This window comes from Paroedura picta, chromosome 1, assembly GCF_049243985.1.
Source record: "Paroedura picta isolate Pp20150507F chromosome 1, Ppicta_v3.0, whole genome shotgun sequence".
NCBI lineage: Eukaryota > Metazoa > Chordata > Lepidosauria > Squamata > Gekkonidae > Paroedura > Paroedura picta.
The window spans coordinates 121,535,482-121,607,570 of NC_135369.1; the positions used below are offsets into that span (position 1 = coordinate 121,535,482).

The window sequence follows — 72,089 nt, forward strand, 5'->3', positions numbered from 1 at the left end:
ACAATATTAATTCCATTCCTGGGTTTTGTCAAGGAAACTACATTGCTGAATCTGCATGCAACCAAATATATTGAGGGAAAGACAAGGGGGGAAAAATCTTTGGACTTTTTTTCCAGTGTTGGAAATTTGAGTTTAGGCCAAAAAGACCTAAGCTAAGAATGAACTAACCATAATTAGCATACTTTGTCATGTATACATGAGACAGATTTATAGAACAGTCAACCAAGAGAAGCATGTGCATTCATTTTTTGAATGCATTAATTCATGGTTTCTTTTTCTTTCCCTTGATGAACACCAAACTTTCTGGCAATTAATGACATCATATATGACAAAAAGAGTGTTTCATAGGTTCAGTATCCATAGCTACCCATAAACCCTTTCAGCTCCCCTTCTCACATTATTCAGTCTGTGGCCAACTTCAAATGTCCTAAGGATGCCCAAGTCACATATGGCTCTCATTGAGAATGGCTGCAGTAGAGGAAAGGAAATGAAATCCTCAATTTAGCAAAAGTTAGTCATGAATAACAACTCAATTAAAATATGTTTACTTGTATATATTACTTAAGGTCAGCAGAACTGCAACTAAAATCCATTGAATTTTCTGGTTCTATAGCATTTAATTGCATACCCCATTTCCATTATTTCAATAGGACTTGCTATTATAATAGCTATGTTTGCTGACTTTTTCCAACAAATTCACAGATGTATTATCCATATGAGAGTGAATATATATCTATTTACTACCATCTGGATCTATTACCATCTATATTGAAGGCAATTTTAAAAAGAGTAACTTAAAAAGAGTAACATGCCCAATGTCGCCACCATCCTGGGCACCGCTGAGCCCTGGGCTGACCCAGGCCCTCAGAAGGTCCGCAGTAAGGGAACGCGGATTCTTCTACATTTCTGGAGCTACTGAGAATGCCGGCAAGGGCTAGTTCAGGCCAGCCTTGTGCATAATTGGAGAAACCGGGCTTTTGGCTCCTCCCCCAACCTACAGAATCCCTGGAGGGCTGCCTCTCACCCCTGTCAGCTTTGCGGAGTTGCGGAGCTGAATGGGACATTCCCCCACCCCAAACATTGTGAGAGGGTGTCATGCTGCTCCCTTCCCAGGGAGTGGTGGGGTCCCCATACCTCCCACCCCCTCTCCTCCCCCAACCATCATAGCAGAGCGCACCCAGTGCTTTCAGGCCCACATCGTGCATGCATGGCCTTTACAGCAAGGCAGATGGCATATGCCGGGGGAGCCCCTCCCCCGTGTGTACATGAGAAATGGCAAGGCATCCCACCCCAACACAACAGAATGGTGGCTGCCCTCCTCCTCACTGGGTCAGGTAGGGAAGGCAATGGGGGGTAGGTGGACTGTCACCTTCCCATCCCCTCCCCCACATCTCCAAAAAGCCAGGCTGCTCAGGGTAGGCTATGGTGGATAGGTTGCCTCCTTCCCACTCCCCCATATCTCCCAGAGGACAGGTCAGGCAGGGAAGATCACAGGGAGACTGTCTTCTTTCTACCACTACATCTCCCAAACACCAAGCTGAACATTTAATGCTGGGGGGCTGTCTCCTTTGTATTCCCCCACATCTCCCAAGGGCCAGGCTGGGTAGGGAAGGCCCCCAAGCCCCTCTGAGGAGACGGATGGTAGGGGAAAGCAAAAAGAGATCTGAAGGCCAGCTGCAGGGCCATCAGGAGCTCTTGTGAGCCAAGGTCCTATAACTGAGTAGTCCTCAGAGGAAAAGTCTTGACATGGACTCCCAGTTTCACCTGAGCTGCAGCTTGATGAGAGTTTAGCCAAGACAGATGTCCTTAAGGAGGGAATGGAGCAGCAGATAAAGCAGAACTTAGATTCCAAAGTTGTTGCAGGAGCTTCTAATTCCTCTGCCAAGCCTCCAGCTGTAGCAACCTGCCTGGCTCACCTGAGCCAATTTAGCTGGCAGAGAGCTCCAGTCTAAAAGGCACTATACCACATTAGCAAGACCATTGCTGACTGTAGAAGACTGTGAGTAATCACAGACTGTGAAGCTTCTGACAGCCCATATCAACCTGAGGCTGGGAGGCCTGGGTTGTTGATACAACTTTGCTTCTTTTTGCAACGTTTTGCAAAATCTTTTTGCAACGTTTTGCAAAATCTGATTCTCTCTGCCTTCCTGTCAGCTCATCTGTGCACTTCTAGCAAAGATCTGAAACCTGAGACCAACACAGGAGGCAAAGGAAACAGCTGGCTTCCCTCCCTTGCCTGGGGAGATGGAAGGTAGAAAGAGGCTGAGCATGGTGCAACTTACCAGTAGCCGGGCCTTCCAGAGAGGCCAGCAAGTAGTAGGAAGAGGAAGAGAAGCGTAGATAAGCCCCACTAGTGGCCCTCATTGGGAGAGTGCTCTCTCTTCATTGGTGGCATATCTCTGACAATCAAGTAGGAGTGAGTTCTCTGCACATAAATTGTTTTGTGATTTATCTTCTTAATATTATAAATGACAGTGCAAACAGCACTCACAGAAATTATGTTTCAACCTGAAAGAAAGAAGTGATCTGTTCCACAAGATTCAATAAATCAAAGGAAAATTCAGACTATGGCTAGGGATAATGAAAGATCAACATTGATATTTATTATCTTATTCAGACCAAATTAAAAATATGAAAACAGTATATTGAAGACCTGTATAGAAAAGATGAAAGGATGACAGTGAAAACTAGTAAAAGGAACATTACCATTTGAAATATGCAGCTGACACCACATTACTGTCAGAAAATAATGAAAACTTGAAGGTTAAAGAAGAAAGTGCCAAAGTATGATTACAGCTAAACATCAAAAAGATAAAAGTAATGACTACTGAGGAATTACCTAACCTTAAGGTTGACAGTGAAGAAATTGAAATTGTTTAAGACTTCGTATTCCTTCTTATTCTGTTTTCTATGAAGTTTTTATTCTGTTTTTAATTGTACACTATAATAAATAATCAACAAGTTTGCATTAATTTATTGTACCGCTCTGTTAAGGTTGGGTTGTGTTCCTTTTTTGGTTTTGGGTTTGCATTGTATCATCAACCAAGAAATCAGATAGAGACTGAGAGTAGGAAGAGATTCAAGTAGGTAGCTGCATTGTTCTGAAGCAATAGAATAATTTGAGTCCAGTGGCTCCTTTAAGTCCAACAAAGTTTAATTCTGGGTAAAGGTTTTGGTGTACCTGTATGTCTTCAAATACTAGGAAGGGCAGCCATAAAGAGGTTAGAAAAGTATAGTACATGTAAGAGAGAGTCACTGGAGACTGAAATCAAGATGATTCATAATCTTGCCTGGATGGGGTGCAGTTTACGGCTGTGCCTGTGGCCAGGAATTTGGGGATAATCTTTGATGCCTCCTTGTCTATGGAGGCTCAGATCATGAAGGTAGCCCAAATGGCATTTTACCACCTGTGCTGAGCCAAGCTACTAGCGCCCTACCTGTCCCCATAATACTTGGCCACAGTGATCCATGCAATGGTCAATCCCAAATTAGACTTCTGTAACTTGTTCTACATGAGCCTCTTGTGGCGCAAAGTGGCAAGGCAGCCGTCTGAAAGCTTTGCCCATGAGGCTAGGAGTTCAATCCCAGAAGCCGGCTCAAGGTTGACTCAGCCTTCCATCCTTCCGAGGTCGGTAAAATGAGTACCCAGCTTGCTGGGGGGTAAACGGTAATGACTGGGGAAGGCACTGGCAAACCACCCCATATTGAGTCTGCCATGAAAATGCTGGAGGGCGTCACCCCAAGGGTCAGACATGACTCGGTGCTTGCACAGGGGATACCTTTACCTTTAACTTGTTCTACATGGGCCTACACTTATCCCAGACCCATAAATTGCAGTTAGTACAAAATGTGACTGCTTGAGTCCTCACAAAATCATCTTGGAGGGCCCATGTCCAGCCTATGCTGAGGCAGCTGCACTGGTTACCAATTAGCTTCCGGATCAGATTCAAGGTTTTGGTTCTTACCTTCAAGGCCATCCACAGCCTGGGCTCTGCATATCTGTGGGACCGTTTATCTCCTTATGCCCCCCACAGGGCTCTTAGCTCTGCAGGTATGAATTTGCTAGTTATACCCACCCCCCAGGAGGCAAGCCTGGCCTTGACCAGGGCCAAGACTTTTCCAGTCCTGGCCCCAACTTCATGGCATGAGCTCCTGAAAGAGCTGAGGGCCCTGATGGAGCTGTCAATGTTCCACAGGATCTGTAAGATGGAGCTCTTCTGCCAGGCATTTAGTTGAGGCTAGGCCAGGAAAATTGGGTCCCTCCCTATATGAGCCTCTGTAGAGGCCCTATAGAGGCATTACCCTTGGTCAGTTGGGCATGGGTTCCTCTTCTGATGATGATGGTGGATTATTGAGATATGGCCTGGTGTTATCGGCTGTGGATCAGGGTAGGGGGAGGGATATATATTTGTTTTACCCACCATTGAGGACTAATGTAGTTGCTTTTTTATGGGGTTTTATTGTAAACTGCTATAAACTGGCTGGGTTTGGGAGTGGTGGTGGATAAATCCAAAAATAAATAATATGGTAATCCCCATTCCTATGTATAGGTGTGGAAATTTGGTTATGTTTATTAGCTGTCTTGAGCTGTGCATTTAAATTTTGGGTTTTATATTTTTCGCTCATTCTATTTGTTCTATCTATGTTGTATCGATTTTGCAAATCACCCCAAGCTGCATAAGGAAAAAGGGAGGCCAATAAAAGTTTTTAATCACTCACTAAAATCTGAGGGATCACTTGTCTGCTTATGCCCCCCACAGGGCACTTCACTCTGTGAACACTAATCTCTTGGTAGTCCTTGGCACCAGAAAGATACACCTGACCTTGACCCAGGCCAGGCCCTTTTCAGTCCTGGCTGCAACCTGGTGGAATGAGCTCCTGGGAGAACTAAGGGCCCTGATGGAGCTGGCAAAATTCCTCATGGCCTGTAAAACAGAGCTCTTCCACTTCATTGGTTGAGGCCAGGTTACCAGGACCAATCCCCCTCCCCTTATGTCCCACTATAATATCTAGTGCACCCTTGTTAGTTGACTGTGAGAGGTAGGAGGGATCTTGCCATCTCAGTAATTTTTGGACTTGTGCTGTTTTTAAGGTTGGATTTTATGGGGATATTTTTAACATGTAACCCACCCTGAGTCCAAGGAAATGGTGATGTAATGGTAAATGTAATAAATAAATAAACAAATAAAAGTTAAGCAATGAAGAAAGTTGACAGGGACAAAAGGATTTATTTGAAAAGTGGCATTAGAGGAGGGTTATGAATACCACAGGGCACCAATAAAGACAAATAATATTGACAATATTGAAATTTTGGGAAAATATATTTTTAAGACATACAAATGGTGCTTGGCATAATGGGGATTAGCAGCCTCATTTTAAATGCTTCTAAAATATTAAAAATGTATTTTTAAGATATGAGAAAGCAAACGTTTGAACCAGATATGGACATGTTCAAGCATGTTCTATGTAACTAAATCTTGAAAGAAAGCACCAACTATCAATTTTAATGAAAGTTATTTTTGAAAACATGTGAAAGGGGTAATCACCAGACCAAGGCTCATGCTACATTTGTAGCCTAGGTTCAATTTACAGCTCAAAAGTGCAACAAAATGCCATGGAAATTTCAGTGGAATTGCTGATAGAAACTTAACCATGAGCAAAATATTAGAGCAAATAGGACATGATGGTTTTGAGCAAAAAAAAAAAAAGGAAAAGGTTTCTTAAGGTATTAAAATAATTTATTCCTTCTATTTTCTGTCCTAAAGTGTTGCTTTAACAGGATGCTAAATAGGAACAGTAGTTGGATGGGAGACCCCAAGGAAGGCTCTGCAAAGGAAGGCAATGGCAAACCACCTCTGCTTCTCACTTGCCCTGAAAGGACCCTGTTTGGGTCGCCATAAGTCAATTGTAACTTGACAGCACTTTACACACAAACAATCAGCTATATTGGGGAGAAATGTATTTCTCTTCCTTTTTTGATATCTTATAACTGCAGCAAGTAATTATAGCTACTATGCTAGTAAATTTCTCAATTATGCATTCATCTGAAGTTATGGCATTTCAATTGACTTAATGTTATGTCTTAACTTGTAGCTAAAACTAATAATTAGGTAGTGAACAGTAGCTAGTGTCATGAAACAAAGTTGAAGACAAAGAGTTAAATGTAGCATGCTGTAGTCATTAAACTGTTCAGCTGTCACCAGATATACCCCACTCTATTATGAAACTCATCAGGTGACCTTGACCACTCTTTCTACATAACTTAACCTCACAGGATTGTTGAAAAGATACAATAGAGGGGGGCACTATATTTGCTAATAAGCTCCTTGGTAGAAAAGTAAGAGTCCTTTTGAGAAAGGGCGGAATAAAAGTCTAACCTGTTTTCAACATCTTTGGAAGAATGTAGCTTATGCTTTGTATGTTGCATTCTGTGATTTAAAATAAATTAAAATGTGTCATAGCAAAACAGAGACAAGCCAGTTTTATCTTAAAATATTGGGCTTGGCCATATTTTCTCATGGCTTCTTGTACAGCTAGAGCAGCTTTGCTTCATCTTTGCTTTTCTTCAGCTATAATTTCCATGGCCTTTTATCCACTGGTGGTTCCCTTCGCTTTCATCATGCATTCCTGTCAGATTTTCTTTCTCATTCTGCTTTTCACCCTTCTTTCACTGCACATGTGTGCCAGGCCTTCTTTTTCATTCTGCATGGATTTTCATCCCTTCAGTGCTCTGTTTGCTTTCTGTTCGCTGTATCCCCATGTTTTCTGAGATTGCTTTTGTGCTGTTTTTTTCCCTTTGTTTTGCTCCCATGTCAAAGGTAATTCAAAAGTATGACTTCCCCCTCTGCCATTTCCCCCCTCTTGAAGGGCACTTTCCCACCACCCATACTGTGTGGCATGGTTGGTCTCTTTTTATTGGTCAGTTTTTTGATGTTTTCTGAAATTGTAAGAGGAGATTCTTCAAGCTGCATACAAACTCAACTTCATTGATAACCAGAAATAAGCTGTGCTTGCAGAAATGGCCTGTATCTCCAGTACTGAGGCTACTTTGAAAGCTTGCCATAAGATAAACTTGGGAGAAAGTCAGCTCATCATTTAAGAAGAATGGACATTAATCTATTTCATGCTGGATACAGAAAAGAGTAGAAACATACTCTTAGACCTTGAGTGAGTCAAGGAATAAATGTTTTGAATGGTTTCAAATAGATACAGAGGTCTTCTAATTAGCTCAGGCCTCTTAGGACTCCATTCATTAGTGATGTACAATTGACTGTCAAATATAAATATTTCTAAGGTGAACAAAAAAATCACTATACATTTACAAATAACTTTGCAGAATAATTGATTATCTGAAAGATATGACACTAGTCAATCATTTATTATGAACGAAGTGTGGAGAGTTGATAACTATTTTCCTTCAGAAAGTGCAGTATTTCCTGTTTTTTTTCCAAGATACAGTGCTATCCTAAGAACACTTTCTTGAAAGTAAGCTCCACTGAGTAGATCTCAGTAGGATTCTGACTAAACCTGCCTAGGAATGAATTCTTAAAACACAACTCACTGCAATGTAATTATTTTGCACAGTAACAGCTTTTCCCATGTTGTTACATACTAGTGATATCTGATGATTGAACAGTAGAAAGAAAGCATATTATTTTACTATTTTAATACGTTGATTGATTAAGTATATAGAAATTTTGTGTAAATGCTATATCTAGAGAGAGATACCCAGCTTGCTGGGGGGTAAACGGTCATGACTGGGGAAGGCACTGGCAAACCACCCCGTATTGAGTCTGCCATGAAAACGCTAGAGGGCGTCACCCCAAGGGTCAGACATGACTCGGTGCTTGCACAGGGGATACCTTTACCTTTACCTTAGAGAGAGATACAGGGCTATATATAAGGAATATAAAACTTTGAAAGCAGAGTTGATATTTAGTATTCTACATTTTGTGTATGTAAAGGTAAAGGTAAAGGTATCCCCTGTGCAAGCACCGAGTCATGTCTGACCCTTGGGGTGACGCCCTCTAGCGTTTTCATGGCAGACTCAATACGGGGTGGTTTGCCAGTGCCTTCCCCAGTCATTACCGTTTACCCCCCAGCAAGCTGGGTACTCATTTTACCGACCTCGGAAGGATGGAAGGCTGAGTCAACCTTGAGCCGGCTGCTGGGATTGAACTCCCAGCCTCATGGGCAAAGCTTTCAGACGGCTGCCTTACCACTCTGCGCCACAAGAGGCTCCTCAGTAATTCCTGACCATGCTCCTTTTAACATCTAAAAACATTTTTCTTCTTGATACTGCTGTGCCCAGTATTTAGATACTGATCTTCAGACTGCATACAACCTCACATACATCCTGAGGAATGCAACTTATCCATTCCCATTGCAAATGAGCATTTGATCTATTTCCCTCCTTTGCATCACAGTAGACTAGTAAGTAATGGCCTTTAAAGAATTCCTTTCCTTCCCTTCCATTGTTTCATGTGAACAAACTGACAAATAGGGTGATTCCATATTTCATGTTTTTTTCCAAACATCTTCTCCTTCCATTTCAAAATCAAACATAAAAGGCTAGTTTTCTGAGCATGCTCTATTTATTTTAAAGATATATACATCATGAAATTAGGTATATCATATGTCAACAATAGCTCTTAGTAAAGCTCCTTAAACATGTATAGGATGAGCAATGCTTCATTCCTCAGCTTTAAAAGATTCTTTCACAACCTGATTCTGTGTACAGATACAGGATTCATAGATATTTCTGCATCACAACCAACATTTAGTTGAAAATTTCTGATTTAAATAAAATGTAGGCTACTTGGTGGCTCCTAAGATAGCCTCCAGAACTACAGACAGTTCTCCAGGTGTAGCCTGTCCAATGCAGTATGCAGCAGGATTATGACTTGTTTTGATTTGGATGCTATGCCTTTGTTGATACACCTCAAGACCATGTTAGCCATTGCATCACATTAACTACTCATATTTAGCTTACAGTCTTCTTGTACTCCAAAGTCTTGTTCTCACACACACTGCTATCCAAAAGTGTATCCCCCATTCAGTATGCCTGCTTCTCATTTTATTACCCACATGTTGACTTGTCCTGTTATCCTTATTAAAGTTCATCTTATTCACATCTGCCCACTTTTCCATTGTGTTTAGGTATCATCAACTTCTATCTCTATTTTCCAGGATGTTCATTATTATTCCTCCCAATTTGGTATCATCAGATGAAATGCCACTGACTCTTTGGGTATGTTTATCAAAGTTTTGGCTGTGGTTCTCCAACCCTATCCAACTAAGTATCCTAGAGTTTAGTCCACAGTCCTCCAGTTTACCCACCAGAACATCCTGTCAAAGTCTTTACTGAAATTCAGGTAAACAACATCAATGGCATTCCCATGATCCAATAGGATCGCTACTCTATCAAAGAATGATCTGGCAGGACCTGTTGTGGACAAATCCATGCTGACTTCTCTAGATCACCAAGTTGTCCAGATTCTCCCACACTGACCTTTATTAAAATCTGCTCCAGGAAGAACCCGGGAACAGAGATCAAGCTGACTGGCCTGTGGTTTCCTGGATAAACTTCTCTTTCTTTATTGAAAATTGGAATAACTTTCATCCTTCTTCAATCTCGTGGCACATCTCCCAGCCTCCAAGAAGTCTTGATGATAATTCCACAAGCTCTCTAGAAAGTTCTTTGCATACTTTCAGGTGCAAGCTCTCTGGCCTGAGGGATTTGTACTCATCTAAAGCAGCCAATTTTTCACAATGTACCTATATAGGACTTGCAATGCAGTGTAATTCAGCCTGCCAGCTCAGCAGTTACAATCCCTTCATTGACAAGGTTAACATTCTTGCTTTAGACCAGCCTTTCTCAATTTTATTGATCATTGAATAATCCCTGAAATATTCTTCAGGTTTTGAGAAACACCAGAAGTGGTGTGATCATGCAGAATATGGCTTGGAAAGCATAGCTGCGTACACACCCACCCACAGCCCCTCTCCTTCCCATTCCCTCCAGGCCCATCATTGGCCATTTGGGGGGCGGGATCAACATGACTGTATATGGTAATTTCACTTGATAAATATTTAACAAATTTTAAAAATGTATTAAAATGAATTAACTCTTATCCATTCAGGAAAGCCTTCCAGGGCCATCAAGAAACTCCAGGATTTCATGAATCCCTGGTTGAGAAGGCCTGTTCTAGACCTTACAAGATTAAGCTGTTTGCTTGTTTCTGAGCTAAAGATATGATGCAAACTAGGAACACTGCAGATGAAGATTTGAATTTATACAGGGAACAATAATATTCAGCAGGGCTTCAGCAGTCATTGTGGGGAAATCCCAGTAAATAAAAATCACAGGAGAAATTCTGAAGCATTTATCATGTGCTGGGTGACTATACTTGGTTCTGAAACAGCTGTATTAGGATCAAGAAAATGTGATTAGCCCCAAATATCTTAAATATTTGAGAAAGGATTTGGTGACATTTTCCCATTAAAAATAATTGGTTCCTTCTGCATTAACTAGTGGGATACACATGAAAGGCAACTGGCAATGGGACAGGATGAGGTATTTCAGCTGTTATTCATATAGATGGATAAGTCCAAGATGTACAGATGTGATGCACATTAAAAATGTAAAGTTACAAGCTTTCAAAACATTCATGATTCATAGATGGCCTAGGAGACAAGGAGCAAAACATTGACATTTAATTGGCATTGTTCTATTTTCATTCTGTTACGGGGAAGAATGTGGTGGTCAAAATTCATATACAGTGGAACAAATCTTTTCCACATGTAACTGTATTAACAAAAGGAGCCAAGGTCATCAGCATAACTGGCTGTAGGGAGGGAGAGAGGGGACAGTATGTACTCTTTGTAAAAAGAAACACGCATTTAAATGGCATAGAAAACCACCCAGATTTCTATTTTAAAAAGGAAAGAAAAAGTGGGAATACATAACTGTCTAATAACCATGTTCAGTTTGAAAAAAAGAGATATGGAAGACATACTAGAACTTCAACGAGTAGGTAAAGACATTTTTTTAAATTTGATATTTCTTCAGTAATCCCTCCTTCTTACTCAATGTTTTTTTTCTTGTGTATTTTAGCTGTGGTTTTAATTACTTTAATGCTGTGTTTTTGTTAGTTTTAGTGGGTTTTCATCTGTTATTTTATTATGTCTGTTTTTAATTTGTTAGCCATTTAGGGTGCCTTTGTGAGGCTAGAAAGTTGTGGTTTAAATTTTGCAAAACAAATTAAAAAATCTATTACAAGGGATGACTTTTGTTTTGGAGTAAACGTCTCCTCCCTCTCCCAAATGTAACTTTGATGCTGGAAGCATAGCACAAAATTTTTGTATAATACTAGAGGACAACAGAAGGGAATGAATCTTACTGGGCAGAGAGTTCCAGAGTTTTAGTACCACTACTGAGAAGGCCCTCTTCCTGGTTGCCACCAGATTAATGTCAGAAGGTGAGGACACCTGGAGCAGGGCCTATCTGATAACCACAATAGTTGAGTGGGTTATTGAATGAAACTGCATTTTATCACAATAGTTAACATGCTAATTCTGCAATCTAAAGCAGAATCATAAACTACTAAGCACATTGAAGTTAATTGACTTAGAAGAGAGACCCGGTGAACATGTTTGGAATATGAATTTGTACAGTTCACTTAAACTGCACAAAAAAACTACAAAAAGCCAGACTGTTAATTTGAATGTTTATGGAGAACTGGGAAGGATAAAGAATTACATTTATTTTACAGCCTGCGAATGATCTGTAGGCATAAGCATATTTTTTAATGGTGTCCTACATTTGAAAATTGGGGGGGGGGGGGGTTCAGTATATCCTAAGTTGAGCCTACAAAAAAGAGTTGTTGCAACCCAATTCCACAATGCTGCATACAGAGTTTCAAACTCAGAGGTGCAATCTATTAAAGAAAATACAGGTTGTGAAATCAATCCCAAATGTATAAAATGTATCTTGGTATTTACCTACACAAAGATCTCCAAGGACTCTTTACAGGCAACTATGAAAGACTTTGGACTACCATTCAATCTGAAATGAAGAAGTGGGATGACCTGAAACTGTCTTGGTCAGCCCGAATGGCAATAGTTAAGATAAATATATTGCCCAAATTCATTTTTTTATTTCAAATGTTGCCTATAAAGATTCAGGAGAGAATATAGAAAAAATGGCAATCTGTGATCAATAAATTTATCTGGAATGGAAAAAGGCCAAGAGTTGCCTTTAAGTTACTTCAAGACGAGAAGAGAGGAGGACAAGGCGTTCCAAATCTAAAACTGTATGGTCATGCAGCAGCACTAACCGACATAGTAGATTGGATATGGGAACCACAGACTAGAGAACTGGTCTTTGAAAAAGAGGCAACGGGCAACTTTCATGAAAGACTGTGGCCAGCAGGAAAACAAAAACAAGAGTGAATTTCGAATGCATGGATTACTGGTCTATTGAAGTACGGGAAGAGACTGCAGCACTTTCATTGAGGCATAGTAAAGTACAATAGAAGAGACTGACATATCTTCAGTATAAAGATCTGATATCTAAATCGTGCAAGTTTAAAGAATTGCAAACGTTAGAAAATGAAGGAGTTGAAATTCAATGGTTAGAGTATAACCAATTATTATCTAGATTCAAAGCAGAGTTTCATCAACCCTTAAATTTAGGGATTTCAGTACCTAAATTTAAGGGTTGATGAAACTCCGCTTTGAATCTAGATAGTAATTGGTTCTACCATTATTTGAAAATTTGGTGATTGAAGACAAACCTCACCTGCAAGGTCAAATATATCAATTGTTATTGAAATATGAGACAGAAATGGAACAGGTTGCCGTGTATGATTAAATGGAGGCAAAATATTGAGACAAATGTGATAATAGAACAATGGGAATATGTATGGTCTAGAAATCTGAAGCTTACTAATAGCCAAATCTTGAATGAAAATTGGTATAAAATGTTCTGTAGATGGTATGTGACACCAAAAGTAATTGCTAAAATTACCAAAGGTTATGATGTTAAATGTTGGAAATGTGCAGATAAAGTGGGTTCCTTTTTCCATATGTGGTAGAACTGTTAAAAACTTTACAAATTTTGGTCTAAAGTTCATACCAGTATGCAGAAAATGTGGGGTTTAAGCTTTCCTTTAAAACCTGAATCTATGTTATTAAGTATACCACCACAGTGCCTTCCAGCTCAAACCAAAAGTTTATTTTTCTACATGACGACGGCAGCAAGACTAGTTTTGGCCAGAAAATCGAAAACGCAAGAACTACCTTCAATAGAGGGCTGGTTAAGTAAAGTAACAGATCCTTGCCAAGATGGCTAAATTGACACTGATAGTCAAGGGGTAAACAAAAGAGGTATTCCAAGAACAATGGTGCCTTTACCTGAATTACCTAAGAAGATAATATAAAAGGGGATATTTTTATGGTGGGGATAAATAGAAAAAAATATACATAGAGTACAAACCTTTGTATCTTTATTAACTCAATATATGTTAAACTGATCTATCTTTATCCTTATCTGTTTGAAAAACTAAAAATATATATATTAAAAAGAAACAATGCTGCTAACAAGTCGCTGGATATCTGAGTGTCACATCCCAGGCAAAATTTCCCACATGAGCTCAATTTAGCATACTTATGCGGGCAAGAATTAAGACCCATGATTTTAAAAACCACTGCATGGATTTTAATATAATATCTGGATAATTAATTTATTACAGAACTATTCACTTTTTCTCTCAAGTGCCACTCTACTAGCTAGTGACAGTAAGGACTGGTCGTGTGTCTTGCCAGTCCATACACTTTAAACTTTTTACCACTGGAAAATGGCAGCACTGATGTTGATAGACCATCTGATGTCCGTTGCTATAGAAACATAAAGGGCCACAGTGATAATACTGAGGGGCATCCATCACATCTATCATTCATTTGAGGGATAATACATTTTCATGCAGCATTTCATAGATAATGTAGCAGATGCGGCAATCCTGAATTTGGCAAGATTAGATCTTGCCTAGAATTTGCCTCTCACTGAACTAAACAAAGATTTCCCTTTTGCTCTCATCACCCTAGGATGACCAGAAATTATCTGACTTGAAGACCCTGGATGCAAACAGCATAAAATAAAAGTGTGAAAACTCGTATGCGGTATTCTTAAGAACATTTCATTTCTGCTCCATCCTAAAGTTAAGGCAGAGTTTAAATATGCAACAGGGTAAAGCACTGACTGCTTAAAGAGTAAATAGCTATTGAAAATGGAAACAACTTTGGAGAGAGAGAGAGAGAGAGAGAGAGAGAGAGAGAGAAGAAAGCAGTCTGTGTAAATGTTCTTCATCTGGAGGGAAATCATAGAATCATAGAGTTGGAAGGGACCTCCAGGATCATCTAGTCCAACTCCCTGCACAATGCAGGAACTCACAGCTATCTGCCTACCCACAGTGACCCCAATTTCATGTCCAAGTGATCCCCCCACACAAACTAAAAATGTCCAGAATTCAGCTTGGTCTGGAGAAAATTCACCTACCATCCCACAGCAGCAATTAGTAATTCCCTGGTTATGCAAGGAAGGGCCACGTGAGAAAAACACTGGCACATCCCTTCCTGCCCACCAACTCACAATATGCCTAATTTCATAAAATCAGCATTTCTGTCAGATGACTATCTAGCCTCTGCTTAAAAACTTCCAAAGGAGGAGAATTCACCACCTCCCGAGGAAGACTGTTCCACTGCGGAACTGCTCTGTCAGAAACTTGTCTCAGCCTAACCTATCTCACAGCAATCATGCCAGAAGATGAAGATTAAAAGCAGAATTACAGTGCCCTAAATTATTGAAGAAGAGCCTCTTGTGGCGCAGAGGGGTAAAGCAGCCGTCTGAAAGCTTTGCCCATGAGGCTGGGAGTTCAATCCCAGCAGCCGGCTCAAGGTTGACTCAGCCTTCCATCCTTCCGAGGTCGGTAAAATGAGTACCCAGCTTGCTGGGGGGTAAACGGTAATGACTGGGGAAGGTACTGGCAAACCACCCCGCATTGAGTCTGCCATGAAAACGCTAGAGGGCGTCACCCCAAGGGTCAGACATGACTCGGTGCTTGCACAGGGGATACCTTTACCTTAAATTATTGAAGAGGTACCTCAGTTGAATATCACTATTGCTATATACAGATCCAGGAAAAGATGAAACCAGATTGCTCCACCCACAAGTATAAATGGGTGTCAAGTGTAATATTTCCAGATCTTAACATATCAGAAGTACCAGGTCCAATCTAGTCAAACTATAAATACTGCTAGAGTGAAACTTAAACAGAGAGAGGAAGAGCTGGATTTTTTATACCCTGCATTTCACTACCCAAAGGAATCTCAAAGTGGCTTAAAATCGCCTTCCCTTCCTCTGCCCACAACAGAGGGAGGTGAGGCTAAGAGATTTCTGAGAGAACTGTGACTGGCCCAAGATCACCCAACTGTCTGTGGAGGAGTGGAGAATCAAACCTGGCTCTCCAAATTAAAGGATTAATCCCTACAGGCCTATGCCAAACTGGCTCTTGACAAGCAAGTGCTATACCATGCATGGCAAGACAGGGCAAGAAACCCCATTTTTTGTTCTGTCTCCCTGAGATCATGCATAGTATAGCACAAGATACATACTGCCTGCCTCACTTCCATCACCATTGTTGATGCATTGCATAGCATTTCTTATTGAGCCTCAGAAACAGCTCAATGTCTCTCTGTATATTGACATATTCCACAAAGCTTCAGGATTGAAACTTAGTTCGTAATAATAATAATAAAAAAACTATGTGCAGAAACTTTTCATGAACGCTTATAGACATTTTATGAATGTTATACAAGTAAAAACAATGTTTTATGTTATACAAGTAAAAACAGAAATAAAGTTCATTATTGTAGTGTTATAAATCTTGTTATGAGAGCCTCTTGTGGCGCAGAGTTGTAAGGCAGCAGACATGCAGTCTGAAAGCTTTGCCCATGAGGCTGGGAGTTCGATCCCAGCAGCTGGCTCAAGGTTGACTCAGCCTTCCATCCTTCTGAGGTCGGTAAAATGAGTACCCAGCTTGCTGAGGGGTAAACGGTAATGACTGGGGAAGGCACTGGCAAACCACCCCGTATTGAGTCTGCCATGAAAACGCTAGAGGTGTCACCCAATGGTCAGACATGACCCGGTGCTTGCACAGGGGATACCTTTACCTTAAATCTTGTTAATAGTTTGAATTGACATCAAGGTTTGTTGTTTTGAATCTCCACTAGTGGACAGATTTCCATAGGAAGGGAACAGGAAAAGCAAGACAGGTCTTGAGAATGCTTCGGTAGAGTCCTCAGAGAATACAAGCTGAGAAAGAAGTTCTATTCCAATCCTTCCAGTTTTACTGAGCATATAGGAGAGAGACTTGGTACAGAATCATGGCAGAAAGTTGGATAGCAGCGGTAGCAAATCACAGAAGGCTTGGCATCCAGTGTCAAACCTCCACTCCACTTCCAAAAATGTCTAGATCTTTGCCTCTCCAGGCCAAAAGTCAGGCAGTGCCATCATTACTTCAGGTCACGCATGGCTTGAGTGCATCCATCTAAGCAGAAGCAGAATAGCATGTGCCCTTACTTCTCTAGATAAGCAGAGCAAGCCTTGTCTGAGGGGAATCACATTGCTACCAGAAGGGTTTTATTTTTAATGGAACAATACAATTCTGCTCTATTTGTTCAGATGGTCAACAGGGGTATCATTTTAGGTTGGGAAAAAAACATATTCCAGAGGAAAATAGCAAAGGTCACAGTTACATTTCAAAGCCCACTTATAAATACATTCAAGATTATTGTAGAGAGAAGGAAGATTTGTTATGGTTACCCTTTTGCAATTCAGAATAACCAGAAGCAGAAGAGAAACCATTCCAAGTGAAAAAACAATATCAAGCTTGCATGAAGCTTACTCAGTAGAATTGCTGGGTTTAGAGAATTAAAAAAAAATCTGTTACTTATTGCTCGATTTGAAGAAGAACTGTGCTGTTTTTCTCTATCAGAAGGAGTCTCAAAGCAGCTTACAGTCGCCTTCCCTTTCCTTTCCCCACAACAGACAACCTGTGAGGTGGGTGAGGCTGAGAGAGCCCTGATATCACTGCTTGGTCAGAACAACTTTATCAGTGCCGTGGCGAGCCAAGCTCACCCAGCTGGATGCAGGTAGAAGAGGAGCGGGGAATCAAACCCCACACTCAATTCACTATGCAAAGCTGGTTTAATTTGTGAATTACAAAGCAGCACTTTTGCTGCTGCAGCTGAAAAACATTAGATACTGAGTGTTGTGGCACCTCCAACCTAAATCTTTAGGCCAGCAGCTTGAGAGACTGGCTCTGTGCTTTACTGGACCACCTTTCTTCCTATGTTCTGCCACAACAACTCCACTCAAGTCAGCAGGGCTTCTGCAGGTGCCAATCTGCAAATTGGCACAATCCACAACTGCCTGTACAGTTGTGGTCTTTCATTGTTTGGCTCTTGCCTTCTGAACCAGTTTGCCCAAGGAGGTCAGGAAAGCTTCCACTGTCTTCAACCTATGCAAAACTGAACTATTCAAAATGGCTTTTCAGGCAGGTAATAGGGTTGCACAGAACAAAATGTTGTTACAAACTGGTTTGTATACAGTGTTCTATATTGCTATGAATAGTTTATTGTAAGTAGAACGAAACATTGGCCTACCTGAAGGTTTCTTCTCTTCAGTGGGGCGAAGTCCTCCACACTGGTTAGGTCACGCCTCCAACTGCTCCTTGCAGGGTAATGCAAATTAGCAAGCCTTCTGGGATCGTGGTAGGCTGACCACTCCAGGCCTGGAATAGCCAAGCTCCAACCAATAATGTTCTTATCCAACCAACTTGATGAATCATTTAACTTCTTTAATTATTGAACCTAAACATGAACAGCAATATTAACATGAAAACCAACTTTTCATAACATATCTGCTTTTCACCAGTTTTGTAACACAACCTATTGAGGAGGGTAAATATATTGGAGGACTTCGCCCCACTGAAGAGAAGAAACCTTCAGGTAGGCCAATGTTTCGTTCTTCTTCAGTGGGGGAAGTCCTCCACACTGGTTATGTAACCAAGCTAAATAGGGTGGGCTTATGTATATACGTCTTACAGATTCAACCTGCCACCTGTTTCAAGACTCGTCTGCCAAAGGTTATCAATTCCTCCTCCTGAGCCTCAATTTTGTAATGCCTCACAAAAGTAGTAAAGGAGGACCATGTAGCTGTCCTACAAATCTCCTCAATCGAGGCTCTGATTCTAAAGGCTGCCGAAGTGGCTGCGGCTCTGGTTGAGTGCGCCGTGATATTCTTCGGACAACTCAACCCTTGTGAATCATAAGCCTGCTTGATACACAGTCTTATCCAATTGCTCACTGTAGACTTTGATACCTTATTACCTATGTTAGTTGTGCCGTAAGACACAAATAAGGCCTCTGTTAATCTAAAGGCCTGAGTCCTTTTGATATAACATCTCAGTGCCCTTTTGACATCTAATTTGTGCCAGTTCTTTTCTGTTTCCTCTGAAGGGTTTGGGAAAAATGACGGAATCACTATTTGTTGGTTCAAATGAAACCCTGAATTGACTTTTGGCACAAAGGAAGGATCTGTACGTAACAAAACAGACCGTTTATGGAATATACATAGATCTTTGGCAATTGATAGGGCACCCAGTTCAGACACCCTTCTTGCTGTTGTAACCGCAATCAAAAGGCCACTTTCCAAGACAAGTACTTTAATTTTATCGATTTTAGGGGTTCAAATGGACGTCTCGTAAGCGCCTGAAGCACCCTTGAGAGGTTCCATGTCGGAAACCTATGTTGGACAGGTGTTGCTAATTGAGCCACCCCTTTGAGACATTTTCTGATCAGTTTATTGTTTGCAAGGCCTTTTAGACCTTTGAACTCGAAAACCGCTGCTAAGGCAGACACCTGACGTCACAGCATATTAGGCCTTAACCCTTTACTTCTACCATCATGTAAGAATGTCAAGATATCTTTATAAGACGGCTTCATCGGGTCCAAATTGCTGTTCTGTGCCCATTTTTTAAAGGCCAGCCAGGTATAATTATATATTCCCCTGGTTGCTGGACGCCTAGCATGAAACATTACAACCGCAATCTCTTTGGGAATGCCAGACTCTACTAGCGCTTCCCTACCAATTTCCATGCCATCATTTTTAACCACTGAGGATCTGGGTGCCAAAGTGGCCCCTGTCTTAACAGATCTGGAGTCACTGGCAAGGTCCATGGTTTCTCTACTGATAGTTGTAATAAGTCCGAGAACCATAGTCTCCTTGGCCACCAGGTAAGTAGTATTACAGTTGCCTGATCCTCTCTGATTTTGTTCAACACTTTGTTCAACAGTCGAGTTGGGGAAAACACATAGCGAAGCCCCTTCGGCCAGTTCTGGAGAAGACCGTCTATGCCTTCTGACCCTTTTTCCGGAAACCTGGACATGAATCTGTTCACTTTCTTGTTTTTTTGCTGTGGCAAACAGATCCATTATTGGGTTTCCAAAGCGAAGGATGATCTGCTGGAACACTTGATTGTTGATTGACCACTCTGTCGGAGCCACATCCTTGCGGCTCAGCCAATCCGCCATCACATTCTGGGTGCCTTGAAGATGCTGAGCCTTCACCCCTTGGACATGGCTTTCTGCCCACTGGCATACCATCACTGCCTCCTTGTGTAGCAACAACGCTCTTGTGCCCCCTTGTCAGTTCACATGTGCCTTGGCTGTCACATTGTCTGTTTTGATTAGGACATACTGGTCCTGGAGTAGATTCTGAAAAGCTACCAGCGCCAATCTGATGGCCCTTAACTCCAACAGATTTATGCTGTAGGTGGACTCTGTTTTTGTCCACTTTCCCTGGACCATCTGGTTTCTGCAGTGCGCTCCCCAACCTCTGAGGCTCGCATCCGTGGTCACAATGATTGGCACTGGCTGAAGAAATGTCACTCCCTTGGTCAGGTTTGCCTTCGAGCACCACCAGTTTAAATCCTTTTTCAGTCTCTCTGAGATGAAGATCATTTTGTGTCTTTTCTTGATGATCTGACGTTGAAATGGCAGTAATGCCCATTGTAGTGGTCTGAGGTGTAACCTTGCCCAAGGAACTGTTTCTATGGTTGCTATCAAGAGGCCTAGCAGTTGTGTCAAGAGCATCAAGTCCACTTTTTTTTGTCTTGCAAACCTTTTACACCATATCCTTCACCTTCCTCACCCTGTCTGGAGTCAGGAATACCCTGGCTTGTTTGGTGTTGATCAGAGTGCCTAAGTGAATCAGCTCTCTGGATGGTGTCAAATTGCTCTTCTGAAAGTTGATCAAGAACCCATGTTCTTGAAGTGTGCGTACTGTAACCTCTACACTCTTCTGGGTTTCCCTGAGGCTCTCCCCCCTCAGCAAAACATCGTCCAAATACGGATAAATGTGAACAGCTCTTTGTCGAAGAACTGCAACCAAAGTCACCATCACCTTGGTAAAAACTCTTGGAGAGGAAGAGAGGCCAAAGGATAATGCCTTGTATTGGTAATGCTTGTTGCTGAAGGCAAATCTGAAGAATTGTCTGGAAGTTTGATGTATTGGAATGTGTAGGTAGGCTTCTTTCAAGTCTAAAGAAGCCATGAAGTCATTGACCTGAAGTGCCTGTAGAATGGAATGAAGGGACTCCATTCTGAACTTCTGTTTTCTGACAAATAGGTTTAGTTCCTTTAAGTTCAGAATTGCCCTCCATTCTCCTGACTTCTTGGGCACAATGAACAGTATAGAATATACGCCCTTGCCCCTCTGAGATGTTGGAACTTCCTCTATCGCCCCAATGTCCAGTAAATGTTGAATAGCTTCCTGTACTAAAGAAGCTTTCACTTCCTCTTTCGGTATAGGGGACGACACAAATTTGTGGGGAGGTGTCTGAACAAACTGTATCATGTAGCCGTGCTCCACAACTGACAGGATCCACTTGTCTGAAGTGGACTGCTGCCATGCAGGAAGGAAATTCTGAAGCCGGCCTCCTATTCTGGCGTCATGCTGTAGATTTTTTGGATGCTGTATTTCCAGGATACTCACAACCCCATCGCTCATCCACTCAACCAAATGCCTCATGGGAGAGCTCCATTTTGCAGGCCATGCAAAACTCTGGTAGCTCTAACAGGGACTGGATCTTTTTCTGGGATCTCACTCCACCACATGAGGATGAGGAGAGAATGACAGAGTCATGGTTGAGGCCACATGTGCTTCCTTGGGGCCAGGAATTACTAGCCAGTTGGTATTGGCCGAACATAATGTTCTTTGGGGGACATAGGCAGAGAGGCAGTCTTTCAGGTACACTGGACCCAAACTGCATATGGTCTTGAAGGTAATTACCAAAACCGTAACCTTAATCCAGGATTCAAATGGTAACCATGACAGCTGATGGAGCATTGGATGGATTTGGTCCCTCCAAGGTGTTCCTATAAGAACCTTGGCTGCTGCATTCTAGACCAGTTGTAGTTTCTGGATCAAGGATAAGAGTAGGCTTGCATAGAGCAAATTGCAGAAATCCAGTCTAGAGGTGACCGTCACATGGATCACTGTGGCTAGGTGTTCCAGGACCAAACAGGGCATTAGTAGTTTGGCTTGGCACAGGTGGAAGAATGCCACCCATGCTACTTTTGTGACCTGTACCTCCATAGAGAATGAGCCTCTTGTGGCGCAGAGTGGTAAGGCAGCGATATGCTGTCTGGAGCTGTCTGCCCATGAGGTTGGGAGTTCAATCCCAGCAGCCGGCTCAAGGTTGACTCAGCCTTCCATCCTTCCGAGGTCGGTAAAATGAGTACCCAGCTTGCTGGGGGGTAAACGGTAATGACTGGGGAAGGCACTGGCAAACCACCCCGTATTGAGTCTGCCATGAAAACGCTAGAGGGCGTCACCCCAAGGGTCAGACATGACTCGGTGCTTGCACAGGGGATACCTTTACCTTTACCTTTTACCTCCATAGAGAGGGAGGCATCTAGGATCATGCCCTTACACATACATATATTCTTGTTTTCAGTTCTCTTGGAACTGCACACTCAGCATTCTCCTCAAGATAGATCTCAAAAGAAACAAACCTGCCTGGATTCATCCAATAAGAACTGCAAGAAACAGATGAGTAAAGGTTGCACTTAAATTTAGCTTAGATGTGTGATACTGTTATGGCAAGGCTGTGCCTTTCATTCTGAACAAGTTATCTGTAATGTAGTGATCACTAACCCTGTTGATCTTGATCTTGTCATGTTTTGATCTCACACCTTGCTTCTGCCCTGGCCTGCATTGTACCCCATTTCTTCATGCTTGATTTGGCAAAACTTTTGCCCTACATTCCGCTTCCCCTACATGGATCCTAATCTATTGCATGGTCCTCATAGACCAGTTATGCATGGCAGCAAGCTGGCGTGGCTGCTGCTGTGTCTGCATGGGGGAGGGAATCCCCCATCATATGTGGACTGCCTCAGCTTAGCACATGTACAACGCTAGGGCTGGAAAGCCCAGTGTGCTGCCTAGTAGCAGTGGCAGCAGGGGGGCATGGGGCCTCCCACACACAAAGATGTGTGTGGGGAATGCCCCAGCCAGCTCTGCGGCACCACAGAGTAGACAAGGGTGTGTGGTGTCCCTGCAGGGACACCATAGGTCAGGGAAGGAGCTGTGCCCAAAGGCCCGGCTCCTCCATTATGCACAGCACTGGCCCAATGTATCCCCTGATGGTGCTCACGGCATCTCAGGGAACGCAGAAGAATCCTTTTTCCCTAACCATACAAGGGCCTGAATTGTGCCAGGGCTAGGCGGCAGCCAGGATGGAGGCAATAATCGGGGATTAGCCCCACAGCCCTGTTGCCGCCAGCCTGGGCATTCCTCCCCATGTATAATTGGTCATACTGCTTCTTCTGAGCTCCATGAATTTTTTACCAATATATGACATTCCATTTTCCCAACTTGTGGTTTGACTTGAATGTTCTTCCTGGCCTTTACATGTTTCAACACCTCACACTGTGTTCAGTCTAATGCTGTTTCCTTTAAAAGCAATGATCTCCTAATTTAAGCTCACCATAAAAAGGTGATAAGGGTATTTTCAAAGGTACTATCTTAATTCTGTTCTATAAAATTAATTGGTATAATTAGCTGATTCTAGACTGTAATAGTTGTAATTAACTAATTTTAGGTAACACATGTTTGGTCACCCCTGAAAAACCTTATATGTGTAAACAAATAAAGATGGTTCTTTGTGATCACTTATGGTTCTAAGGAAATAAATGGAACTGCATGGAGAAATTATAGAACCTCTCCTGGCTTCCCTAATTAGTGAACAAGCATCAGAAGCAACAACACTGAAAAACACCACAAAGTTTAGAGAAAGTTCCACAATAACTTTATTGGATGTAACCTAGAAATATGAGAACAAAGCTAATACATTACTGGCCTCTCTTGAAATCTACTTTTCTAGTGCAATGAGCAATTTCTCTGTTCCCTGGGGGGGGGATACCCACACCACGAATGGATATTATCCCGGCACAATACAGAAGATAATAACTGTATAGATGTGGATGAGAAAGCAGAACAAATCCAAAGCAGTCAAGTCTTAATTGGAACAGATAGAATCAAGTCCAGCAATACCTTAGAGGCCCAAAAGATTTTCAAGGTGTTAGCTTTCAAGAACCAAAACTCTTTTTGTCAGATACGTTGAACAGTATATACCCTGATAGTCTTTTTGTTCTGGACTTGATTCTAGCAGCTCTACCATGGACAAACACTCTTAAAAAAAAAACCCTTAACTGGGTAAACGGAGATTTGGGGTCGTTTGCCCTACAGGGCTTTTTGCTCTGTGGGTGCTAATCTGCTTGTGGTCCCATACCAGAGAAGCATGCCCAGCCTCGACTTTTCTGTCCTGGCCCCAACCTTGTGCAATGAGCTCCCGGAAGAGCTGAGGGCCCTGATGGAACTATCTCAATTCCACAGGGCCTGTAAAACAGAGTTTTTCTGACCGGTGTTTAGTTGAGGAGAGGACCAGAAACAATGGAGGCCCCTCCTCCAGCCAATGCTCTGCCATCTTGCAAATTCCCTCCCTGTGATGATGGTTGACTATGGATAGGGGAGGTTGGGACAATGCCACTTCTTGTGCTCTATGTTATTTGGGAGGGTGGATTTGTTTCATTGGTTTTATTGGGGATTTTATAGTGTTTTATGTGACCTGCCATGAGTCCATGGAGAGTGGCAGGATATGAATTAAAACAAAAAATAAATAAATAACTTGTATGCAAGTTTTAAAAAATACATCTTGGCTAAGATAAACTGCTCTGAAACTGCAGAACAAATTTAGAGTTCAGTGGCTCCTTCAAGACCAACAGGGGGTGAAAAGATGGTTCCCCAAAATAGAATTAGTGCTGTGGGACTGGAATGGCTGACCTCTGGGAGGAGTAGAAGAGTTCTGAGCCTACAATGAGTGGCTCCAGAGTGCAATGGCTAGCAGCCTGTGGGAGCAACAGAAGTGATCAGAGCTGGAAGGATATCCCATGAGAGTAGCAGTTCCAACAAACCTGTTCATTGCCCGTTAATGCCTGAATGGCCAACAGGAGGTAATTCAGGGAAATCGGAGCCTGCACTGGAATTGCACTGATGTGCTGAAGTGTGTGTGGGTGCTAAAATCCCACATTGTCCCCCCCAATGCCATAACATCCCATCCATCAGAAGTGATGTCATCATGCCAGTAAGACATCATGCCACTAAGCATTCCAGTCTTACCTCACCCCCATGCTCCTAGGGCTTGTAGGCTATGGCCTGGCAGTCCTATTCACAGTTGTTTCAAGAGTAAAATGTGGGGTGCTGCTTCTGAAGGAAGAGTGGAACAAAACTGTACCAGATAGCTAATAATTGTAATATTTTTTAAATGCTACAGATTTGTAATACCATACCTAATATAATATACCAGTGTCGCTACAGGAACACTTATCTTGACTATATTTGGAGTGGGCACAACTCCAATCCAGTTCCAGTGTGATTCGATGTCTGGGGTGTTTCCACCCAGAAGACCCAAATTCAAATCACAGTTTACGTCATTAATCTTGTTTCAGCCAGTATCTCTCAGCCTAATTTATGGCACAAGATTGTTGCCAGGATACTCTCACATATACCCATGGGATGAAGATAAAATGAATGAGCCCTGTTCTGAAATTTCAGTGTATCAAAAAAGGCTGGCTTGTTTAAACAGGGCACAGATCAGCCAGTGTGGGAGAGTAAAGTACTGTATATACTCGCATATAAGCTGAGTTTTCCAGCTCAGTTTTTAGCACTTAAAACACCTCCTCAGCTTATATGTGGGTAATTGATTAACAGCTTGCCCCCAACCAGCCAATTGCAGCATTGCATTTGCAACCTGAGCTCTTTGCAAGTAAGCTAGTGGCCTCCAGTTAACCTTTGCCTTCTGTAAAGATCTTAAAAACTAAGCTCTTTGCAAATGAGCTAATTGCTCCCAGCTAACCATTGCCTTTTGCAAATATCTTGAAAACTTACTCTGGCAGTTTGTAGGACCTCAATGGTTTGACTGAGGGATTCTGATATTTTTCCCCCCTCTTTTCCTAATCACTTCTTCCAAACTATTATTTTGGTTTCTGTGGGTGGGGTGGGGTGGGGTGGGGTGGGGTTTGGGGGTGCTTTGGGATTTACTGTTTTTTCAGTGTTTCTTCTTTCATCTGAGAGGCAGCATTGTTTTCCTTTTCTTCTTGGAGTTGTATTTCTTTTAATAGTTGATCTTTACAGTTCTTTCTTTCAGTTTTCAGTTTTACAGTTCTTTATTTCAGTGTTTTGTTCTGAGGGGCACTGTAGCTCCCATTTGGTAGCTGTTGTACTTGCTGTAGTAGGTTGCCAACTTTGGTTACTATTGTTCTGCTCTGGTTTGCTGGCACTGGGGGGCACTGTTTGGTTCTCCTGCCAGAGCTGTTCTCACAGAGCAGTTCTGTCAGTGCTCTCTCAGGGTGTCTGGCATCAAGAGAGGAAGGGAAGGCAATTGTAAGCTGCTTTGAGTCTCTTTTAGTAAATGAAAAGCGGGGTGCAAAAACAAGCAGCTATTCATCCTCTTGACTTGTATCCTCTGTATTTGTTGGGAGGGAGGCTGGATGGGAAAGCCTGTGATGATTGAGGATGAATTAAGCGCTTAGGGCACCCTGTACTTTTACCAGTAGCCTGTTGCATTTCCCACCCTCAGCTTATATGCGAGTCATTAAGTTTGCCCAGATTTTGTGGTAAAATGAAGTACCTCGGCTTATATGCGGGTCGGCTTATATGCAAGTATATACGGTATATCTTTACCGTCTCAGTGACAGAACTAAAACCATGCTTTGCATTTTCTTTCTCTCTTTGAATTAATGGAAGAGGCCTTAACTAATGTCCCCCAAATTGGCCATTACTGGATTATCACATTTCACTGAAATGGCAAGTGATGAAGTCTGAGTGACCCCTGCTTCTTCTTTGCATATTTCATTGCAAGAGACAGAGGCACTACATGCATCAGAGAATATAGGGTTTGTAGCAGGAAGCAAAACCCTGACTTTGATAAGAGAGCTCAGAAGTGCTGACAATGACTGACTTTCCATTCCCCCAACCATCACTTCAGTCCCACCCCTATGACAGGCATCCAACACTGTGGGAACTCACAATTGTGAATACATTTTTAAGTGATGTACAAAAAACTTTGCTGTTAGGAATACTCCAATAAATGTGGCCCACAGCTGTCTCTGAACAGAAAACCAAACATGACCAAAGCGTTAAATAAAATGTTGCTATAGTAGCATTAAAGATGTAATAGAAAGGATTTTAGCTCCATATATATATTCAACCGTCTACAAAATATTCCTTTAAGACACATGATAAGTTAAAGCTGGTTTGCATTTTAAGCTTTTCTTAAGACCTTTTCTTAGTTCTCAAATGACTCAAATATGGTTTTGTTTTAAACATTCCAGCTTGGCAAACGAGTATTCACCAATGAGAAATGTATGCTTTGCTGACTTTCATAAAATTGGTTCAAGAATGGAGAAGTTTTTTAAGGGTGGGGGGGAATGAAAATACACAGCATGCCTAATCAGTACCACCAGTAAGTCTTCTGAGTGTGTGTATCCAGCAAGGAACACGCACACTACTTAAATGCAACAGATGTTATAACTAGTGGATGAACCTGAAGGTCCAGACTTTTACTCTGCTTGTATAATTACACTGCCATTCATTAAGCTGAAATCATTTCATCATATGAGCATGAAAGAAGTGGAGTTTTCAAATGCTAAAAATCTGTATTCAAAACTCACCAGTAATCACAAATAAAGTCAAATCCATAGAGACTAGAGAGGTGAAGTAATTTGCTCACGTAATTGTTTGACATCAAATAACATGGTTCCTTTTACAAGCAGAAATTAATATCTCCCATGTCTGATGAACAGCAAGTTTGACCAGGTTTATAATACAAGTTGGCCAAAGATATCTTACTTGTTGACCCTAGCCAGTCACTCATGTGAAGCTTCTATATGGACATCCTTTTCTTTTATCTTCCTTGCCTGAATGCTTCACCCTATTGGCAAAGTGACAGTAGGCCATCACCGCAGGGCTATTCCTTCTTGAGTCCTGGGTCTCACTATCACCACTGATGACTACATTACCCTGGTTACAAGACAAAACCTAGGTGGGGAACATGATACAGTGTGCAGGGGACGTGCAGAGCTTTCCTTATTTCAAGAGCCATCCTGTCTTACTGGCAAGTTGACTGCAAAGGGTAGATCATCTGGTCCTACCTTGACTTGAGGAACATGGCTTCTTATTCAGTCTGATCATGGGCTCACTTCCAAGTCACATTAGTTGTTGGCAGTACGTTTGATCCAGAGCCACCCCATCCATTCTCACAGTCTGTTCTCTTAAAGTCACAGTCTAGTGCCAGTCAGGTTATTGCATTGGGCAGGATGGGCTTTGGGCCATTCTGTAACTCACCTTGCTAGGCAATCACAGTGCACAGCCACCCATGCCCATCCTTATTAGCACCTTCCTCAAGCCATCAGTCATTGAGGAATACCATTATTATTATTATTATTATTATTATTATTATTATTATTATTATTATTATTATTATTATTATTATTATTATTATTATTATTATTATTATTATTTAATTTTTAGACCGCCCTTCTCCCAATAGGTCTCAGGGCGGTTTACAACATAAATAGTTAAAACACAATAAAATCCCCATAAAAACCCCAATTAAAAGTTACATATCACATAACATATAGCGGCGGTGGTCACAATTCTGATCTTAGTTCAGCCTGGTGGAGAGAATAATGTTCAGAAGAGGGTGGCACCAGTACAATACATCTAACCATTATCTCGGTGTTAGAGATCTCAATATTGGAGGGGATCCTCTGATGGATTAGTGGGAGAGCTGCCCTGGCCTCAACCATATGCCTGGCGGAAGAGCTCCGTCTTACAGGCCCTGCGGAAAGCTGGTAGATCCTGCAGGGCCCTTAGCTCTTCTGGGAGCTCGTTCCACCAGGTCGGGGCCAGGACTGAAAAGGCCCTGGCCCGGGTCGAGGCCAGGCGAACATCCCGTGGGCCCGGGACAACCAGTAAATTCATACCTGCAGAGCGGTGTGCCCTGCGGGGGGCATAAGCAACCAAGCGGTCCCGCAGGTAGACGGGACCCAGGCCGCGTATAGCCTTAAAGGTCAATACCAATACCTTGAATCTGATTCGGAAACAGACTGGTAACCAGTGCAGATGACGAAGCACCGGCTGAATGTGGGCCCTCAAAGGTGTTCTAGTGAGGACCCTGGCAGCTGCATTTTGGACCAGCTGTAACTTCCGAGTCAAAGACAGGGGAAGGCCCGCGTAGAGCGAGTTACAGAAGTCTAATCTGGAAGTGACCGTTGCATGGATCACTGTGGCCAGGTGTTCCGAGGACAGGTAGGGCGCTAGTAGCCGGGCTTGGCGAAGATGGAAAAATGCCGTCCGAGCTACATTGGTGACCTGAGCCTCCATAGAGCGGGAGGCATCAAATGTCACTCCCAAATTCCTGGCAACTGGTGCAGGTGTTAATTGCACCCCATTCAGGCATGGGAGGCGCGCTTCCTGGTCCTGCCCTCTTCTGCCCAGCCACAGGACCTCTGTCTTGGAGGGGTTGAGTTTCAGGCGACTCTGCCTGAGCCATCCAGCTACCGCTTCCAAACAGCTGGCAAATGTATCTGGGGTGGAGTCCGGCCGACCGTCCATTAGGAAGTAGAGCTGGGTGTCATCCGCATATTGGTGGCAACCCAGCCCATAGCCCCGGACCAGCTGGGCTAGAGGGCGCATATAGATGTTAAAAAGTGTGGGAGAGAGTATCGCCCCCTGCGGAACCCCACAAGGGAGCTCACAAGGGCTCGACATACTCTCCCCCATCGCAACCCTCTGCGTCCAGTTCTGGAGGAAGGAGACCAGCCATTGAAGTGCAGTCCCCCTTATTCCAGCTCCGGCGAGGCGGTGTACCAATAACTCGTGGTCGACCACATCAAATGCGGCCGACAGGTCTAGAAGCACGACAATGGCGGAGCCGCCCCGATCCAGCTGGCGCCGGATATCATCCATGAGGGCGACCAGCACGGTCTCCACCCCGTGGCCAGGGCGGAAGCCAGACTGGTATGGGTCGAGGGCCAAAGTTTCATCCAAGAAACCTAGGAGTTGGTCCGCTGCGGCCCGCTCTATCACCTTACCCAGAAACGCCAAATGCGAAACTGGGCGGTAACTGGCGGGGTTCCGCGGGTCCAATGATGGCTTTTTCAGTAAGGGGCGTACCACTGCTTCCTTGAGCCCCTTGGGAAACTCTCCAGATGTTAAGGAGAGGTTGACAATCTCCCTTAAGGGGCCTCCTATCCACTGGTCGCCCGATTTGAGCAACCAGGACGGACAGGGATCCAAGGGGCAAGTGGTCGCCCTCACTGAACCCAGTAACTTGTCCACTTCAGTTACAGAGAGCCGCCTGAAGCCATCAAACACTAACCCCCTTGACGGCCACGGAGCTTCCAGTTCACTAACTGTATCAATCATGGCAGGTAGGTCACGGCGGAGCGACAGGACTTTGTCCGCAAAATAGCTCGATAATGCCACACAGCTCAATTCCAATTGCCTTATCGTTTGTCGCCCTTCTTCCAGGGCGGTAAGTGATCTAATTACCTTAAATAATTGTGCTGGGCGAGAGCTTGCGGACGCGATTTCTGCGGCGTAGAAGTCTCGTTTCGTCGCTTTCACCGCATTCTCATACGCCTTCATAAGCGTGCGATGAGATGTCCTTGTAGCTTCGTCACGAGTCTTCCTCCACACTCACTCAAGCCGTCTCACTTCCTTCTTCCTCTCCCGAAGCTCCTGGGAATACCATGGAGCCTGTTTGAGGCGAAGGCGGAGAGGGCGCCTAGGAGCAATATCGTCAATGGCGGCCGTAAGGCGGGACTGCCAGTCCTCCACCAAGGCCGTCAACGAGGTGCCGGAGGGCATCGGGTCCCTCAGGGCATTCAGGAATCTCTCAGATTCCATGAGTCTCCGCGGGCGGACTAGAATACGTCCGTCACCCAAACGGAGAGGGGGTGGTATCCTCAGTCGAGCCTTCAGGGCATGGTGGTCTGACCATGGAACGATGTTATTCGCCACCAGATCTACCGCTACACCTGCACCAAAGATCAAATCGAGGGTGTGACCAGCCTGATGTGTGGGACCAGCAACAATCTGCGAGAACCCTAGTGTCTCCATGGCTGACACTAGATCCAGGCCAAGTCCTGAAGACGGCGCATCCGCATGAACGTTGAAGTCCCCCAAAACTAAAAGTTTTGTGTACTGCAACGTCCAGGCAGCCACCGCCTCCAGCAGGCCTGGCAGGGAATCGGGCGGGGCAGTGGGTGATCGATACACCAACCAGATCGCCTCGTTCTCGACCGATTCCCACCCAAGACCGACACACTCAATCCCCGGAATCGTTGGCGCAGGGAGAGCCCTGAAGGAGAAGGCCTCTCTGACTAGAATTGCCACCCCCCCTCCCCTCCCATGGAGCCAGGGTTGATGCAGGACGGAAAACCCAGGCGGTGCCAGATCTTTCAAGGCGACGGTCTCGCCTTCACGCACCCAGCTTTCCGTCACGCAAGCCAGGTCAGCCTCATGCCTTGCGAAGTAATCCCGCAGGGTTGAGGACTTGTTGTTTATTGACCTGGCATTGCATAGGATCAACACCGGTTCCACCCTAGCCCTCTCCCCCATGAACCTGGGGATGGGACGAAGATTTGAAGGGCAACGTCCATATCGACCAGGCCATGAGGTGGCTGTCCATGATGGACTTGGTTTAGACCATGTATGTCACGAAGAAGCATTGCTAGCTTCTGCATTCAATGGCTCTATCTCTAAATGGGAGCCCAATAAGGTCTCTCCGTGTTCCATGCTGATAAGCTGACTGATCACAAGGCATGGATGACAGTACTGGGGCATGTGGGTATCCCTTCTCACCTGTCCCACAAAATAGGTGAGGACAGGGGACAAGTTCAACTTACAGAGGTAAGTGTCCTCCCCTTCATGTCACCTTTTTCCATCTAGGCTATGGGACCCACACATCCATCCCCTTCAACTCACACTGCTGCATTGAGGGGCATGATGGAACCAAGCCCACCAGTGTTATGGGCATGGAAGAGATGGGTTTCTGATTCCAGGAAACCTCATATTTCACTGACTGTGCTTGGGAAGCTGGGAATGAAACTGTTCCTCCAAAGCCAATTACCCACCAGCTACTCACTGGCAGCAAAGTGAGGCCAGTGTGAGGCCAAGGCCAACTCCTGAGGTGGGCCAGCCAAATCCTAGTTCTTAGGGCAACTTGTCTTCCTTCCCATGGCTGTTTTCTCCACCCAGGCCTCTAAGCCCTGTAACCATCCCTCTCTCTTCCTGTCCCTGGGTTTTGAACACTGAGTGACAGTGCACTAAGGCACACAGTATAACCCCCCACACACACACACACACACATACACCAAGGTGATTGTTCTGACTGCATGGCCAAGATTTTTTTCAGGGACTTGCCCTGAAATTGGGTGATCTTTCTGTTTTACTTTCTTTCCCTTTTTGTCTCTTTGGGCCCCAACTTTCAGCCACCCCCCCCATGTGACATAAGCAACTCCCAACCACTAGCCACCTGAAGTCCCTAGGCTTGTCTTGCATTATATAACCATGCTTCATTCGTTTTTGGCAGTGCTCCTGAAGGCAGACTACCCAAAGACAAATTATTATAAAGGTAAAGGTAAAGGTATCCCCCTGTGCAAGCACCGAGTCATGTCTGACCCTTGGGGTGACGCCCTCTAACGTTTTCATGGCAGACTCAATACGGGGTGGTTTGCCAGTGCCTTCCCCAGTCATGACCGTTTACCCCCCAGCAAGCTGGGTACTCATTTTACCGACCTCGGAAGGATGGAAGGCTGAGTCAACCTTGAGCCGGCTGCTGGGATCGAACTCCCAACCTCATGAGCAAAGCTTTCAGGCGGCTGCCTTACCACTCTGCGCCACAAGAGGCTCTTAAAATTATTATACAAAATGGCAAAAATAGAAAGTGGTTGAATATGTTGAAGATGTTGAATGAAGGTTGGGAATTTTGCAATACTGTGGTTAAAGGGAATTGCTGGATTTTTCTGGGATACCAACTGTGCAGGTCCTCCTAAAAGTAATCATTCTGTCATCTCAAATGCCCAGTTGGTACCGTCAATTAAGCATGAAGCTTTCTCTTAAGGCAATTGAACAATGAAGAGCTAGTGTGGAATAGTGGTTAAGAATGGTGGCTTCTAATCTAGTGAGCTGGGTTTGATTCTCCACTCTTCCACATAACAGCCAGCTAGGTGACTTTGGGCTAGGCACAATCCTGTTAGGGTTGTTCTCACAGAGCAGTTCTGTGAGAGCTTTCTAAGCCCATTTACATCACAGGGTATCTATTGTGGGGAGAGGAAGATAAGGTAATTGTAAGCCACTTTGAAACTCCTTTGGGTAGTGAAAAAGTAGGGTATAAAACCCAACTCTTCTTCTATTTGTCACACACAGTGTTTATAGTGAATGTAAAATGCCCTTTCTCAACAGTCAAGTCAGCATCTCCTCTGAATTAAACAGCGTTATTCAGTTAACCAAGGATCACTTTATTTAACTCATTTACTTTTTTAAAGTATATTCTGTGGTCTAAATCTAATTTCAGGTTGAAGTGCTGTATTGATTAAATGTCCTATCTCCTCTTATTGTAACTGTTTGTCTCCAGTAATTCTAAAGCTATTTGTAGCATGGAAAAATAATCTTTCATTTCATCATAATAAAAATCTAATTGCTGATGTAATTTAAACTTCTGTTTGTTACAGTGGTATGCTTATATTTGCTTCTTCCATTTTCAATGCAGCCACTGCCCAGGCTAGTTCCTGAATTCTGGCATTCAGGATAATTCACACTTTATATTTGGCTGGTCAGGAGTAACTTACACATCACAATGCGTCTGTCTGAGGCTTAATTAAAACTTTAATGAATGACATATATCCACATGAGCACTACTTATTTGCACAGAAACCAACCAATTCAGAAACAGTCTTTGTTCCCAGCTGTTATGTGGTACTGGTGCTGTGTCTGGCCTACCCCCTCTTTTCAAAGGGCTCTGGAAGGAGGAGTCAGTCAGGGAACCCTGCACTTTACAAAAGATATGGAAAGGAGATGATATGGATATTTAGATGTGAACTGCGTCTCCTAAATAGGCACCTCATTTTGAGAGTGATGGCATATAGTAACTATAATATCTAAAATACAGTAAAAAACAAAACAGAAAATGACCCAAATACTGTCTGCACACTCCCCTATTAGCATGTTTTATATGCTTGTTGCAAGTCCAATATGAGGTTGAGATACAAACATTTTTCAGACAAATCCACATTTCCCTCAGGAATGCCTGTTGTGGTTTGCCAAATTTGCATTGGGAAATATTAACTAATATAGCAATAACAATATATAGTAATACTATAGAAATTGGGGGTATATAGCAGTAACTCAATGTGATAAAAAGTAATTATATATATAAATGACCTGATCAAGCATTGGTAAGAAAATGATACAAGTCTGGTTGCCATTTTGGTTGGAAAGAACAGTACACCTATCTTCTGTCATTATAAACCACAAGGCAGAAGGTGTATTTTTTGGCCCACCATGGTAATTTATATTTTAAACATTTCCCTTGTATAACCTCACATTGTTAGCCAAACTTTAGCTCATTGTGTTAAACAGAGGTTGGACAAATCTATTGTGCACACTACATAAGAATATTTTCCTAAGCAGAGCTGGTAGAGTAAGTCTCACTAAGCATTACGTGTCTGGTGATACTGAGACTGGGATACCACTTGACACTGGTGCTAGAATATTGTGGAATCATGCAGACTGTGCCAGGCATTCCCAGGACCACTGGAAAGTGAGAAGAGACTGCCAAATTGAAGGGGATCTCTTCTTGATAACCTTAAATTTTCATGGTTGGGGTGCAGTATTCTGGGTCAATGGTCCTAAGATCAAGGGGCCTACCAGCAATGGTCTCCACCATGATGGAGACTGGATTGAGTTGATGGCATCTCTAGAGTTTTCATGCACCTTTGATGTCCATGAAGTTGCCTAAGACCCCTGAGTCCATAGAACGCAGGATGTAGTGATTGGTCAGGTAGAACTAGACCACAGAAGTCTGAGCCACTGAGCTGGTTGGAGGAGGTCATGACAACAATGCTCAGTGTTCCCCTAGAGGCATTTGCACTGTTCATGTCCAGATTATAGTCTTTTCATTAGCAGTGCCTGGTAATACTTTCTGACAATAGAGGCTATTGCTGTGCACACTTTCCACATCCTCTCAGTTCTTTGGCATAGGTATTGGGGAAGAGTCAGAAATGTGCAAAGGGTTATAAGGTTGAGGAAAACCCTTTAAAACGTGGTTTGATAATGAAGTGGGTTGTAATGTGTATGAAAGTTTAGGTTTCATTACATTTTTAGTCTTAAAATGCAGCAATTCTCCATGTTGGTTTTGTTGCAAACTTATTTGTCTCTTGTGGAATGTGTGCCTTTGACCTGAAGAAATCAGAATGCCGGTTTTGTCATGTGATGAAGATAAGTAGAGCTGGGTGTCATCCGCATATTGGTGGCAACCCAGCCCATAGCCCCGGACCAGCTGGGCTAGAGGGCGCATATAGATGTTAAAAAGTGTGGGAGAGAGTATCGCCCCCTGCGGAACCCCACAAGGGAGCTCACAAGGGCTCGACATACTCTCCCCCATCGCAACCCTCTGCGTCCAGTTCTGGAGGAAGGAGACCAGCCATTGAAGTGCAGTCCCCCTTATTCCAGCTCCGGCGAGGCGGTGTACCAATAACTCGTGGTCGACCACATCAAATGCGGCCGACAGGTCTAGAAGCACGACAATGGCGGAGCCGCCCCGATCCAGCTGGCGCCGGATATCATCCATGAGGGCGACCAGCACGGTCTCCACCCCGTGGCCAGGGCGGAAGCCAGACTGGTATGGGTCGAGGGCCAAAGTTTCATCCAAGAAACCTAGGAGTTGGTCCGCTGCGGCCCGCTCTATCACCTTACCCAGAAACGCCAAATGCGAAACTGGGCGGTAACTGGCGGGGTTCCGCGGGTCCAATGATGGCTTTTTCAGTAAGGGGCGTACCACTGCTTCCTTGAGCCCCTTGGGAAACTCTCCAGATGTTAAGGAGAGGTTGACAATCTCCCTTAAGGGGCCTCCTATCCACTGGTCGCCCGATTTGAGCAACCAGGACGGACAGGGATCCAAGGGGCAAGTGGTCGCCCTCACTGAACCCAGTAACTTGTCCACTTCAGTTACAGAGAGCCGCCTGAAGCCATCAAACACTAACCCCCTTGACGGCCACGGAGCTTCCAGTTCACTAACTGTATCAATCATGGCAGGTAGGTCACGGCGGAGCGACAGGACTTTGTCCGCAAAATAGCTCGATAATGCCACACAGCTCAATTCCAATTGCCTTATCGTTTGTCGCCCTTCTTCCAGGGCGGTAAGTGATCTAATTACCTTAAATAATTGTGCTGGGCGAGAGCTTGCGGACGCGATTTCTGCGGCGTAGAAGTCTCGTTTCGTCGCTTTCACCGCATTCTCATACGCCTTCATAAGCGTGCGATGAGATGTCCTTGTAGCTTCGTCACGAGTCTTCCTCCACACTCACTCAAGCCGTCTCACTTCCTTCTTCCTCTCCCGAAGCTCCTGGGAATACCATGGAGCCTGTTTGAGGCGAAGGCGGAGAGGGCGCCTAGGAGCAATATCGTCAATGGCGGCCGTAAGGCGGGACTGCCAGTCCTCCACCAAGGCCGTCAACGAGGTGCCGGAGGGCATCGGGTCCCTCAGGGCATTCAGGAATCTCTCAGATTCCATGAGTCTCCGCGGGCGGACTAGAATACGTCCGTCACCCAAACGGAGAGGGGGTGGTATCCTCAGTCGAGCCTTCAGGGCATGGTGGTCTGACCATGGAACGATGTTATTCGCCACCAGATCTACCGCTACACCTGCACCAAAGATCAAATCGAGGGTGTGACCAGCCTGATGTGTGGGACCAGCAACAATCTGCGAGAACCCTAGTGTCTCCATGGCTGACACTAGATCCAGGCCAAGTCCTGAAGACGGCGCATCCGCATGAACGTTGAAGTCCCCCAAAACTAAAAGTTTTGTGTACTGCAACGTCCAGGCAGCCACCGCCTCCAGCAGGCCTGGCAGGGAATCGGGCGGGGCAGTGGGTGATCGATACACCAACCAGATCGCCTCGTTCTCGACCGATTCCCACCCAAGACCGACACACTCAATCCCCGGAATCGTTGGCGCAGGGAGAGCCCTGAAGGAGAAGGCCTCTCTGACTAGAATTGCCACCCCCCCTCCCCTCCCATGGAGCCAGGGTTGATGCAGGACGGAAAACCCAGGCGGTGCCAGATCTTTCAAGGCGACGGTCTCGCCTTCACGCACCCAGCTTTCCGTCACGCAAGCCAGGTCAGCCTCATGCCTTGCGAAGTAATCCCGCAGGGTTGAGGACTTGTTGTTTATTGACCTGGCATTGCATAGGATCAACACCGGTTCCACCCTAGCCCTCTCCCCCATGAACCTGGGGATGGGACGAAGATTTGAAGGGCAACGTCCATATCGACCAGGCCATGAGGTGGCTGTCCATGATGGACTTGGTTTAGACCATGTATGTCACGAAGAAGCATTGCTAGCTTCTGCATTCAATGGCTCTATCTCTAAATGGGAGCCCAATAAGGTCTCTCCGTGTTCCATGCTGATAAGCTGACTGATCACAAGGCATGGATGACAGTACTGGGGCATGTGGGTATCCCTTCTCACCTGTCCCACAAAATAGGTGAGGACAGGGGACAAGTTCAACTTACAGAGGTAAGTGTCCTCCCCTTCATGTCACCTTTTTCCATCTAGGCTATGGGACCCACACATCCATCCCCTTCAACTCACACTGCTGCATTGAGGGGCATGATGGAACCAAGCCCACCAGTGTTATGGGCATGGAAGAGATGGGTTTCTGATTCCAGGAAACCTCATATTTCACTGACTGTGCTTGGGAAGCTGGGAATGAAACTGTTCCTCCAAAGCCAATTACCCACCAGCTACTCACTGGCAGCAAAGTGAGGCCAGTGTGAGGCCAAGGCCAACTCCTGAGGTGGGCCAGCCAAATCCTAGTTCTTAGGGCAACTTGTCTTCCTTCCCATGGCTGTTTTCTCCACCCAGGCCTCTAAGCCCTGTAACCATCCCTCTCTCTTCCTGTCCCTGGGTTTTGAACACTGAGTGACAGTGCACTAAGGCACACAGTATAACCCCCCACACACACACACACACACATACACCAAGGTGATTGTTCTGACTGCATGGCCAAGATTTTTTTCAGGGACTTGCCCTGAAATTGGGTGATCTTTCTGTTTTACTTTCTTTCCCTTTTTGTCTCTTTGGGCCCCAACTTTCAGCCACCCCCCCCATGTGACATAAGCAACTCCCAACCACTAGCCACCTGAAGTCCCTAGGCTTGTCTTGCATTATATAACCATGCTTCATTTGTTTTTGGCAGTGCTCCTGAAGGCAGACTACCCAAAGACAAATTATTATAAAGGTAAAGGTAAAGGTATCCCCCTGTGCAAGCACCGAGTCATGTCTGACCCTTGGGGTGACGCCCTCTAACGTTTTCATGGCAGACTCAATACGGGGTGGTTTGCCAGTGCCTTCCCCAGTCATGACCGTTTACCCCCCAGCAAGCTGGGTACTCATTTTACCGACCTCGGAAGGATGGAAGGCTGAGTCAACCTTGAGCCGGCTGCTGGGATCGAACTCCCAACCTCATGAGCAAAGCTTTCAGGCGGCTGCCTTACCACTCTGCGCCACAAGAGGCTCTTAAAATTATTATACAAAATGGCAAAAATAGAAAGTGGTTGAATATGTTGAAGATGTTGAATGAAGGTTGGGAATTTTGCAATACTGTGGTTAAAGGGAATTGCTGGATTTTTCTGGGATACCAACTGTGCAGGTCCTCCTAAAAGTAATCATTCTGTCATCTCAAATGCCCAGTTGGTACCGTCAATTAAGCATGAAGCTTTCTCTTAAGGCAATTGAACAATGAAGAGCTAGTGTGGAATAGTGGTTAAGAATGGTGGCTTCTAATCTAGTGAGCTGGGTTTGATTCTCCACTCTTCCACATAACAGCCAGCTAGGTGACTTTGGGCTAGGCACAATCCTGTTAGGGTTGTTCTCACAGAGCAGTTCTGTGAGAGCTTTCTAAGCCCATTTACATCACAGGGTATCTATTGTGGGGAGAGGAAGATAAGGTAATTGTAAGCCACTTTGAAACTCCTTTGGGTAGTGAAAAAGTAGGGTATAAAACCCAACTCTTCTTCTATTTGTCACACACAGTGTTTATAGTGAATGTAAAATGCCCTTTCTCAACAGTCAAGTCAGCATCTCCTCTGAATTAAACAGCGTTATTCAGTTAACCAAGGATCACTTTATTTAACTCATTTACTTTTTTAAAGTATATTCTGTGGTCTAAATCTAATTTCAGGTTGAAGTGCTGTATTGATTAAATGTCCTATCTCCTCTTATTGTAACTGTTTGTCTCCAGTAATTCTAAAGCTATTTGTAGCATGGAAAAATAATCTTTCATTTCATCATAATAAAAATCTAATTGCTGATGTAATTTAAACTTCTGTTTGTTACAGTGGTATGCTTATATTTGCTTCTTCCATTTTCAATGCAGCCACTGCCCAGGCTAGTTCCTGAATTCTGGCATTCAGGATAATTCACACTTTATATTTGGCTGGTCAGGAGTAACTTACACATCACAATGCGTCTGTCTGAGGCTTAATTAAAACTTTAATGAATGACATATATCCACATGAGCACTACTTATTTGCACAGAAACCAACCAATTCAGAAACAGTCTTTGTTCCCAGCTGTTATGTGGTACTGGTGCTGTGTCTGGCCTACCCCCTCTTTTCAAAGGGCTCTGGAAGGAGGAGTCAGTCAGGGAACCCTGCACTTTACAAAAGATATGGAAAGGAGATGATATGGATATTTAGATGTGAACTGCGTCTCCTAAATAGGCACCTCATTTTGAGAGTGATGGCATATAGTAACTATAATATCTAAAATACAGTAAAAAACAAAACAGAAAATGACCCAAATACTGTCTGCACACTCCCCTATTAGCATGTTTTATATGCTTGTTGCAAGTCCAATATGAGGTTGAGATACAAACATTTTTCAGACAAATCCACATTTCCCTCAGGAATGCCTGTTGTGGTTTGCCAAATTTGCATTGGGAAATATTAACTAATATAGCAATAACAATATATAGTAATACTATAGAAATTGGGGGTATATAGCAGTAACTCAATGTGATAAAAAGTAATTATATATATAAATGACCTGATCAAGCATTGGTAAGAAAATGATACAAGTCTGGTTGCCATTTTGGTTGGAAAGAACAGTACACCTATCTTCTGTCATTATAAACCACAAGGCAGAAGGTGTATTTTTTGGCCCACCATGGTAATTTATATTTTAAACATTTCCCTTGTATAACCTCACATTGTTAGCCAAACTTTAGCTCATTGTGTTAAACAGAGGTTGGACAAATCTATTGTGCACACTACATAAGAATATTTTCCTAAGCAGAGCTGGTAGAGTAAGTCTCACTAAGCATTACGTGTCTGGTGATACTGAGACTGGGATACCACTTGACACTGGTGCTAGAATATTGTGGAATCATGCAGACTGTGCCAGGCATTCCCAGGACCACTGGAAAGTGAGAAGAGACTGCCAAATTGAAGGGGATCTCTTCTTGATAACCTTAAATTTTCATGGTTGGGGTGCAGTATTCTGGGTCAATGGTCCTAAGATCAAGGGGCCTACCAGCAATGGTCTCCACCATGATGGAGACTGGATTGAGTTGATGGCATCTCTAGAGTTTTCATGCACCTTTGATGTCCATGAAGTTGCCTAAGACCCCTGAGTCCATAGAACGCAGGATGTAGTGATTGGTCAGGTAGAACTAGACCACAGAAGTCTGAGCCACTGAGCTGGTTGGAGGAGGTCATGACAACAATGCTCAGTGTTCCCCTAGAGGCATTTGCACTGTTCATGTCCAGATTATAGTCTTTTCATTAGCAGTGCCTGGTAATACTTTCTGACAATAGAGGCTATTGCTGTGCACACTTTCCACATCCTCTCAGTTCTTTGGCATAGGTATTGGGGAAGAGTCAGAAATGTGCAAAGGGTTATAAGGTTGAGGAAAACCCTTTAAAACGTGGTTTGATAATGAAGTGGGTTGTAATGTGTATGAAAGTTTAGGTTTCATTACATTTTTAGTCTTAAAATGCAGCAATTCTCCATGTTGGTTTTGTTGCAAACTTATTTGTCTCTTGTGGAATGTGTGCCTTTGACCTGAAGAAATCAGAATGCCGGTTTTGTCATGTGATGAAGATAATCATTGTCACCCAGCAAAGTGTAGAGATTCTCCCACCAGTTGCTTTCTACTTCCCTAGATGCAGCTTGAGAACAATGGCAGAGGTGGCTGCAACCATATCATTTCTGCTACTTGTAAAGGAGGTGAGATATTTTCGTGTTATTTTTCTCTTATTAAGAAGAAGAAGAAGAGTTGGTTCTTATATGCCGCTTTTCCCTACCCAAAAGAGGCTCAAAGCGACTTACAGTCGCCTTCCCATTCCTCTCCCCACAACAGACACCCTGTGGGATGGGTGAGGCTGAGAGAGTGCTGATATCACTGCCTGGTCAGAACAGTTTTATCAGTGCCGTGGCGAGCCCAAGGTCACCCAGCTGGTTGCATGTGGGGGAGCGCAGAATCGAACCTGGCATGCCAGATTAGAAGTCCGCACTCCTAACCACTACACCAAACTGGCTCTTATATTCTTGATTGCAGTCTCAGACATTAGAAAACCATGCTGCAATCAATTGGAGATCTTCTGGCCTCGAGACAGCAGTTCCGAATATCCCCGTGAAGATTTCGGTGAAATACTAAGCTCTTAATGGTTTTTTCTAGGATATTTTGATGGGCAACAGCTTCTCTCTAAAGACCAAATGAAAGACCGATTAAATAAGAAAAGACCTATTCTTCAACTTCTTTTTGTTTTTTTACAGCATTATGAAACAAGAGGCACATTAAACTGGTAAGACAACTGTCTCCATTAATCAGTTTCCATGTCCACACTACCCTTTTTCTGTTGTCATGGTAGCTGTGTGCAAGAAGGCAAACAGAAACATAAATACACATAAGAAAGGGATCTCACCAAAGAGAACAAGATCGGAAGTTACTTGCAGTTACAACTAACAGCATCAGGCAGTTAAATGTGATGGTTGCCTTTTTTTAAATGATGGATGGAGCAATACAAGAGTAAAAGAGAACAATAACAAATGGGATTGTTATAATATATACTGTAGAGCTGTTCAATAAAGGCATAAGAAAGGTGTTTTTTTTTAATTCCAGCTTTCTAACACAGTGGGATGACATAATTTTTAAAAAATAGGTGGGTTTCTTTTGCTGCAAATATACTACAGAGCTGTAGCTCCAGTAACCAAGCACAGAGACTGCAATCAAATAAAATTATCACCTTCCAAGAAAATCTATACAAGTGCATTCCCATCTTTGAATACTTCATCACCTAACACTTTCAATAAATTAAAATTCAAAGAGTCTTGGAGTCAGCTTCAAAGCAGTTTCTCTAACTGTAAGACCATTCACACTTATGATCTTTGCTGGGGCATACATTAACAGTTAAGCAACGATACCAGTCTAGATTCAAAGTTATATAAAATATTAATTTGCATTCATTTCTATAAGAGGTATGTATTTCCAATATTATTTTAGTTGCTTATTGTACTGTTATTTTAGGTTTGATTTGTTCTTTTGAGGACCAAGTTAAGAGGAATAAAAATATTTTACACTAGCAAACATGTAAGGGCAATAAAACACAAGAAGACACCTGGTAAAAGTTTTAATCCAGTGGAACCTATAAAATCAACAAAGGTTTATTCAATGTATTCCATGTGCAATCACCCTTCATCAGGTACCATGAAATAGAATTTCCTCAACCAACACTTCCTGGCAACTACCACCCTCCCCAAAATATAATGGTTGAGGAAATTCTGTTTCACTGTATCTGGAGAAATGCACTTGCATAAAAATATTATACCTGAAATAAAAGTTTATTGGTTTTAAAGGTACTACTGGACTCAAACACTTACCTTCAGAGGGCTACCTACATGAATCTAAAGACATCAGAGGAGATAATATCATTATACAAGGATACATAACAACTCTGGCTTCCCTGCATTGGGAAATTTAATCTAATCAAAACTAAAATAGGAGTACAATGAGTAAACAAAATAATATCAGAAATGTATACATTGTATAAAAATGAGCCAGTATAGCCTAATACTCAAGCAGATCCTGGTTTAAATCTTAGTTCATTTATGAACTCATTATGCCTTGGCTTTCCTGTCTTATCTGCAATATTGGGGTAATAACACTGGGCTCTCTGAATTTGAATTAAAATGTTAATGGATATGTAATGTTTTTAGCATAAATGAAAAGCACTAAATAAACAAAAACATTATTAAAGAAAATACTTAACATAGGACCTAGCTAAAACTGTAATTTCCGTGTTATGGCCCTCAAAAATCATAAATTCATTAAAAAATATGATATGGGCTGGGCCGATAACTTGAAGGATATTGGTTGGTAGACTTGTGGTAAAGTCTTAATATCCTGAAACATACCAAACAATCCATTGTATACATTGTATACAGCCAGGCGCTACGTTACAACCGCATCTGCTCCAATCCCACGGATAGAGATTCCCACCTAAATGATCTACAACAAACATTTTTGGAACTACAATACCCAGCCAGTGAGGTCAAGGAACAAATTAACAAAGCCAGAAGGATACCAAGAGAAAACCTGTTAGAAGACAGACCCCAAAGACAAAACAATAGAACACCACTAGTGGTTACATATAGCTCTCAGCTCAAGATAGTACAATGCATCATCAGTGACCTACAACCTGTACTGGATAATGACAGTTCTCTTTCCCAAGCACTGGGGGGTAAACCATTTCTTTCACACAGACAGCCCCCCAATCTCAAACAACTCCTCACCCACAACAAAGCAGCATCAAATGTATCTTTTTTTTCTACCTAAATGTAGAACTTTACATTTTTCACTATGCATTTTATTAATTTTAGCCCAGATCATCCTGTAGCCTGATTCTGTCTTCTGGTGTGTTTGCTACCCCTCTCAGTTTAATATCATCTGCAAATTTAAGAAGCACCCCCTCTGTTCCTTCATCCAAATCCCAGAGGCACTCCACTTGTCACTCCTCTCCAAGAAGATGATGAACCATTTCTAAGCACCCTTGGCGTGCGGCCTGTCAACCAGTTCTCAATCCTTTTAACAGTCATAGGATCCATACCATCTTTTACCAACTTGCCAATAAGAATATCATGCAGGACCATATCAAAAACCTTATTGAAATCAAGGTAAACTATGTCCACAGCATTCCCATGATCTAGCGAGGTACTAACTTTCTAAAAAAAAAAAGAGAGAGAGAGAGAGAGAGAGAGAGAGAGATAAGGTTAGTCTTCACTGGCAGTCTTCAAGCAACGGTTGGATACACACTTTTCTTGGATGCTTTAGGATGCTTAGGGCTGATCCTGTGTTGAGCAGGGGGTTGGACTAGATGTCCTGTATGGCCCCTTCCAACTCTATGATTCTATGATTCTATGATTCTGTGACATGACTTGTTCTTGAGAAAGTCATGCTAACTCTTAGTAATTAAATCCATCTGTTCTAGCTGCTCAAGGACCAACTGTTTCATTATTTGTTCTAAAATTTTGCCAGTTATAGACATCATACTTACAGGTTGGTAATTACCTGGGTCCTCCTTTTTCCCCTTCTTGAAGATAGGGATAACATTTGCCTGCACTTTACCTGTTCTCCAAGAGTTGCAATAATCAAGGTCTTGGTGTAGAAAACTTACTGCTGACAACACATACAATTGTTCGTAACTGCTTAAGATCCATTTAAAAACCACAACTATAGGAGTGGGCAGAACAATTTGAATTCTTTTACAAATTTCTCATCTATATAATGCTTTTTAAAAAGTGAATAATCAAGGGTTTGCATAATGAAATTGTGAGTCTTATAATTTCCTGTTATACCGGCAATGATAAATACTAATTAACCAAGATATATCTGCCACCTGTGTGCTAAAATCTGATAAGGCTAAGGTTGGCAGGCCCTTAGATTTTCTGTCCTGTGACTCTAGACCACTACTATTTAATTACCTTTCCATGTATATAGGTAATATAGAAACTGCCACGATGGCCTCTGTTCTTGTGTAACTGCCACTTGTCTAATTTGTGTAAAGAAATCAACTCTATTCAGGTTGTCATGGTTATTATGCATTTTGATCCCAAAGGATTTAAATTGTTCACCATCTTGCCTGGTTACAAAGAAGGCATTGCTTATTGCTCATTGATGTCCGTGTTCTTCAGATTTCTGGGAATATGATTGTACAGTTGCAGTTCACACTCTGGGGAAGGATGGTTTAATGAATATTAAATATATATAATTAATTTTTCCACTGTGCTATTCCCAGGCAAAGTGCTGTGGTACATCCATTGAAATCAAGCATTATAATTTTATATGAATTTTATGTTTGTGATGCTTTATTGTAAGAACAAAAGAAAATTCCAAAATATAGTGTTGATTTCTCCTCACATCTGGGTTGCGAAATACCTGGAGATTTGAGGAGGTGAAGCCTGAGGAAAGCAGGTTTGGGGTATGGGAAGGACCTCAGCAGGATATGCAATATAGTCCACCCTCCAAAGCTGCCATTTTCTCCAAGGGAGATTGTCTGGAGAGAAGTTGTAATAGCAGGAGACCTCCAGATCCCACCTGGAGGCTAGCAACCCTACAAGAGATGCATATATATATATATATATATATATATATATATATATATATATATATATATATATATATATATATATATATATATATATATATATATATATATCTTCCCTCAGCTGTTTACACTAGTTTGGCCATGGTCCCTGCAGGCACATAGCAGTTGAAGGGAACTGCTGCCAAAAAAGAGACACACACTGGCTGGATGTCTAGAGGCTGTGATTGGATGGCTGAGCTCTTGGAAAGCTGCTACCATTTCACAGTAGAGATTTGTGGAGTATACTCAGTAAAGCACAGGTCTATCGATACTTGACCCTTGAAGTTGCTCAGTACGGCTGTGCGTGTATGTGTGTGTGTGGGATTAGCCAAATACCTGTTGGAATATGCAAGATACGTAGTATACATGATTCAAGGCATATGAAGACTATCCTGCAGGGGCCTAAGAAGAGATGTGAATTTATTATAGTTAGAATAAAAGCTTCCTGATATCTTTCAGATACTTTCCTCCAGTTTCCTGATTGGCTTATTTGGAAACTATGATTAAACCACTTCCAACTATCCTGTAGAAGACAGAAAAGAATACCTGTGTTTTTTTTACCCTGTTTTTCACTCTGAAGCATTCCCAACATGGCACAAAAACCTTTTCTTTCCTCGCCCTGTAACAGACACCTTCTGAAATAGGTGGTACAGAAGAGGAAGACAGAGAAGACCTTCAAAAGTGTTTCATGATTTGGCTATGTGTATTGAAGAGAGGTTATCTAAGTAAGACATTTTTTTAAAGGTGTTTTGTCATACCATAAGATCTGACTTCTAAGGCAGTTCCTTGTATTCTAATATGTGAATGTTTGATCCTATTAATTGATATAATTCCAAATGTTCTCAATTTTAAAAAATCAGTACATCCTCAAATCAAAAATTAAGGAAAGTGCTCATTTTTACTAATATTTGACTAGGAAGGGAGGTTTAGAAGAATTGTATTTTCTAAAATGAATGGGAGTTTCACCCAACTTCAAAGATACTTCCAGTATTATATGTGTATGCATGTGTGTGTATATATTTACAGGCCAGTATACAGTTAGTATACCATTACATAGTCTTTAGAAGACACATAAATTTCAGTGGTTAAATACTTTTCAATAATCATGTTAGAATTTTTTTTTAATCTAAAGTGCTCCGATTTCCCTTTTAGGACACTTAGGGAATCAATTTTACAGCTATCGTGACCACTTAAAGGGAAGATAAATTATTTCAGGAAAGGAAGGCTTCTTTTCTAAAAGCATATTTTATTCATGTGGTACACAGGCATTCTCCTATTGACTCTCAGGACAGGATCAAACTGATGCAGTTTGCTCAATCCTAATTAGGAAATTAACAATTACTCAGCTCTGGCCCTCTAAAATAATGGATTTTTTTTTACAGGCTCTTAAATGTTAACATCACCCTGGTTGTTTATATTTGCCCATATAAAGCATATTTATAGAACACATTAGTCTGCTGTCAGAAAGTGCAAAGCTAATACATTGTAAATCCCCCTTGGGGGAAAAAAACACCACCGTCTGGCCTGCCTAGTAGAATTGTATTGGATGTTTTCTTCTCCTTGAGAGTCTGAGGCAGACATATGGTGTGTGCAGGCACATTGTAATGATGAAACACAGCCGCCTTTTCATCAAATGGATCAGGTCATACTTGAGTGGAGTGTGCTTCCTGCAAAAACCAGGTTAAGCATATCAAAAGTTCATTTATCTTCCATTTGATCCTGCACACAGCTGGGGTATATCTATTACCACAATGCCTCACTCACTTTGAGGTTGTGCTAAGAGTGTGAGAATGACATCAGCTCCCAGATGACAACACACTCCTGTTTGGAACACTCACCATGGCCCATGTCTTTGTGTTGGAGGGACAAGAGATTTCACTCCTTTTCATCTGTCTAGGGATCATTTCCCTCTTCTGAGCTGAATTTCAGTGTGCCCTTCAGACTTCAGTTTCATTCCTGAATAAACACACCCACTTTATTTGTCAGTCGATTCCACCAGAATAATGTGTAATTCTCACCAGTGACTGATTTAGTAACATCATGTGGACAGAGACATAGCTCACTACAAGCAGGCAAATTATTGTGAGCAAACAAAATGCCTCCTGGTGATCTACATTTCATTTCATTTGCATGTTGTGACTGAAGAGGGGAAGAGAAAATGAAAAAAAGCAGGAAACATTAAGGCTTTAGGGGAAGGTCAGTACTGTCTGAGCTTGCCGCTGTGGAATTCTATTAATTCTGTGGAACAACCACTTTACATTTGTTTTAAATATTAAGTATCTTAATATGGTTAAATGGAAAGACGTTTTGCCAAAGCTACTTCATCTCCACAAAATATATAGCAATTATGTTTGCTGAGGGCATCATAGAACATAAATAACATTTATTAACACAAGCATGAGGTATGAACGGCACGGGGATACAATACTAAACTGTGTTAAATTCCACACGTTTTCTTATTCAATTTGATCATCTTTTCCAGTTTTGTTTTCCCCTGCATGAATCAAAGCACTCAATTTTGGTCCATTTTCAGGGAGGGGAGGGGTTATCACAAAAATGTTCTCAGAACATACCTGTTTTTCAATGTTATTTGTGTAGTGGTAAAGGTAAATTATACATTTTGTGTGCAAAAATAGCATATAACATACAATGTATGCATTATTATTAATTATGTACTCATCATGATCATAATGAAGATACATAAAAGGAATAATCATCAATACCCAAACCAAAAAGCAGTAGACAAAACTATTCACAATGACAAGCAAATATATAGAAACAAAAAGAGCATTGTAGCAGAACAGCTTCACTGCCCTGCACTTTCTCCCACAGATCAGCCCCTTCATCCACCCTGAGGTCTTAATAGGATTAGTATGGGTTTTTGCCGCCAAATGATTGGTTGTTTAGTCTTAGTTTTTAGTTTTTCTAGTCGATGGGTCAGTTGATTATAAATTTTTATGTATTTTATTGGGGTTTTAATGTATGGGGGTTTCTATTGTAAGTCACCACGAGCCCTTGTGGGAGTGGTGGGATATAAATGTAATAAATAAATAAATAAATAAATAAATAAATAAATAAATAAATAAATAAATAAATAAAATAAAGACTTTCACTGCCAACTCACAGCTCTGTCAAGAATCTGGGGCAGAAAGCTGTGTCTTACTTCTCTCTTTTGCCCTCTTTGATAGTGTGCCATTATCGCAGGAGAATAATCACTAAAAGGGACCCTTCTAGTGCTGACAGAATTTAAATATGTTAAATATGTCAGTCAGCAGAGTCAGTCATCAGTCAGCAGTTAAAAGGCAAACAGGATTTTGAGCTGGATTAAAAGCACTACAGTGTCCAGATCATGTGAGGTGATGTTACCACTTTATTCAGCTCGGGTAAGATCTCACTTGGAGTACTGTGTTCAGTTTTGGGTACCACGACTGAAGAAAGATGTAGATAAACTGGAAAATGTCCAGATAAGGGCTATGAGATGCTGAGGTTTTGGGAGACCAAGTTGTATAATGAAAGGTTGAGGGAGCTTTGGACCAGAACCAATGGGTTGAAATTAATTCAAAAGTATTTTTGGCTAAACATCTGGAAGAAGTTCCTGACAGAGCGATTCCTCAATGGAACGGGTTTCCTTGGGAGGTGGTGAATTCTCATTCTTTGGAAGATTTCGGCTTTACTTAGAGTACTGAGTTCAGTTTTGGACACCACAGTTGAAGAGTGATGTAGACAAACTGGAGCATGTCCAGAGGAGGGGAACAAAGATGGTGAGGGGTTTGGAGACCAAGATATATGAGGAAAATATATGAGGGGCGTTTGGTCTGTTTAGCCTGGGGAGGAGATGACTCAGTGGGAATCTGATAACCATCGTCAAGTATTTAAATGGCTGCCATATAGAGAATGGAGCAGAATTGTTCTCTCTTGCCCTGGAGGAACAGACCAATGCCAATGGGATGAAATTAATGCAAAAGAAATTCCATCTAAACATCCGGAAGAAGTTCCTGACAGAGCAGTTTCTCAGTGGAACTGGCTTCCTTTGGGGGGGGGGTGTCCATCTTTTTAAACAGAGGCTGATTCTGTGAAGGTTCAAGGGGGTGGCAGGTTACAGTGGATGAGTGATAGGGTTGTGAGTGTCCTGCATAGTCCAGGGGGTTAGACTAGATGACCCAGGAGGTCCCTTACAACACTATTATTTTATGATACTTACCCAAAAGATTTTTTGGCTAAACACCCAGAAGAAGTTCGTGGCCATTAGAGCAGTTCCTCAGTGGAACAGACTGAGGTGGAAGTTTTTTGGAAGTTTTTAAACAGAGGCTGACCTAAATGTTAATTCTGTGAATTTAGGTAGATTGTTAGTGGGTGGGCAAAAGGGATTAGGTCTGATCTTGGGTCTTGTGGTCATTTCCTGCATTCTGCAGGGGGTTGGACTAGGTGACCCTGGAGGTCCCTTCGAACTCTATGATTCTATGATTCTAGGTAGTCAATAAAAGCAATAAGATGCCATGGCATCCCAATTTCTTTTAAAATCAAGGATATTTTGTTAATGATCCTCACAGTCAAAACTTTTGCTGTAATCTATGAAACACAAGCTGATTTTCTTCTGAAATTCTTTTGTATGCTCCAGTAACCAAAGGTGATTTTCAATATGATCTCTAGTGCCTCTTCCTTTTCTGAAAGCTCATTAAACACAACAAAACCTTCTTATAAACATAAGCCCATAGATTCTCTGTTAACATTGCCTTAGAGAGTCCATTCTTTTGTCTGCCTGTTGTCCCCAATGAGTATGGTTCATCTTCTTCTAGTAACCAGAAGTTTGATCTGCAGCTAAGTATATGACTAACCAGTAAATCAGTGCATGAAAAATTGGCCAAGTCTAGAGATATGCTGTGATACTGGCTGGCATCTCTGTTCTACAAAACCATGATACTATTTTCTTATAATGCTCTTTCTATATTTTCATTTCAGAAAAAGTTCTTTGTACATTTACTAGGGGCAAATTCACTGTATCCTGAACAATATCTTTCTTCACATTTCATAAATGCTACAGGAAACAGATGATAAAAACTGCAGAATGCTTGTTGTAGCAATAGGTGCGAAGTACAGAACCATGCCTGCAACACCTTTACTCCTTAACCAATGGATGATCCAATTCTATGGAAGAGCTCTACACCTGTGGGTTTCTGATCAAGCAATAAAGAGAATCCTAGGCAAGAATCTTTTAAAACAGGGGTCCCCAACCTTTTTATCACTGGGGACCGGTCAATGCTTGACAATTTTATTGAGGCCCAGAGGGGGTAGTATTTTGCCAAGGGACGTTGCCACCACCTAAGCCTCAACTCCACTTGCTTTCCCGCCAGCACCCCTGACTTCCTGCCGCCCGCTGGGGGGACTGCCAGCAGCAGCTGCGCAGTGCCATGCTGAGGGGGAGCCGCCAGAGAGCACCAAAGGTGAGCCGGTGGCAGAGTGGCAGGACAGCCCCCAAGGCAGCAGCCAGAGAGGAGGATGAGAAGAAGCTGCATCCCGGTACCGACTGATCCACGGACCAGTCCCAGTTGCCAGACCGGGGGTAGGGGACCACTGCTTTAAAAGACACAACGTTTTATTGAAAGCTAATCTCATTCGCACATCTCATTCACCCAAAGTTGGCCAAACCAGTTAATTGCTAGCAAGTACTGCCCAACCAATCAGTTTGGCAGGAAAGCTCCGTTGCTTCAAAAGCAGATCTCTTCCTCCTTGCCTCTCATCTCTTCCCCCTTGCCTTTTTTTATGCTGGTAATGTTGTGGTATCTCTAGTCTTTCTTTCCTCTGTCTTTGCCTCTTTTGCCCTTCTCACTTACTCCCAAAAACACCCCCTAGTTCTGGCTCAGCTCTTGCTGACATCTTTGTTGCCCTTTTGCCAAGCTCCTCAGCTCCAGCTGTGTCTGCTATGTTATCTCACTGCTGTTTCAGGATCATTTCTTTATATTTTACAATATTAGCTGCAGGGGTGGGGGAAGAGTCTTGGGTTACATGGAGAGATCCTAGAACTTCATGAGTGGCATGTCAGAATGCAACAATTTGTTGCAAGGTCAGGGGGATGGGAACCTTGATCCTCCGCTGGACAGACACACCTGTTTCCCATATGTAGGCATTCTCTATTCCTAAACATGGCTAGGGAAATTCCAGACTACACAAAATAGTTCAGGTTCAATTACAGCTGGAATAATTAGCTGATTTCTTGGTCCTTCAAACTTAAAAGCAGCATAAGAGAATTTAATAAAGCCTTAAGTGTGGGAAGATATATATGATTTAATAATATTAAAAGCAGGGTTACTTGATCAAGATAGAAATTTTCCTACTCATTCTCTAGGGGAATGCTACAAGAGATTATCAATTAAGCTGTTTTGTTTGAACTACTAGATAACCCATGATTTCACATTTTTTGGTCATAAGCAGCTTTTCTCCTTTGGCACCCAGATAATTCCAGGCACAATAAGAGCATCACAAGTCCTTCATCTTGTGGTTCCCTACAAATACATTCTTCCACCATCAGCATGAAATTACCAAACCTTTCCCTCTTCAAGACAGGCAGAGTATGATTTCTGCTTTCCCATTTGTCTCAGCCCTTCCACATCCATTTACCAATTCATCATTTATGTCTGCCCTACCCTTTCCCAAAGCATTATGGTTTGGGATTCCTTCCGACATATCTGAAACTCCTTTCTGGTTTATCCCACAGTACCTTTTGGTCCCACTCTTGGGTAATTCTGATCTAGGTTAGCCTAGTGGGAGGAGCATAGTTTGGGATTGAGCATTCAGATAACTAAAAGGCAATGTATCAGTTTATTTTTCTTTCTTGAAGATTCCAGTTTAGTTTATTTTTCATAGCATAATGAGGTTATTTCCTGATTATTTCCCCTCTCTTCTCAAATATATCTTGTGCCAAACAGAGAGCTGTGAATACATCTGACTAAAGTCCCTTTTTGTCCCAAGAGTCATGTTAACATTTTTATGTGTATTCTATCACATGATAAGCGTGACTTAGACAGATTTGGGTGACTCTTTTCAGCTGTTTCCCACTGTCAAAACAGAGAGTGCTTCCTTGGAGTACTAAGGCATGTGAATCAAGCTTACCACTTAGGTCCCTGTATATGCTTCAGTCCTCAAACCTATGAGCATATTTGATGTTATACTGCTTTATACTGAACCAAAGTATTGGTCCAGCCAGCTGGTAATGTTGACTTTAATAATTGCTGTTTAAGATCTCAGGCAACGCTCTCATATTCTAGCCCTGCTGAATTCCTTTTACTAAGATGCCAGCACTTGAATCTGGAATTTCTGCATGTGCTCAAAGACCATATTTCTAAATCTGTATTTGGTTACCTATCCTCTTGTGGCGCAGGGTGGTAAAGCAGCTGACATGCAGTCTGAAAGCTCTGCCCATGAGGCTGGGCGTTCAATCCCGGCAGCTGGCTCAAGGTTGACTCAGCCTTCCATCCTTCCGAGGTCGGTAAAATGAGGGCCCAGCTTGCTGGGGGGTAAACGGTAATGACTGGGGAAGGCACTGGCAAACCACCCCGTATTGAGTCTGCCATGAAAACGCTAGAGGGCGTCACCCCAAGGGTCAGACATGACCCGGTGCTGGCACAGGGGATACCTTTACCTTTACCCATCAAAACATCTGCTGGGCATTACAAATTCCATTCCCAACTGACTGCCAGGAGCAGCTTGTGACACTCTTGTTGCTCGACCCAGAAACTGCCTTCCATACACTTGCTTCCTACTGGAGTGGATTACTTTTGCCTCATTGGTCTGCATTATGCCTGTTTTGGAATCCTCCTCCTATTTCAATATCATACTCGCTAAATGGATTACTGAGTACAATAACTTTATTTTTGATTATATGAATGGCTAAAAATCATATCTATAGAATTTGTCTTTAAAAAGCTAAAAGTACTGTGAGCTTATGGCACAGAACTTTTCTGTTTCTCTTCTTCCACTGCAACTCATTAGGCTTTCTGGAATGCTACCCCAAGGGTCTGAACAGTATTGGGCATGAAGTTGGTAGGGAAATTAGTCAAATATTTACCACCTGCTCTGCCAATGAAATTGTTCTTCAGTCAATCCAACACAATGCATTTCAAAGAGCTGCATAATTTGCTTATGTCATTTTGTTTCACTTCAGTTTCATTAGGATGTCCTATGGCACAATTTTCATTTCCAAAATCTTTGTGATACAGTTAATATGGGAACATTTAGATGTGAAAGATCCATTCCAAAAATAATACAGATATTTTAAAATTCTACAAAAAAATTAAAATACTAAGATTTAAATTGCTTAACACAATTTCTCTAAAATTGTCCAAAAACCTACTGTGCTGTAAAAGAGAGAGTCAGGTTATATGAGAAAATGTATATCCCAGATGGGAATTAAGCAGATGGACTTAGGCAGGGAAGCCAGCTAGAGTACTGTGGTGCATTTCTCACCACCGTACACCTCCCAGAACTATGGCTCCCCTCCCCATTCCTTTTGGTCTGCCATGCATGACAGGTGAGGTCATCACCTCAGCTGCCCTCCTTTCTGAAACATGCCTCTCTAATGTTGCATCTTCATGGGCTCCGGTGCTTGAAGCTCATTAGGTCTGGAAAGACAGATGGATCCACCACACCATCCTTCAAGATGGAGACAGACCACAGCCCAGTGGAAGGCAACAGCAATGCTGGAAATCTGAAATAAGAGGTCCCTGTGGTCTGTGCCAGCCACCCGTCCATCTGGAAGATGTCTTCCTGTGATGGCCACACATCTGGCCTCTTGCTGGGCTGTTTGCAGGTGACTGGTGTGGCATGTGCATGGTCTATGCAAGAAGAAACCATGCTCCTCTGTTTGGGGAGTTAAACCCTACTCCTTTTGTGTTTTATTTGTAGAAAGATCTCCTTTCTTTATATTTGACCCCAATCCACCAATGTAAATTCCATGGGACCATGCTGACAATTAGATACATTAAAATATATTCCTATAATCAAATTTTCTGAGTCATATATATAGGTAAGAAAAATCTACATGCATCATTTACCAAATTTTATATTGTATATTGCAACTGGATGTTAAAATTATGGTCTTCCTTTTTTTTCTAGGTATGAGAAAATAATAGTATTAATAATACCAATAAATATATGATGATGGAAACCAATTTTGACGGAATACTTTATTACACTGGTCCTAACCTTTTTGTGTGCTGACCCAGAATGCCAAGTTTATATAGAATAGTGTCACTTAAGACAATTGAATGTGCACAATTTGGGGGAGGGGGACTACAAAGACCTGGGATCCATTTTCACAACTTTGCAACCCATTTTTGGGTTGGGGCCCAGAGGTTGGGAACTGCTGCTTTAGAAAGATAACAGGAATGATTATCTATAAACATAATGGAATGTACTTGGAGTAATGTACTTCAAGAGCTAGCTTGGTGTAGTAGTTAGGAGCATGGACTTCTAATTTGGAGAGCTGAGTTTGATTTCCTGCTCCTCACAGCCAGCTGGGTGACCTTGGGCCTCCCATAGCACTGACAAAGCTGTTCTGACCAAGCAGTAATATCAGGGCTCTCTCAGCCTCACCTACTTCACAGGATGTCTATTGTGGGGAGAGGAAAGGGAAGGCAATTGTAAATTGCTTTGAGACACCTCCTAGAAGAGAAAAGTGGCATATAAGAACCAACTCTTCTTTTTCTAAATGGCCCAAATGTGACTGACAGAAAAATCAAGAAAAGCAAGACCAATTGTAGAATAGTTTGCTTGGCAAAGTAGTATTTACTGCTTGGACTACTTCCAATTGATAATGAAACGTTAAGCAGAATTTTTAAAAGACTGAGTCCAAAGAAAATTATTATAGGATAAGAAATTAAATGAAGCTTGCCAAGTCTCCTGCTTTACCCCCCCCTCAATTGTTGGGGGGGGCAGGTTCCTCTCCTGTGTTGCCAGAGAGTTTCATGCAAATGCTAGAATAGGTTGTTGTTAGGTTTCACCAAAAGCAATGTTGGAATTCTGGGAGAAGTCAGAAAGATAGGTTTCAAACCATCTCTCCCCCACAAAAAAAACCTACCCAAAACTCCCCCACTGGTTCCAAGTCTCAGCCTAGCAATCATACAGGTAAAAGAATCTAGATTCGATTCTGCGCTCCCCCACATGCAGCCAGCTGGGTGACCTTGGGCTCGCCACGGCACTGATAAAACTGTTCTGACTGAGCAGTAATATCAGGGCTCTCTCAGCCTCACCCACCCCACAGGGTGTCTGTTGTGTTGAGAGGAATGGGAAGGCGACTATAAGCCGCTTTGAGCCTCCTTCGGGTAGGGAAAAGTGGCATATAAGAACCAACTCTTCTTCTTTTTCTTCTTCTAGATCAGTAAAATAGAGTTTATAAAACTAAGAACAGGTATAGAAAAGTCTTTAATTAAACAGGAATGTATACATATTGTTAAAAAGTGCCTGAGAGTGCCAGGTTCCTGCAGGCTGGAGATTCTATGATCTGTTTTACCACAGGGCAGATTAATAGGAAAAAATGTTGGCAACAGACAGCAAATGAGTTCAGTAAGAACTGGCCATAATTGGCCAGTGCAGCCTAATAGCCTATACTCAGTATATAACCATGGAGATGAAATGTGAAAGACCAGAGAAAAAGTGCAATGCTGTGTTTAGTACATTGATAGCACTGAAAATTATAGTGCTATAGTTGTTCTAGTTTTTATAGCTACTGTGGAGCTGGAAACATATGAGGTATATGTAGTTTTAATGGAGATGGGGGGGGGGAGATGCCATGATGTAGCCTTGGAAATAAAATCTACATTAAGATCCATGGCCATTAATGTAGTACCCGTCTCCACATCATTGTAAATAGCCTGAAGCAAAAAAATGGCACTCTTCTTGTTAACTACCTTGCAAACTCCTGTCATTCTCCAGATACTATATAATAAGGACATTCCTAAATAACAGCTGCCATTTCTAATATGGGAAATCATGGGGACATGTTTACTCTGACTCAGAAAGAAGAGAAGGGTAAATGCTTTAGCGATAGCCAAAGAAGCAGTATTTAAGCTAGAAACATGTCGAACTTTCCCACCAGGTACTTCAATTTGTAATGAGATCATTAACTGATATGAACAGAAATACTCTTCCTCCCATTGTCTTCCTATAGCCAACATTTCAGATAGTGGGATCCTGAATTTAATTTGGACAAAGTTCAGTTAATTAGGGCTCAGCTTAAGTTGATCTCCATTTTAAATTCAGCCTATTCTCTGCTCCAGATCTTGCCATGTTTCTAATATTGTCATTGGGGACATGATCGAGTCACTATTCCACGTACTCTCTTTATAAAGTCCTTAATAAAACTTTTTAATAGTTTTTCAAGCAGCTTGGTAACTCACCCCCTTTGCATATTTAAACTCTGCCAACAATTTCAGCCTTTGTTTCTATGATGCCAGTACAGCATACATTGTCCTTTATGTAGCCAGTGTGGTAGGTTAGGCGGGGAGATACTAATGGTCTTGCTGTCAACCAGAGAACATGGAAAAATGGAATTTGAATTTAGCTCTCCCCAGAAATAATCCAGCTTCCTAATAATACACTATCATACCTTCCATGAATTGCCTTTCTGAATTGCTACTTAATTGGCTCTATGCTAGAACATCAGGTATGTTTGGCCTCAACAAGGACCAGGAAATTTTCCATCCTGGCCCCTAACTGGTGGAATGAGCTCCTGGAACACATCAGAGCCCTGCTGGAACTAGCACAGTTCTGCAGGGCTTGTAAAATGGAGCTTTTTCATCAGTCTGTTGGTTGGGGCCAAAGCTAAATAACATCTACCTATTCCATGGCCCCACCCATCCACTTTCTAGTTACCAACACTGAATGGAAGAAGCCCCAAGCCAGACTCCTGCCCGCTTTGTGGGATGAAATGCCACTGCTGATTTTAACCTATTTGTGCCAATGGGATACACATCATCTCAATTGAAGAACTGTGGGAATTATGAGGTGGGTTTCATCCGTTGTCAGTTGGAATTCTTTGTTTCACTTTGCTTTTAAACATGAAAAAAGACAAAAAAAAATCTTTTTTTAAAGGTCGGTCTGTGGCAGACCTTTCTCATATGCAGCAGATCTCAGGCACTGAGAAAATCACAGAATTCAAATACTCATCGTGGGAAGAAAGTGGAAAACACATTTTAAAAAGAATAATATATTATTTTCTGTTTAAACAGAAATATATGTCACTTTAGCAGTTTAACCCATGCAAATGACTGCGTGAAATTTTAGAAAACAAATTAAAGTGGCTTGGAAATTTAATCCCAGCTGCCAGTTACTGGATACTTAAATGAAGTTGCTCGATTGTGTCTCCCAGTTTCAAATATCTAGGCAATTTCAAATATTCTTTTATGAAAAGTACACAACACAAAAGTAGAAGTGTAAGACACACAATATAATGGAAAGTTTCTCCGGACAAGTCTCATAGAAATGAAACTGCAAGAATATGGTAGTAGTGTTTTGTGCCCTAACAGACTTCTGAAAACTAATTAGAAGAAGAAGAAGAAGAGTTGGTTCTTATATGCCGCTTTTCCCTACCCGAAGGAGGCTCAAAGTGGCTTACAGTCGCCTTCCCATTCCTCTCCCCACAACAGACACCCTGTGGGGTGGGTGAGGCTGAGAGAGCGCTGATATCACTGCCCGGTCAGAACAATTTTATCAGTGCCGTGGCAAGCCCAAGGTCACCGAGGTGGTTGCATGTGGGGGAGTGCAGAATCAAACCTGACATGCCAGATTAGAAGTCCGCACTCCTAACCACTACACCAAACTGGCTCTCTGGGTTATTCTCTGGGTTTGTAATTTTAGCTTATTCTGAAGGCTAATGGCAGGATACATCATTTAAAAAAATATTTTAAAAGTAAGTTCAGCCTTTATGAGAAATGTATGCAACCATTCAAGATCAACAATTAGGGATTGGCACGAACCTGTTCAGGAGCCACACACAATAGCTGTACTAGGACTTTGTTTCTCTCAAATTGTATGGCCTTCTCTGGAGCCTGCCCTCTAAAGCTTCAACTTCTTCCATGAGAACTGATTTCTGTAGTTCTGGAAGAACTCGAGGTCCTGCCTTGAGGCTGGTGATCCTAGATTTACTGTAGCGGTACTTAGTCCTTTTATCTTTAAGTACAGGGGGCAAGATAGACTTTACCCATTGTGAGAAATTATTTGTCTCTCCCTTCATGTTCTCAGCTTTAAATATTATCAGCTCTTCACAAGTTCTGCATAGGATTTGTGGATAAATTTAAGAGTGGGGGACATAGTGAGTTGTTCAGAACTGAAATCCTAGTTACATTGGGGGGAATGACTAGTTCTTCATTCTGCTCATAAATCCTGTTATGCCACATATGTGCATGAGATTGTTGTGAAGAGAACAATGATCACTGAGATTTGTGTTTATGCCCTATCTATAAATTTCTAGCAGTGCATAGGTTGGGCTATTAAGACAAGCATTTGCTGCCAAAACATACAGAGATTGTGAGTATACAAATGCTAGGATTGAAGAGTTCTTTCTATACCCAAAGAGCCTTGCTGTGCCAGGGTCTTCCTGCTGAGATTTCTGCAGATAGTGAACGAGAGGCCCATTTCAAATAAATTAACTGTTCAGTACAAAAATCAGTTAAAATTAAGACATCAAACTAATAAGATCAGTTGTTGATTGAGTTCCAACACAGTAATAAAAAGTTACACAGATTAAAAGGAACCATAATGATTAGGGTTTTAATCCTAATTGCACAATTTGGACATTTTCCTAGTGGCGAGAGCAAACAGTGCAACTGTTGGTAATGTAGGCATCAATATCAGACAATCAAAAGATCATATACTCAGTTTTTGAGAGGCCTGAAGTGGTAGGGAGTATTCTTTTACTAAACTTCCTTCTTGGTTCATCATAGAGGGGGCAGTCCATTACATAATGTGTGAGGTCCTCAATCACTCCCCTGTCACATTTACAGATACATTCAGATAGGGGGAGATGAGAAAACCGACCACTGTGCACCACTGTGGGTAAGGATTGGAACCTTAAATGAGTAAATGCCATCCTGAGTGTAAAGGATGGCAAACTCTCCAGATATGAAGATCTGCAGTGAATTCTCTTGAAATGTTTAAAAAGAGGGACAGCTCTGGACTGAACAAATATATCACCATCTAGTACTGTGTCAATTTTGATAGATCCATTTCTGGAGCTCCTTCACTGAGCTTCCAGACCTGATTAGATTGTCTGGGATAGAGTAATGTAAGATTTTATGTACTCTAGATAGATGGATTCTATTGGTAATGGAAGTCAGCTCTAGGTTTTGACTATTGGTGACTTCAGAATTCTTTTGTGTACTTTTCAGTCAGTATTTCATGTTGATTAGGTTAACCAGTGCTTTTATGGATGGTAGTCCCAGTTCAGCCCTCATGAGAGCCACTGGAAAGCCTTTTTCGTTGTTGTTAGGTGCGAAGTCGTATCCAACCCATCGTGACCCCATGGACAATGATTCTCCAGGCCTTCCTGTCCTCTACCATTCCCCGGAGTCCATTTAAGCTTGCACCGACTGCTTCAGTGACTCCATCCAGCCACCTCATTCTCTGTCATCCCCTTCTTCTTTTGCCCTCAATCGCTCCCAGCATTAGGCTCTTCTCCAGGGAGTCCTTCCTTCTCATGAGATGGCCAAAGTGCCTTTAGGAAGTGCTAAAATCCTTCTCATAAAGAGATCCTGAATTTTTTCTAGGTTGTCTATAAATTATTTTAAAACCAAGGTGATGGTTTTCAGGAAACACCCAAAAAAATTTCCTGAAGTATCCTGGGTACACGGATAGAACAGTGCAGCTCCTACAAATACTTGGGGCCATTCCGCACGACATAAATGTAGCAGAAGTCTTACCTTTGGTAAACGCTACTGATTCAACATTCCATATGATGTTGCACACAATCTGCAACACTCCTGCAACACTCCCACAAAAATCGCTTTGTTGTAGCGCTTTTCGGGAAATCAGGAAAAGTGGATTCCCCCTGAAAAAATTGCTACACTTCTGAGCACAAGCTGCAACACATCAGCAAAAGACATGTGCGTTCTCAATGTAGGGGTAGAATGTCCCTCCCCCGCTCTCGCCCCCAAACTTCCGGAGAAGCGGTCGCCATTTTTTTCCCCATAGACTGGGGAAAGCAATGAACGAGCAAGGCTTCTCAGAGGCTTCTCCGGCTAAAGTCCCTCCACAGAAGTGAAGCGAACTTCCGAAAAAGCAATCACCCAAGAGTTAGCGCTTATGCCTCAGCAGCAGAAAGACCCATGGTCAGAACAGCTCTGGCTGAGCTCATGTGGAGCGGCGCTGCCTGGCAGGTGAGGCGACAGGTGAGAAGGAGCCCTAAAGCGGGGCTGGGCGGTGGCGGCAGCGGCACCGGCAGCAGCTGGGGGAGGTCCCTGAAGACAGTAGCAGCTCCCAAGGAAGAAGACGGGTGCTCCACCCCCTTCGCAGCCCCCCCCCCACTATTGGAGTGTCAATTGCTGATCTGTTTCATTTGTAAAACAAACACCATTCTCCCACAAGCCCTGGGAGAAAGCCCAGGATTAATGGCTGCTCACTGCTGCTCGATGGCTGCCGCTGCGGAACAGGTGCTGGCATTTGGTGAGCAAATCTCCTGCCCTAACGCGGCCGCCCAAGGAGGGCCAAGTCAGCTGCAAAAGCGCCCTACCAAATACTAGGAAAGCGGCACGACTCTCGGGCAGGTCTCGGAAGAGAATAAGAGCTCTGTAGCAAGTCCAGAAACCTCCTTCACTCACTTTTCATCATGCCAGCAGCCCACACTTTGCAAGGGGATCTTTCCCAGTAAGCACGCTTGATATCACTCTCACCATTTTTTTCCCTTAGACCAGCGAAAGCAACGAACGAGCGAGGCTTCTCAGGTTAAAGTCCCTCCACAGAAGTGATTAACACAGTAAAACAAAGCTCCCTACTGCAAGTGTCTTTAAAGTTCCCAAGCACAACACAGCCCCCTGTTTGACACTGCCCGTAATTTCGGCCACAAATCGCGCCCATGGGGGGGATTTTTTCTTTACTTGAGTGTGTAAACAATTAAGTGCCAGCTCATACGCCAGCAAAAAAGGTCTTTCTGAAGCAATGATTGAACACATATTCGTTGCAACGGGTGTGTTTGCATTTTTAAAAAACAGTTCTTAAAGGGAAAGGGGCTTTCCAGGAGCATGAACATAACAGCCCATTGGCTGCTCCATTTGATTGATGCCCAGGGGCAGGAATAAGCACAGACAAATCTCGCTTCCTTTGTTGCGATTCCAGTGAGACCGGAAACCTGTGAGGAATGAATGCAACGCTATTGGGACTTCTATATTCCACTAAATTTAAAGGTATGCGGAATGATGAAATTCCACTATATAATATAGCGTTTCTGCATTCTGAAAACATTTGGCAACATTGGTCCTTGTGCGGAAAGCCCCTTGGGTATAACGTTTAATGAAACATTAACATGGAAGGCACACTTGTTCACTTTGAGAGTGGCTACCCTGAGGAGCATGGGGGCTATTGTTAAATTCTTTTTCTCAAAAGGAGCTTGCTTGATTGACCCTGCTATTAAACTATTTGGCAGCAAAGTAATATCTTCCATACTATGTGGTGCAGAGATTTGGGGCTATACTTCTATGATTTCAGTAGAATGTTGCAGCCATTCTTGAGAATGTCAATGAATCCATGGAATGTACTTCAAAGTAAATATGACCACAGCCTTATTAGACTTCCCATGTGTTTCTTGCAACAGGAATGAAAATGCTGGAAGAATAATCAATCCTTAACTGTCCCTTGGCAATATTCTGTAGAAGTAGTGATCCATAAATTAACACTCATGATTGGGACTAACATATGCCCTGAATAGGAGGCATGAGTAAATGAGTGTGATGCCTCACTTTGCACACAGCTCCAGATGGCTTAAGTAAGGAAGCAAAAGGGGAAATATGCAATGCACTTTTTACATATTGCATATGCTTACTAAAATGCACTTATCGATACCTTAAAGCAGGGGTGTACAAAAACTACCATTTTAATTTTGTTTCTAGTTTTTCTGCAGATATGTTATTTGTTATGTAAGAATTAAGGCAGGCTTGTTTTCATTTTAAGAATGGTCTGTCAGCACAACTTGAGGGTTCTGCAATTTTGGCAACCAAAATAAATGTCCTTTTAAAGAAACTTGCTAAAATTAAAATGGCAAAACGTGGAGGGTGGTTGTGAGCAGGCTACTATCTGCAGTTAGCCAGTGTCTCATCCCATGAAATTTAAAGAGATGTACCCCATCTAACAACTGATAGTGAGGCTACCCATGTTTCAAGAGATGCCTTATTGCTGTTTAAGGGGTTTATTTGTTTGTTTATTTATTGGATTTATATACTGCCACTCCCAGCAAGCTGGCTCATGGGGGTTTGCAATCACATAGCATATAATACCCAATTCCATAAAACCATAGACAACAACAAAGCCTAAAGATAGTTCCCACAGCTAAAACTATAACTCCATAACTCTGTAAGATGGCAGTAAATGAAGAAGAAGAAGAAGAAGAAGTTGGTTCTTATATGCCACTTTTCCCTACCTGAAGGAGGCTCAAAGCGGCTTACAGTCACCTTCCCTTTCCTCTCCCTACAACAGACACCCTAAAAGTCTTCTCCCCCACAGCGAACCACTGAAGCTGTTCCAGATATTGGGCCAGACGTTAATATTGGTGATGTTGGTAGCAGGTGATAGCTCACCCAATGGCTAAGGGCACAGTCTAATACTTTTGAAATGAGTATTTTAAAAATTTTGCTTCGTTCTGGAAGGAGGGAAGGGAGTTAGCCCAATTCCTTACCATTCAAATGCTAATTGATCTAGCCAAACAATGAAAGAGTCAAGCTTTCCACCTTCCTTCAAGCTGGAAAATAGAGATTTGAAAATTCTAAATTCTAGAACATCTCCAGGAGGATAATTCCTGTAGACTCTCTAGGATGTGCTTCTCTGACCTCGCTTGATCTGAGCAGTGGATGGAGGAACAGATAGGATCAATCTTACTTTGTGCTGGACCCATCAGAGAAGTCAGACCTCTCACCTCTGGTCCAGAGGGGCAGACATTAGCCATGTAGCCAACAGGAGAGCTGGAATATGGTTTATGGTAATGGAAAGAGCCTCTTGTGGCGCAGAGTGGTAAGGCAGCTGCCTGAAAGCTTTGCCCATGAGGTTGGGAGTTCAATCCCAGCAGCCGGCTCAAGGTTGACTCAGCCTTCCATCCTTCTGAGGTCGGTAAAATGAGTACCCAGCTTGCTGGGGGGTAAACGGTAATGACTGGGGAAGCACTGGCAAACCACCCCGTATTGAGTCTGCCATGAAAACGCTAGAGGGCGTTACCCCAAGGGTCAGACATGACTCGGTGCTTGCACAGGGGATACCTTTACCTATACCTTTAATGGAAACTCAAGAAAGATTTGTAGCTTCTTAAGTTAAAAGAGTCTTATATTGTAACATCTAGTAGGCATGTTTAGTGAAAGGGGCAGAAAGACTGTGGGCCATTCCACACAGCGTTAATGTTGTTGAAGTGTTACCATTCTGTAACACTATTTATTTTTCATTATTCACAGCATCGTACGCAATCTGCAAAACTTCTGCAACACTCCCGCAAAAATCACTTTTTTGTAGCACTAGAAAACACTAGACTCTTAAGAACAACCTGCAACACATCCGGAAAAGACATGTGCATTCTCAGTATAGCGGTAGCAAGCATGTCCCTCCCTCAGCTCCCGCACCCGAGCTTCCCCCCCTTAAACCAGCAAAAGCAATGAATAAGCGATGCTTCTTTGGCTGAAATCCCTCCACAAGCAATTGTCTGTAAAGTTTCCAAGCACAATACAGCCCCCTGTTCAACACTGCCTGTAATTTCGGCCAGAAATAGCATGGTGGGGGAGGGATTTATTTTTTTACTTTAAGAGTGTGTAAACGATTAAGCGCCAGCTCCCACGCCAGCGAAAAAGTTCTTTCTGATACACAAATGAACGGATATACATTGCTGCTGGTGTTTTCGGGTTTTTAAAAACAGTTTTTAAAAGGAAGCACAAACACAACAATTAATTGGCTGTTCTGTTTTATTGCCGGCCAGGGGCAGGAGGAAGCATGGAAAAATATTGCCTCCTTTGTTGCGATTTTGGCGAGACCAGAAACTTGTGCGTTATCAGAACAGCGCTAGTGGGAGAGCCGTTTTTTTAATAGAAACGGCTGTGTGCGTTTCCGAGACCTGCCGCTTTTGATTGCAGTGCTTTTCAATAGCGCTCAGATTTAGCAACATTGCCTGTTGTGCGGAATGGTCCTGTGTTTTACTCAATATCTTTTGGACTCTATTACTCAATCTGAAGCTCCACAAAGAATTCTGAAGGGTCTTAATGCTTTCAGGAGCCTCAAGAGCCCTTCCTGAGTCACCTGCCATTCCCCCAGCACTGGCCCATGGCTCACAGGGTTGCAGGAAGACCTGGCAGCTATTCTCCACACCAACTGTGGGAGCCTGAGTAAACTCTGATGCCAGAAGAGCCAATGTCTTCAGTATAGACCCATCCAGCACAGCAAATTCTGCAGGGGTGAATTTCACTCATCAATTAAGAAATGGAAAGGCCCATGTAGGATTAGCTCAATATTAGTTGAGAGGGACCCATTTCTTTAAAAAATTAATGTGGTTGCTAGCTTGGTCTCCTCTTCCTTCCCTGGGAATCTATTTATTGAAGTATGAAGGATGATTCTGCTAAAAGATTATTCATTTTTAAGATTCGTTGATATTTTAGTGAGAGATATGCATACTGTGACTCTTCTAATGCAATTACTAGAATTTTAAGATGCTTACTTTAGGAGCAGGGCAATAATTTAACTGCTCTGTGCATTTAATAGGTTTTTGTTCTGCTAAATGTCCTGCTTTTAAAACACAACCTATATGAAACAACAACTCAGGGGACAGCTCGTAATAGAGCCCCTGTTTGGCATGCAAGAGGCTCCTTGTTCAATCCCTGGCATCTCCAGTAAAAAGGGCCAAGAAGTAGATGATGTGAAGTACCCTCTGCTTGACACTCTGGAGAGCTGTTGCCAGTCGGAGTATGCAGTACTGATCTTGATAGATCAATTGACTGATTCAGTATAAGGCAGCTTCATGGGTTCATGCGTACCCTAACATTTCCACCAAATACTGTACTATATATACTATATATACAAAATTCATCATTTTGTTTTAGTTAAATACAGATTTTCTTGTGGAGAATAAATTCAGAAATGTATTGATAGCTACTGCCCTGGAATGTGGTAAAATACTAAATCATTCCCATATGGTGAAAGAACATAGTGGGTATGTATTAATTTCTTTAATATGTTCCAGACAACTCAGCACATAACATATCAGAATGGTAGATAAAACGTTGCCATGGAATTGTTTTGATATATTTTGAGTCTCTTGCCATTAGATACATGCTAGCCAAGTCACCATTGCAAAGGAAATATGAGCCTTGCCACCCTTCCATGAGCATTTTACTATTAACTAATCCTGCAAACATGAACTTTCCTTTAGATGAATTGTATTTTCTCGTTGCATTTATTTTTAGTCATGTCACTGACTTCATTTAACATCCATAGGATGCAAGAAAATATAGAACACAAAGGTGACACATTTTTGATTGATGAAGTAGGGCTTTATGGTTCTTCATTTTTGTATATGATGGCTCTAAGGTGAACAGATTTTAACATTGGTAAAGCGGGACACCATTGACCGGGGGGGGGTGTCTTGATTTAAAATTTGGTCTATATGGAGCAACAAAAATTTCATAGAATGCATAGAACACAAAAATATACTTGCAACATAAGTATAATTTGCCAGGTGCCCCCAGATGTCCCTCCAAAAGTGGGACAATCTGGTTACCTTATCTTAGCCTGAGATTCACAGCCTGTAGACTGGATGAAATGTGGTCAACTGTAGTGTATAGAACAATATTGCCTACTGCAAATGGAAAGAAGCTGAGCCTGGGATTATACTAATGCCAGCATCCTATGGCAGCATCCCAGTTGTCTCACACCCTTCCCTTTGCTTAAAGAGATGATTTTTCAGACAGCCAGGAGGAATCTCGGTTCACTAATCGATAAAAACAACTGTCTAATGACTATATCCAGGATCCAATATGAAGACCTAGATAGCATTGAACAGTCAGCAACTTTGAGGATGAATTGTAAAGATGAAAGAACAAATAGGATACTCTGATGATAGAAAGAGGAAATTCAAGGATGAGTAGTTCTATACCATATTGTGTTGGGATAAAGAACATCACAAATCTGTAGCAGACCTGTGTGGCAACACATAAACAAAAACTGAATTAATATTATATAATTGGGGTTCTCCACAAAGAGGTTCACAATAGAACAGAAGCAGGATTCAGAAAAGAAAGAGGTACTAGATTTCATATTATTGTTGTTGTTGTTGTTAATTTCTATATTGCCCCTCCCCTTTTGGGGTCAGGATGGTTCACAACAATATGGACTGAGGGCACTTCACAACAATAAAATGCCCATTCCCACCACCCACCCTCTTTGCACACTCCACTCACTATCCCAGACTGGAGATGACATCAAGCAGGGGGAGCCAAGGAGGACAGGGAGGGAGGCTCATAAAACTTTGGATGGACCTGTTCTCAACCATATTGCAAATTTATATTAGTTACTAGAACATACAAGAGAATTTCAAAAGAAAATCAGTTTTTGCAATACATATTACAGCAAAGCTTTCGACTGTGTGGATCATCAAAAGATTGGTTTTAAGGAAATGGCTGTGTCCAGCATCTGTTTTGAATGCAGCTTATATTCCAGACAGGAGACCAATGTTAGGGCAGAATATAGAGAAACAGAATGCTTCCCAGTTGGCAAAGTTGTCAGATAATACATTTTCCTATCTCTTCAATCTCTATGCAGAATGTATCATAAGGTATGCTGCATTAGATTTAGATGATGATGAAGGGGAAATTGGTGGAAGGCGATACAGATGAGATATGCAGATGACACTTCATTACTGGCAGGAAATAGCGAACAACTCATAACTCACAGCTCTGGATACAGCACCTGACAACATTCATCCATGGGGGGAAGGTACCATGTGGGACCTCTGGAACTGTGGGGTCTGAAGCACATAGAATCATGGAGTTGGAAAGTACCTCCATGGTCATCTAGTCCAACCCCCTGCTATATAAAATCAGAGTCCAGTAGCACCTTTAAGACTAACAAAGATTTGTTCAAGGCATGAGCTTTCGAGTGCAAGCACTCTTCGTCAGATGAGGTTTGATGTAGAGGTACCAAATTTGCAATGTGGCTGCAGGAGCCTTTACACAAAAACAAACAAACAAACAAAAACAAGTTTCAAAAAGATTGGGCTAGGAGGTCCCATGGAACAATTGTTAGTCCTGCAGGGCATTCTACAGGCACTCAATGAGGGTGACCTATCCATCCTTCATTGTTTCCAATGGTGAGGTAAAAATATTCTCTGTTCTTGTCTTGCCATGAGAAACAATACAGGTTGGATGGAGGCACACTCTCCCATGTGGACAGGATGAGCCGGGCTTTCTAGGCCTGGGTCCTCCGCATCCTATGGATAAAAAATTGTCCCACTCGGTTCCTTAGCACTTTGTGCTGCTGCAGGGCCAAGTGGGGCACTTTTTCTCTGCTAAAAAAATGCCCCCTGCCACTTCCCTGTATGGTGGAAAGGTTCCACCATGGTTGCATCTCCCACAGGGAAACATTTCAATAGTGGACTGGGTCTGCCTCCAAAATGTGTCCCCCATGGAGACACAGGAAACTATTTCGCATGCTGTTCTGCTGCAATGCACTGGTGGTGCCTCGTAGTGGTGCTGGTGGTGCAGAATTGCCCTCGGAGAAGCTTACACTGGAGCTCAGGATTCCCGGCTCCTAAAAAGTGAAACTGGCCTCAACCAGAGCCAGGGCTTTTTCTGCCCTGCCACTGGCCTGGTAGAATGCTCTTCCAGAGAAACTAGTGCCCTGCAGGACTAACAATTGTTCCATGGGGTCTGTAAAACAGAACTCTTCCACCAGGCCTATGCTTGAGGCCTAAAGATCAACAGCAAAACTACCCCCCCCCCTTACAAAGAAATTATATGGGAAACAGCACCTAGATGCCAGATATTTATATTAGCACAGCACTTTACCCCTTCCCACTGGAGAGTGGGCAGCTGCTCCTGGGTTTTAATATACATTTTAATAACTTAATTAATACTTTAAATGTTTTAATAAAGTATTTTAACTTATTGTATTAAAATGTTGTGAGCTGCCCTAAACCTTCAGGAAAGGATGGCATAGAAATGTGATACATACGTACATACGGACGTACATATGTACATACATACATACATATAGTGGCATAAGGGCAAAATATTAATGGGCAGCATGGGCAGCATGATAAAAATAAGGTTTATGTGCTGACATAAAAATAAGTGAATGAAGTGTTAAAAATCTTCACTAAGTAGAGAGAGTCAGAGAGACAGGCTGTTCAGAGCACTCTGACTGGTCAGCAACACCTATGAAGGAGCTGATATCCTGGCTTTAAGCTGGAGAGAGATTGAGGGGCTTTACGCACCGGGATCTTTGTTGCAAATTGGTCACTGAATGAAAAATCGCCATTTAAAATAGTGGAATTCGTCGTTATGCATACCTGCCTTTGTAGTGGAATCCAGTTGCGTTTTGTATCGTTTCCCACAGCTTCCGGTCTCGGCAGAAATCGCTAGAAAGGAAGCGCTATTGCCAAGCTCGTCCCGCCCCTGGCCGTCAAGCAGCCAATGGGCAGCCGTTAGCATGCTCCCAAACAGCCCCTTTCCCTTTAAGAAAGGTTTTTTTAAAAAAAAAAACAGACCCATTGTAACGAATCTGTGTAGATTCGTTGCAACGGAGAGACCCATCCAGCTGCCTACTGTGTTTGAGCTGTCGTTTGATCGTATGATCGTTGCCACGCTGCCTCGAGTGAAAAAAAAAAATCCCCCCCCCTCTCACGGGCCCGATTTTCGGCTGAATGAATGTGTAAAAATGAATGGGAAAATACATCAGCGAACGGGCTTTTCTGTGGTTTGTGCTTAGTGGCTAAAGGTGAAGGACTGAAGCCAGGGAAGCCTCTAAACAGAAAGAGGCTCGCTGGTGCGTTTATCCCCGCTCGCTCGGAGAAAAAAAAAGGCGATCGCTTCGCCGGAAGTTTGGAGGACAGGCTCAGGAGGAGGGACTTTGAAGAAACCGCAACAATGTTAACGCACAGGTCTTTTTCGCTAGTGTTGCAGATTGGTTGCAAGAGTGTAGCGCTTTCCGGAGGGTGAATCCACTTTTTGGGATTCCCCTGAAAGCGCTACAAGGAAGCGCTTTTTGCAGATTGGTTTCAGGTGTGTGGCAGATTGTCTACGACGTCGTGCGTTATGGCAAATCAATAGCGTTTCCAATTGGCAACCATTGTGCGATTTTGAAGGCGTGCAAAAAGCCCCTGAGTCTATTCTGGTTCTGAATCAGATGTGGTTGCTGGTTCAGAGGGCATTCTGACAGACCATCCACTCTGAGGAGAAACTCAGTGCCTTCCTGATAAAGGGTTATAAGAGACAGGGTTCTACAACTTCCCCAAAGGTTTCCAGGGCTGAGTAAAGCCAAACAGATCTAATAGTAACAGGGTGGAACCGTGAGCTTCATTTTTACAACCACACTACAAGGCTAGCTCAGTATGTGAGGGAAGAACATTTTTATTTGGGAGAGAAAATTTACCTCAGAGTGGGGAAGTGTGTGGAGGGGTTTGTCACAGATGGCAATAGCAATATGCTTGTCTAATATTGATAAGTGTTTTCTACATTTCTATCTGTTTGACTGCTGATTCAGAACTGCACAAATGTTTGATGATAAAAGCTCATGTCTAATTTAGAGCTGTACCATTTTGTGTAGCATCATAAGTTAAAAAAATAAACATAAAATAACAATGTTATCACATTGGCATGTTCATAAAAAAATTTCATAATGTGAAAAAGGAAAATTGACCTTCATTATACTATATTGTTTATGCTAGTCAAAGACTGTGACAAAGAAACTAACTTACCCTTGAGTGTCTTTTTCTTTCTAGTATAATAATATGAATCATCTTGGAACATCATCCAATACATAAAATATTTCAATAATTATAATTGTATTGCTGTATCCATGCTCAATGAAAGCATGATTAGCTGTTTGTGAGGTTAGAACCAGGGTATGCTTGCATGACTCTGCCTCTTTACAGAAACCAGTCAAACAGAAATGATCTCTCAGGATGTAATATATCTATGCTCTCTTCTGGGAATACACTTTTGTAAATGCACATACTCTTTGATCTGTTGCTTTCGCTTCTGCACATTCCAACACCTGGTCCTGGCAGGGGGCTGAACTGGAAATGATAATCAAAGCAGCTGAATATGATCAATGCTGAGAATAAACAACTGGTGGTAAGGTGATCCTCATATTTTACTTCTGGCTAAATCATACTTTCTAGAAAGAAATTGATAAATCATCTATAGGGGAGGGGAATTAAGCTATGGGCTTTATTTTGCAACATGGAAGAACAAGAAGGAACAAGAAGGCAACTAACAGATATTCTACAACATTATTTCATGGTTAATAAGCAAGCATATAGCATCAACCTCCACAATGCATTTTTTATCTGTAAGAATACCCTATGGCATAATTTTAGAACAGTACTATTTGTTTAACCTCAAAAGGATTGACTTCTTATTAATTATTTGTAAACTGCATTCCACAGTATAAATAAAAGGCTAAAGGGTCTGGGGGTGGGCTCAGCCCATGATGGGGGGGCCAACAATTGGCCCCTTGGCCATGGACTGACAAGCGGAGGGGCCAATCGGAAGGCGCAAAGCACCTTCCGATTGGCCCCTCCACTTGTCAGTCAGGGGCCAAGGGACCAATCCGGAGGTGCATGCAGCCAGGGATCAAGGGGCCAATCCGATTGGGCCCTCACCAGGACAGACCAGAGTTCCATACAGTCAGGAGGCACAAAGCGCCTCCCAACCCACCCGCCCAGGAGTAATCTGGAGACATTGCTGCCAATCTGCTCCTGGCCAGAACAAGGAGAGGAGGTCAGTAGGGCTGCCAAGGGGGATGAGAACAGAGGCTACCCCAGCCCTTTTCACCTCAAGGCTGTCCTAACTGTCATGTCCAACTGCAAATTGCCTCAGAACCCTGATAGAGCTGGCAGGAGGCTGGAGAATGCTCCCCCTCCCTCCCTTCAGGCCTGCTCGGAAGGAGCCTCTGACAGGCCCTGACTGAGGGGAGGGAGGTGTTTCCAAGAGCAATGCAGGGGAGCCTCAGGGGATTCCTTTTGAGGGGGGAATTTCTCCTTCTGCCAAACGGCTGACAGGGAGGCCACAGAAAAGCCCCTTCTCACTTA

General features: G+C 42.7%; 1 long non-coding RNA gene across 1 annotated transcript; it reads left to right on the forward strand.

Moving 5' to 3' along the window:
* The first annotated feature begins 10,853 nt into the window (after window positions 1-10,853).
* LOC143842120 (uncharacterized) lies at window positions 10,854-41,201 on the forward strand. The gene is made up of 3 exons (XR_013232998.1): window positions 10,854-11,036; window positions 17,996-18,069; window positions 41,138-41,201. It is a non-coding gene; the product is annotated as an uncharacterized LOC143842120 (long non-coding RNA).
* Window positions 41,202-72,089: the final 30,888 nt, after the last annotated feature.